This window comes from Pseudonaja textilis, chromosome 4, assembly GCF_049901715.1.
Source record: "Pseudonaja textilis isolate UNSWEBS1 chromosome 4, rPseTex1.2, whole genome shotgun sequence".
Classification (NCBI taxonomy): domain Eukaryota; kingdom Metazoa; phylum Chordata; class Lepidosauria; order Squamata; family Elapidae; genus Pseudonaja; species Pseudonaja textilis.
In genome coordinates, this window is record NC_141993.1 from 44,161,703 (window position 1) to 44,233,791 (window position 72,089).

General features: G+C 35.2%; 1 long non-coding RNA gene across 1 annotated transcript; it reads left to right on the forward strand.

Moving 5' to 3' along the window:
- Positions 1-11,111: 11,111 nt before the first annotated feature.
- LOC148125810 (uncharacterized) lies at positions 11,112-35,298 on the forward strand. The gene is made up of 4 exons (XR_015743697.1): positions 11,112-11,178; positions 11,614-11,683; positions 31,372-31,479; positions 33,761-35,298. It is a non-coding gene; the product is annotated as an uncharacterized LOC148125810 (long non-coding RNA).
- Positions 35,299-72,089: the final 36,791 nt, after the last annotated feature.

Genomic DNA, 72,089 nt, shown 5'->3' on the forward strand with positions numbered 1-72,089 from the left:
CAAGGTTCCTCCTAACTTTGCTATTCTATGATTATGTAAGGATCTCCTGCTGGAGCAGGGGTTTTGGACTAGAACAAGGTTCTTCAAACTTGACAGCTTTAAGACTTGTGGACTTCAGCTTCCAGGATTCCTCCTCCAGTCATATTAGCTGAGGAATTTTGGGAGTTGAAGTCCACAAGTCTTAAACTTGCCAAATTTGAAGACCCTTTGACTAAAATATTTCCCTCTCTCTCTTTCCCTCTTTCTCCCTCTCTTTCTCCCTCTCTTTCTGTTTCCTCTGTCTCTTTCTCTCTCTTTCTATCCCTTCCCTTCCCTCTCTCCTTCTAAAGCTAGGAGAGGAGACCCACCTGAAACAAACAAACACACACACGCATGCACATGCACACACTTCCAAGTGCCCACCTAAAACAAGCGCACACACACCCCATTCTCTCTCAAGATACTGGTCTGGAATGAATTGATCCAGCAAGCTCCAGATCAGCAAGAGAACGAAGAAAGCTTGCGGAGGTGCTCTGTTGGGTGGCAGGTGGAAGGCGGCAGAGGGCAGGGCTACCCTGGGAGTTCCTGCCCTCCCTTTCAGGGTGCTGTGGCCGTTCACTCTGCAACCCACACTCACATCCAAAACATTGCCCTTAGCAACAAACACCGCACCTCCTCATGCCCCCATTGCAGCTCCCCAGGCAGCTCCCAATGCTCACCCTGCAGCTGTGCCTCCCTGCTCGCCCCTTGCCTTGCCCCAATGGGGCAGCTGCACCAGCCATGACCAGCAACAGACCACCTCCTCCTCCACCTCCCTTGAAGTCCTTGCCCCGTGCTGCCCCACACCTTTGCCACTCATTGGGGAGGAACTGGAGTGCAAACTGTTTGAACAACAAAATAATCTGCATTTTGTCCAGAGCCTGGTAGCTCGCTGGCTGGCTGGCTGCTGAGACTATACGAGTTTTAAAAAAGTAGATGTGAAAAAAAGCATGGGCAAAGCCTTTGTCCACATTGCCCCTTCGACCTCCTGCTCTGAGCCAATCAACTGCCTGCCCTGAATTTCTCAATTCCCCACAATTAATGTACAGAAAAACCCATGTTCTTTTTGTAATGCCATCCAACCATGAAGGCCCCCACCGGAGCCCAGTCTCCAAATCCTGGGGGGAGGTTGTGGGGGCTGCTGAAACCCTCGGAGAAGCCTCTTTCAAGGATGGGTCTGCTCTGGAAAAGGGGTGGCAGCTTCATCTCAGTGGAATGAATGGAGGCTTGAGCATGCTGCGCCCGTTCCTTTCTTCCTTTCCCTCGGGGAGAAGGAGGAAGACGGCAACGGAGGCTTGAGCATGCTGCGCCCATGCCTTTCTTCCTTTCCCCCACAGGGAGAGGGAGGAAGAGGGCAATGGAGGCTTGAAGGGAGGGGACGGCAAACTCTGGGGACACTGGGGGGGGGACTAGTGTGACTCACAGGCTTACCTTTCAGCAGGAAGATCAGAGCTGCTCAGTTGGAGCATAGGGCCAAGCACCATGTGGGAAGGCAGGTTAAGCCACGAGGACCCAGTGTGGAGTGAGGAGTGACTGGGCGGGGCAAGTGTAGGGTGGGGCAAGTGAGCAAGCTGCGACTGGGAACCGGTTCAGGGGTGTGGCCAGCCAGAAGTTGCTACCTGTTCGGCGACCCATGCCAAATTATCACTACCGGTTCTTCCGAGTAGGTGCGAACTGGTGAATACCACCTTAGCTTAATAGTGCCTTTCTCCTATGTTTCAGGTTCATCCTTTGTTGATCAACAGAAGTGCTCTAACTGTCTTCTCTACCATTTTATTTTCTCAGCTGTTCTGTAAGCCAGGGAGAACAATGGGATTTAGAATAAAGAAGAGGTTGTAGGGGCACAGTCTAGGTCATCTGTCATTGGACGTGGACTGATCTAAGAGATCTTTCTTCCTTGCAGTTTGAGATGGTGTCAACTTAACTAAACATAACTGAAGAAATCTTCACCTTCAGGTCCTTGCAAAACACAGTTTTAGATTGCAGTCTTCAGTATGTCATGAATATCCAGGTGTGGCTCTGAAACCAGTGGCACTAGTCATTTTCTGCTCTAAGAGTAGCTTTGTTAAAATGAAATGCCTAGATCTTCTTTGTGCATGCCACAAAATCTGGAAATGCTGCATTTGTTCAAGAAAACATTGAACAAATTTGTTAGATATCTCTAGACTTTGATTTTACATATGACATGAAGCATCTAATTTCCCTGCTTTGATTCTGTAATAACCATTTAGGTAATTAGGGAAAGATTTCTAATTACATTGATTAATCATATTTAATTTTTTTCAGAAGTTTTATAACTAGTAATTATGATTCATTCATATTTTCAGATGCTTTAGTAAAAGTAAACATGACAAAAGGGATTTTTAAGCATAGCAAAAGTCACTCTGATCTCATTATACAGTTGAATATCAAAGATTTAAACTGTCTAATCAGATCAGGGTGACTTTGCAATGTATTTTCCAGTTAATTGTCACTGGAGTATGCTGCAGCAAGTTCATGTCAGCATTGCTAGTTCTTTCCCCTTATTAATCAGTAGTTTAAGACAAAAAGACTTTGATTGGAAAAGGTCCTATTGTATTAGTAAAATTACAAAAGAAATACAGAGAAACAAACAAAAAATTAGTATTCCAATGACTCACTTAGTTTAAAGAGGAAAAAGTTGATGGTAATAGGAAATGTTATTGTGTTTGCTTTGCATTGTTGAGTTGGCTTCCATCAAACTGTGCATAGCTCCAATTTAATACATAGATCATAAAACAATTACCTTTGAGATGATCCCTCTTTCCAAATTTTCTAATGCAGGTATCTTCACAAATATGAGTTTGAAGATTCCTGTCTAATGCACATATGAGCAATACCATTTCAAGCTGCAGGTGGCTAAAACACTACCTTCTTTCCTGCACTTTCACTGCTGATTACTCCTGCCGATGGGAGATTACAAGGCAGAAGCAATTTCTGAAGTCATGTAGTGTATTTAGTTTGACAGTAAGCAGACCTATTCACCCTTCTAGCAGACGTTTCAATCTGAAAGGAGCATTCATGCGTGGTAGGTGTGTTGCCTGTCTGTATATGAATATGAGATTCAAAAGAGAAACATAATACTAGAGAATTGGCTGGATTCATATGTTTTGGAGTGACTTCCTGTTATAAAAGAGGAAAAAAAAACCTGAAACTGAATGTTGGAAGTAATTCATAAGGTGTAATAAGAGTAGATGTGATATAATAGAGTTTTCTCTTTTTCCTGTATTGTTTGTAAGGTATTTCATTTCAGGTATTTCTTATTCAAAGGAAACTATTACATAGTAGAAAGCTCAGCTTCTAAACTTTTAATCTTCTTATTAATCTCCTATTTGGATTACTTAATAGAGCCTGAAAACACCCCCGTCCCTTCTAGAATACCACAGAAGTTTGTATTTACAATTGCTGGACAAAGAACTTGAAGCAAAAATTCCAGGCTGAGTAAATTGACATTACATATTCTTCCTTCTTCCTCTCTACAGAGAAGTGTGCTCTGGACAAAATTCAAAGATAAAGCCAGCCTATTTTATCAGCTAAATCTTGGACTTAAATCAAAATTATGTTGTTCAGGTCCCAAAATTTTAAACAAAGACTTCAAACAGTTCTGGCATTAAAAAAATTAGATTAGAGCTGCTAAAACCTCAAATGATCCCCCAAAGACATAAAAGAAATATTGAAAATTAACACGATTTAGTGCTTATCCAGAGCTTTTCAGCCCAGCAACAATAATCCTAATTTAGATGCAGCTCTAAAGCATTGTAATGAAGTGACTGAATGCTTCCTACATCTAGATATAAGGTAAACAGTTTTATTAATATTAGTTGACCATTAGGCATTCTAGTTTTAATGGTAACAGTGTGTGCCCTAAGCATTTCAGGCTCTCTTGAGTTCAGGCTTCAACAATTAAGTGCCTGTGAGGATAATTACTGTCACTAAAGATAAAAGGAGGTCATGTATTAATGAACAGTTTGGAGAGTTCAAAACTGCATTTTTACAGCAGTTTGGGTCCTTTCATTTTCCTGAGCCAGTTAAGTACATCTGAGATGCTTTCTCTAAATTGCAGAAACAGCAATAAAAGCTTTGACAATGTGTTCCCCCTCCCCACACTGCACAATGCCTTAGTTCAAATCTTGTATCTATTTCACAGTATTGATCCTATGAAGTCATTTCTTTAGACAGTTCTATAGTATGCCATGATATAAGAACTGCTGTCTTATCAGGAATCAATGCTTTTAGATGGTTTGTTTCATCTGTTGAAAAGAGGCTATTTGACCTGTGTTGGAAAGACAGTGGGCTACAAGTCCATCAGATTTAATCAGTCAAGCAGGAGTGAACTGTATGGTAAAGAGGGAAGTTTCAGATCTAGAAAAAAAAAGGAACTAGTAAACTGGGACTGTACCTTGGCCATTAGCTGTCAGAAGGGCACAGTTTGAGGACAATGTATTATTAACAATGTTTCTATCCCTCTTTTAATTAAAAAAATTCTAAAAGTGAAGTTGATTTGCTGCAACTAATAAAAATTGTGTATCCTTACAAGCACTGATTATTGAGTGTTTTTTCTCTTTTTTCTCACAGTATCCTAGGATGCTGTTTTAACCAAGGACACTTTCACAGGAGGATTCTACTCCAGATTTCTCTGTCCTTAGAGCATTATGTGCTTTGGTAGATGAAATTAACTTTCACTGACACAAGAGGCATCACAAACCTTATTGTCTTCTTTGATAAAGTGATTAAATTAATGGATCAGGGAAATACTGTGAATAGAGTATACATTGACTTCAATAAGGCATTTGACGAAGTAGACCATCTCAATTAAACAAGATGTGGATGTGATTTTATTGTATTATATTATATAATTTTATAACACCATTTCAAACTGTCCTGTTTTCAGCCATTGTTGAAATTGTTATTTATTATTTTGTTATTTATTTGAAGCCCTATGCTTGATGGAATGCTTGTCTTACACATTAGATTTACGAAAAAGACAGTCCTATCTGAAAATCCATTGTCTCATGGTCAGCATTCTTTATCAACTCTAATAAATAATTTGACTGCATTCTTTATAACCCACCAAAGATCTAGTAGAGCATCAAAATAAAAATAAAATACCATATACTAAAGTTATATAAACAATAACAACTTAATACACCCACTAATCAATGCCAGATTAATGTATAGAGAGCAAAGTATGAGCTCTGGAAACTATAAATGTGACTGATAGTGTTATTTGGGGGTCATTGTTTGCCAAGGGGAGCTTCACATAAAAGGCATTTAGGGATTATGAAGGGTGTTAGCAGTTTGCTCCAAGTATCTCTAGACTCAAGGAATTACAATAGAGCAAAATGTTTGTCAGTAATTCAATGTTCTGTACAGACAGGATAAATTTTCTGCATAAAGGGTTGTTTGGAGCCTATGTTTCCATGTGGCTAATGCAAAATATCAACTGCAGTAATGTGAAATCCCTAAGGAATTTATCAACTGTAAGGTGTTCAAGACACAGGACTGATTTAAAACAGATCTAAATATTCCCCAGTTACATTTTTGAATGGTAGTTTGCAATATAATAAATTTAAAATATGACTTTGATTTTTTATTTTTCATACTGATGCAGTAGGAGGGTTATCTCACAATGCTTTGTGGTAGTTTTAATTTTCTGATTACATAAAGAACATTCACTTTTAAATAAATCTGTTTCTACAATCAAGATTCATGCTAAATACTCCCCCCCTTTCATTGTTTTCTTTCCTCTGGAAATATCAGAACTTCTTCTAGTTAATATACCCCTTCAAGTTTAATGGATTTCAAATCCAACCTGTTTTATGGAGACCAGAAAATATTTCAGTTGAGAAAATGTTAAATTAATCAACTTATAAGTAACAAACTGAAGACATCCTCAGGCACTAAAGTTGGAAAAAATGTTAGATGCTGACTCTAGTTGAACCTGCAGCTGATAAAACTTTTGAGAATGCAATCATTTCTAAACCACACTTCCATAACCTAGAGCCTTCCAGGTAGGTTGGATTATGATTTTCAGGTTTTTCAGTCAACATGTATGAGCTGGAGACTGGAAACTGGTTTAACAGATGTAAAGGCAATAGGTGAGAAATGTGTTCTTGAATTACCAACTATTTACAGACAAACCTTGATAATTAGGGAGCATTTCCACCCTTGGATAGATGATAAATTTTAATATCAAGACCTTAAAGTGTACCTGGTAATCTGAATGTATTCAAAGTCCTCCAGGTTCCTTCAAAATTAGAATATAATTCATATGTTTTCATCTCCCCTATAGAAGAAGAACAATCAAATGAAATCTGAAAATGAAAACCGTAATTTCTCAGACAGCTATGTTTCTTGCTGAACTTGGAAAATAAGCCACATTTATAAGAACAGCTTTTATGCATGCAGAACAATATGCTTTTAATGTGAATACACCACATTAAGTATGATTTTTCAGAAAATACATTTTTCATTTAAATACTGGTCTGAATATCTCTGCGCTATTGTTTTAAGCTGTTGGATTATAGCGAAAAATATGAATAGAAATTAAATATGAACATTCAGAATTTATCAGCTGTTCGTATATATCTGGTTACCTACTCCTAGCCTTTAAAGAAGCCTGTTTATGAATTTGATTGTAAATAAACTATTGAACTTGTTATGTAAATATGGAATTGTTTGTGAAAATTAACTCTAACGTATTAGCTTTAGTCAATAATGAAATTAAGATTTTATTTCCATTTTCCTTCATTCCCTCTTTTCCACTGCACTGTCAGAATATATTGCCTAAAGCGTTTTAATAATTAGATCACTTAGTGAAATGCAGCACATAGTTTTATAAATACATCAGTAACTACATATTCATTAGCAGCATCCCTATATTGGTGGGAACTTTGTGGCCCGGGATTGGTGATTGTAGAAAAAGCAAGCTTTAAAAGCATGTGGTCTCTTATCTTTGAAAGAATTAGTAAGCAGCTTATTTAGACAAGAATTAGGGTTTACTTAACTTGACAAATGAAACAGTGGGGGGATTCTAATTTTTTTACTACCTGTTCTATGGGCGTGGCTTGGTGGGTGTGGCTTGGTACATGTGGCAGGGGAAATCCTTGGTAGATGTGCAAAATCCCCACTCCCTCCTCACTCCCGGGGGAAGGTTATTGTAAACTCCCATTCCTTCCCCACCCCACTAACCTGCTTTCCAGCTCTGTTCTCCTGTGCAGGGCAACCAAAGAAGACCCAGCTGATCAGCTGGGACTCAATGGGAGGCAGAGAAGAGATGGGGGCAGGGCCAGTCAGAGGTGGGATTTGCCGGTTGTCCGAACTACTCAAAATTTCTGCTGGCAGTTTTCCAGAACTGGTCCGAACTGGCTGAATACCACCTCTAAAATGAAAGATATGAGAGCCACTGTAAGTATAAAAATACTTATGGCAATAAAGTCTAAGAATTCAGAGTTCTCTGGCTGTTTTTAGAAGCGATTGGCAATTCACCTTGGAGAAACCAATGTTTGGCAATTATAGGAGAATGTTCCATAGCTTGGAGCCACAGAAGAAAGATCTCCTTATGCTAGACAGTTGCGGCTCTGGAATTGGTGACTTTTGAGCCTTTGCTTTCATTAATATGACCTTCCTGTGAATGACTGAGAAGCCTGTAATCTAACACTACCCTCCCCCATATATAAAGGTTTGATTGGGTTCTTATTTATTTATGCAGGACTAAGCTCACTTTCTGTGGTTCCTCTGAAATGCTTTGATGTTGTATTATAAAATATGGCATTGCTATTGTGTGAACATTAATTAATGACAAAAGGAATTGCATGATAAACAGGGTGCATAAATTGTTGTGAATTATTTTTCATTTGAGGATGTGGCTGAAATTTACATATAGATTGAACTCCTAAATATACCAAATGCCACTTTTTTTTGCTTGTTAACAGCCCCCTCCTCCCCAATTATGAAGCATGTTCAAAAGTGGCTAGGTTCATTGTATTTGCCTTTGAGGATCAAACTAAAAGTTATTGCATAATGTATTCAAAAGAGTACAGATTAAAACAAAAACATGCAAAGTAGAGGGTGGTAGGCCATCTATTTTAATTTCTTGAACTGAATGCAGACTGAACTGAGTAGTACTGGCTGAGCAACAAAAGGAAGGTGGAACTGTAGTATCTATAAAAGGGAAGAATTATGGACCAAGAACAGAGTAGGTCATTGCTAGAGAGAAAGATAAGATATTAGATTAGAAAGCATGAAACTCTGAGTTCTTGTCCTTTCTTAGGCATGAAAACTTGCTGAATGACTTTTCTCACAATCCAACCCACCTCACAAGATTGTTGTGGGTAAAATATGGGGTAGGATATTACATATATAATCTTGATTATACAAAAAAGGTGAAATGCTTATTTAATAATAATGTTAATACATTCATCCTATTTTTTTGAAAAGGCATAGAGACAAGCAAGCTTTGGTATGCCAGTAGCTCTCTTTTACATGATTAGCGGAAGATAAGAAGTTTAATAGTTCAGAAGATCATGAATCCATAATTAACAATAGCAATAATAAAATGCATTAGATTTAGGATGTAAGCTATTAAAATCACTGCTGTGGAGTAAATTTGTACATGTGGGCTGTCCTAGTAGAAGGCTTTAGGGATATGACAGAAAATTCATGGAACCATCAACCTCCTGCCATGGCATATATTTAAGGGTTTGAAGAAGTTGATTGAAAGACACAGTGTGAAACATCATTATGGTATTTTTTCTAATGTTTATTCAACCTAGTTATAAAACATAGCAAAAGCATGTTTGTTTACTCAGTATAAAGCTTTGCATGCACAATTTGTGGCTTCTAATTGCTTTGCATACCTGTGAAGACAATCTCCTTCTCTTTCTTTAGATATTTGAACAATGCATTTTCCCTTGAACTCAACTCTAGTGAATTCTAAGCATGTATATATGTACAGAATTGATACAAACATAACATACATGCACATTATTTCAAATTCCAAACCAATCTTTCTAATTAGGTAGAAAGTCTTTAACAGTGTAAATACCACGTAGTCCATTTTAGGCTCACTAGTCATCCTTTCTCTGGAATGAAGCCAATAGGCCATTTTCAACTGCCAATCAAGCTGTCAATTTTCATTATTTTAGCTGCCAGACATCACATCGTTTTCAAGCTTTGACCTTTTTTAAGCTTCTTGTTTCCATAGTCCTCCTGGACTGTATAAAAATCCATCTCCAGGTCTAGAATGGCATCTGATATTGATATCTGCCTATTTTTCTATCAAAAAATGTATGACAATAGAAAGTAAAATTTACTCTTAGTCCCTTATCAAAACTGTTTATTTTGAATTTCTGCATGGATACATGAACAGCCATCAAGAGAGCAGGCTCATCATAACTCCAATTTGATTTTGGTCTTATCCTTCAATATAGCACAGCATTTGGCACTTGAATTCAATTAGCTGAATGTTGAAGTAGATACTTGAAACTTTAAATTTCCTGGTTAGGTTTAACATTTAGCCAAATACATTTTTCCATATAGCCTCTGATTTTTAATGTAGCTTTAGCCATAATCTGGCACACAATAAAAGTTAAAGTATGTAGATGAATGGTTCATATTAAGGAACGTTAATGAGATGTACTCAATTCCCTTAATTCATTTATTCTTCCAGTTGTGAAGCATGCTCAGAGATGCAACACAATTAAATGAAGAACTAAGAAAATAGATTAGAGGGTTAGAGTTTGTATCAGGACTACACCAGAATTATTTTGTGACAGATGCAATAATTAACTTTCAAAATAAGTAAGGAAAGTTTTCTACAATTGGACCCAACTAGAATGATATGAAATTTCAAGTAAATTTGAAAAACCTTCAAGTACTCCCATTCTTTTAAAAAATTCATTTGATTCACTTGAAACTATGCTCCCATCTTTATATTATACAATATTAAGAAATTGATTATGCAGTACTATACATTTTTTTTTGGTTACACATTAGACTAAGGCAAAATGTAGCTTATTTACTTTTGAGTTGTCCAGTCATAGGATTGTATAAATCATAATTTATAGCTTAATACAATGTGAAAATTTTGCCATTGATGCTTACTCTATGACCCATTAATTAAAATGATGATTTAGCAGGAAATATAAACCCAATCTCTGAGCTAGACATAGATTTTATTTTTAATGGAGGGTATTTGAACAGGCCTTCTAAACTGAGGAGGGGGCAACGTTCAACATAGTCAGGTACCAAGTTTTATAGAATTTACAGGTTAAGACCAGCATTTTCAGTTGCGCTTAGAAACTTATTGGCAATCAGTGCAGTTACTGCTAAACAAATGTCATATGGCAATAATCAGTCTGCTTTGGCAGTACATAGGTTGCTGGAGTTTGGACCAACTGCAGTTCCTAGTTAGTCATTAGAGATAAGAGCTTTAATATGAACTCATACTGTGCTTAATCAGAACCACATTTTGTCTACTTCCACCAGTTCTCCAGGGGTCACTTCTGCTGCTTCTCCTGACAGTCCTCAGTAAACCAGACAATGCCCTTAACTTTGGCTAATAGTAGGAAAACATGTGAGAGTTATTATGTCAGCCAACCTGCTGCCTCCCAATTCCAGCCAGATGTTCAATAAGCTGCTTGTCAGGATCATTGGGAAATTTTCCAAGCAGCCTTCATAAACCATTTAATGCCTTTTTAATAGTTTCCTGCACTCTGGACTGTCCTAATAGATTGTTCTAAATTGGGGAAGGAACAGCAGCAACAAATTTAGTCAGGATCAGGAAGTAATCTGATACAACAAAGAACTCCGTCTAATGTCTTCTATATACAGAAGATACATTAGCTACTCCAAAGTAAAGGCTAGGCCTAAATAAGTCTTCTAAATATCAGATAAGATATTTAATTGGCATAATCCTGTGATTGTCATAGGGGTAATGAACTCCTGAGCTTTCCTGGAATTCAGAGCATGGACGTTAAAATTTTGCAGTACAACTACATGCAGCCCAATGATTTCATATAAAACAATGATTTTTCTTTTGCTTTACTCTGCTTGTTTCAATCCTGCCTACTAGGTGGGCTCCATCATATTACTCCTGAGGAAAAGTGGCCTTCAACAGAAGAGATCTTACCTACTCTTGTTGTAAGTAGTTCTTCAGGTTATATGCTAACTTAGCTCCATAGCTACTTTTCTTCCAAGATAGAAATAAATAGGTTAAACAAGTTTGTCTATATTGTTTTTGGGCATTGATTTTTATCTTACATATGATATTAAACATATATACTAGAATGTAACTACCTTCCAGCTCCCCACCACTTGATAATAGTGTAGCTATGTGGCAAAGCTGATAAGAATCTCGTTCTCTTCCACTGTACTAAGTAATAGCAAAATCTTCTGAAAGGTCCACTCTGTATTCAGTCTTAGATAAGCCTGTCAGGCCCCATTTGTTTCTTGCACATCCTATCTTATTTTACAACTTTCAGTTGCTTCACTTGAGGAAAGTCCTGTGTTATTTTTCTATTTTTACACTCAACAATTTAATTTCTTTTTCTTCTTCCTTTCTCTATCTTGTGTAAGCCCCTTTAGGAAAGGAGCAACTGAATGGAGAGACAAGATAACAATTCTAAAAGAAGGTTGCAATTTTAAGGTTTGTTTGTTACTACATTTCATTCTATATAAAGGGGATTAAAATGCTAGAGTAAAAACTACAGAATGTCATTGTTTTAAGGCTGTAACCATCAAGGAGTTAATGGTAATAAGTAATTAATTTTTGAGCAGACATGCAGGACTTTATTCTCAGTTTTGAAAATAGATCCCCATGAACACCCAGTCATTTAATAAAGGAAAAATAAATAGACACATGGAATCTAAGATTGCTGTAACCAATAGAAAGAGAAGCAGGTCGTAAATAAGAGTGGAGACAGGTGCTCCAGATACATAGAGCTGGTGGCAAGAAAGGAGAAATTCATACTGAATTGTTATTAGCAAAAAATGCTAACAGTACCTCCACCAACAGACTTAAAAGGGGAAAAAATAATCCATGTATCAGTTACAATAGTGCTTAAAAGTTTGTGAATAAAGGAACATGTATAATGTATTCGACACATGTTAACTGAATTCTCTTTAGTCTTTAGGACTTATGTGGAGAACAGATAACATTTTAAGCAGGGATAGGTTTCTACCAGTTCTGTCCACCTCAGTAGAACCAGTAGCTCTGACAAGCAGCAGACATAGAACTGGTTCTATGTCTGCTGATGTTTTTACCCACCCACCCACCTGGGCTCTTACCTGATCTTTATTTCCTGATTTTTCAACTTCAGCTGCCAAACAAGGCACAGCTGCAGTTTAAAAAGCAGGAAAAGAGGGCTGTTTCAAAGGCTGCATCTCTGCATACAGCATACTGACAACGATTTACAGGCGCGTGGCTCACAGTGTGCAGGGAAGCTCGTAAATCCTGAACTGGTAGTTAACCCTGTCGTATCCCACCCCTGATTTTAAGTAATATCTGTACAGCAATATTGAAAATTCAGAAGCAAAAAGCTTATGGGTAATAAAGAAAAGACAGCTCCTTAATATTTTGAGATATTTTGCTTCAATCTTTTCTAATTAAAACAGCAATAATAACTATGTGCATCAGGAAACTGATTAGGATTGTTTAACTAATTTAAAAGCAAGTTAAATTTGAAGAGATTCCAAGTTCCAATATCAATCTGTCAATCTGTCTAATACCTGGGAATATTACAGAATGAATAATAAAGAGATTTGTATGTAAAACCCTAGAAAACAATTTATTTACTAGACTTTCATATTGCCCATCTTGTCTAGAGGAGACTCTATGCAGCTTACAAACAATGCAAAACAATGGAGCAATGATCTATTTTAGCATAGAGTTGTAAGAATAAATCTTGTCACATGAATCTTATTTCATGTTATCATCAGACTATTTTTTTCATAAACTGTGAGAATGCTGAAGACCTCATGTACCCTGATTTCATCATGGCATCTGGCTAAATAGCTCATGAGCTGCTGTTTAGTAAATTATTTAGCTGAGGGCTTGATTAAGTGGGTACATAGTTGGCTAAAAAAATCATACTCAAAGAGTGATAATCAATGGCTACTCATTACCCTAAAGAGCTGTATCAAGTGGGTTACTGCAAGGACTAGTCCTCATTTCCCTGCTTTGGATATTTTCATTAATGATTTAGAAGAAGAGAGGCTAAGAGAACATTTAACAATTCTGCAGACAATACAAAACAGAGTGGACAACCTAAACTATGAAAGGCAAAAATAAAATTAAAAACAATTTCAGTGGAATGGAGACATGGAATAAAAGTCAGAGAATTAAATTTAACAGTGACAAGGGCAAAGTTACTAATTTAATAACAAATATTAAATATAACTTTAATGTTAAAAAGGTAAGAGAAACCTGACTTGGTAATTTCCTTGTGAAAAAGATATTGAATCACCATTTGATTCAAAACTAAATATAGCCTGACATCTGATGTCTGGGGGAAAAAAAACCAAATGCAGTATTAGGCTGCATCAATATAACATGTTGTTCCACTCTGTTTTTTCTAATCAAATCCCAGTTTGAGTTCTGTGTTCACTTTTCAGTTCTATATTTTAAGAAGAATTCAGAGAAATTACAATAGGTTCAAATAATTGCAACAAAAACAATCAGGAGACTAAAAACTAAGTCCTATGATGAGCAATTGAAAGAGCTAGATGTGTTTAATTAAAAAAAAGTTGGGGGTGGGTATTAGAGCATTCTTCAAATACCTAAAAATACATTATATGTAGAAAAAAGTAGAAACCTATTTTTTTTCTTGCTTCAGGTTGCAGGAAACAGAAAAATGAATTTAAATGATAGCAAGGCAGATGTTAAAAAAATGGCTCAACAGCTAGCCAATTACCCAGAGTGATCATGGGTTCCCCTTTATTTGATATCTTCCAACAGAGCTGAAGAGTCATTTGTCTGGGATCCTTAATTGAGATTTTTACACTGTGCAGAAGATTGAATTCTATGAACTCCTTGAGTCTAATTCACATTTCATTTAGTGAAAATTAAAACTAATGAATTATAGCTAATACAATTATTCTCTATGTATAATATATAATAACGTACTCCCTCTTTCACAATAAAAATTACATCATAAATTTTGGGATGGGCTCTGAAGAGACCAGATACAGCATTGAGGTCATATGTTTTGTATCCCTGGTGCACAGATTAAATAAATAGTAAAATAATATTTTAAAATGGATTTAATATACTGTATTTCAGAGTCCTTGGTGCTTTCTGAATTGGTTGTTTTCCTGCAGATGTTTCATTGCCAAACTACCTATGAAAAAGACAACACGATCATATATCAAAAACATCTCAGAAACCACCAACAACCACATCCCCATCACACACAAAACATCTAGAACCTTTAAAATATGCTAAATGAACCAAAAGACCAGCGGCCTCCTCTATCTATCAAAAAAAGTCATGCACAACATACAGTGTAAAGACAACCATTATGTAGGATAAATAGAAAAAAAACTAGCAGAATGCATCCATGAACACCAATCAACAGTCTGAAGACATACAAAATACAGCACAACAGAATTGGAAGGGATCTTAGTGGTCTTCTAATCCAACCCTCTGTTCAAGCAGGAGATCCTATAACATTTTGGACAAATGCCTGTCCAATCTCTTGCCTTAATGACAACAGATTCAGCATTTTTCCTAAGTATTTTATCTGAGAAACATTTAGCACAACTGTCCAATCAAGGAACGATCAAGTTCATGTTCATCAACACTGACAGGGCAAGCCACTAGTATATAAAATGAGATCAAACCCTATTTGTTATTGTTATTGATAATGTGATCTAGTTTAGTAATTTCTGCAAGAAAACAATGAAGCTCAAAGAACAACAAAGATTCCATATTTCAACTCTGAGTTATAAATGTTATCTTTTATCAATGCTGCACTTCATATATTTTATCATATTAAAGTATAGGTATCTGTTGAGGGTTAAAATCAGCATTTAAAGTTTCTTAAAACTCTTTCCCCTGAGAATTAATTGTTCTTTACAGATGCCTAAATCTGAAATGCATGTTTACTTTTATACTTTTCCATTGTGGAAGATGGCCTGATGCTCTAGGGCTTCTTCATTTAACCAAGGAGAAGCTACAAAACAAGCCACTGGACCATTAGCCGAAATCAATTAGTCAGACAACACCAAGGATTTAGTGAGAGAAATACTCTTGCAAGCTAAATGTTTCTCAGAGAAAATACTTGGACAGAATGTTGAATCTGTCCTCATTAAGGCTACACAAAAACAAAAAGCAAAGCAAAACAACAACAGCAGCAATGATAAGAAAGAACAAAACAACAAAAAAGGGGGTTTAACCAAACTGTATTTAAGCTGCTTTAAGTAACATAAAGATTAAGCAAGAATGGCTACTTCTTCAGCAATTTTTATTGTTTTGAGTAGAAGTGAGATTATTAATAATAAAACAAATATGCAGTAATATTAAATTTCATTAAACACTTTGTTTAACTGGCATGCTGATCAGGCCATTTGTTGAAGAGATAGAACAAATTCAAAAATTGTTTTTCTGCACTTCAAGGATAAAAATTTGCTCCCAAAGGAAAAAAAAAATCTAAATAACTAAATAGCTCAACCAAATAACAGATCAAAGATTAGTGAGAAGGTCATTCTGATATGCTACAGCTGTAATAACACATATGATTATTTAGACCTGTCAAAAAAGCATTGCCAAGACAAGAAATGTGAATAATTTTGATAAGCTTTCTTTCAGCATCTCAACAGCTAAGTAGTTATCCAGCCTAAGAAACTTGTGGAATCATGTTCGTCACTTATCTAAAAAAATTGAACGGAGGGGGACAGAAAAAGTTCACAGACAAAATAAAACATACAGTATATAAGACCTTTAGACTGTATTTGTAAGGATAAACATGGTTTCTATTTTCTTATGGACACCAAGAAGTGCCAGAATCTTATGAAGGGGAAAAATACCAGTGTTTACAGATAGTCCTCAACGTATAACTACAATTAAGCCCAACATTTCTGTTGCTAAGTGAGATAGCTGTTAGGTGAATTTTGTCCCATTTTATGGCCTTTCTTGCCACAGTTTAGTAAATCACTACAGTTGTAAAATTGGTAACAGAGTTACTAATCTGGCTTCCCCATTGACTTTGCTTGTCAGAAGGTTGCAAAAGGTGATCACATAAGCTCTGGACACTGCAACCATCATAAATATGAGTCAGTTGCCAAGCATCTGAATTTTGATCACATGACTGTGGGGATGAAGCAACAGTTGCAAGTGTCATAAATCCTTTCTTTCAATTCTTTTGTAATTGTAATTTCAAACAATCACTAAACAAACTGTTGTTAAGTCAAGGACTACATGTCTGTGATGCTATTTCCAAAGGAATCCCTTTATAATTATTCATTCCATATTCAGATCATGAAATTATTTACTCACTTGTCTAGGTCCAGGTGGCCTTTGTACAACTTTGTGCTGTGCACCAGTTGCACCTATTCTAAAGGCTCTATTCTTACGCATGCCATTATCACTTCTCATAAGGACTACTCTAATGCAGCATACCTGAAGCTGCACTTAAGGAGCATTCAGAAGCTTCAACTGGTGCAAAATATGGCAGTACAGGCAATTTTGTACATATGGACTTAGGGCTGCATACTTTATAGCTCTTTTGTATGAATTGCTTTGGTTATCAGTCAGTTTCTGACTTCAATTCGGAGTACAGTTACAATCTTTAAAGCCATACAAACCTAAGTTATTTGATGGTCTATCTTTCCTTGGTTACATCATCCCATCCCATCAGGGTTGATAGTGAAGGCATTTTATGGGTTCCATCTGCTTTGGAGTTCTATTTGATGTAAACCAGGAACAAAGCTTTCTCTGTGACACATGCCCTTTGAATCATCATTTCCTCTGAGTTGAAATTGAAATTGACATTCCAGAAGTTCCTTCAAACTTGATTCTTTCAGTGAAATTGGGAATCCCATGGAAATAGAGGGTCTGCAAAATGGGTGTATTGTATGTAGGATTCCAAGTGTACTCGTGTTTTTGCTTTATATTTATAGCTTTAATTGTTCTGATTGATTTTAATGGTTTTAATGGTTCTGATTATTCCTACTTTTTAAAATATGTCTATGCTACTCAGAATCACAGATGTGACATCAATGGCTATATGAATTCAATGAACAAATAGGATCTTATAGTACATGCTGTGAAACTTTTTTTTATTTTTAAATCAGGGCTATATTTGTTTTGTGTTTGATATTTCTGATAAATCATAAATGAAGCTCTTGCATAATAAAATAAAATAATTTACATTGTCTTGAAGGAAGATTTTAGTTTTAGTTCCTTAACTGAACAAAATTCACTCTACAAGAATGCATGGAAATATTGTACATCACAATCGGATACTACATTTACAGGGATGTGGTTAGATAGGGAATATATACTTTTAAGCCTATGTGGAAGGGTCTGGCTTTGCCTTGAAGTGCTTCAAGCTGTGAAAGTCTTATGAGGTGCTGTGTTCCTTCTCCATGAAATACTTTATGAAGTTTTGATGCCCCTGTGTAAGTTCCACTAGCATCTGTTGCTCATATATAGAAGTTTCTTCTGGCTGTTACAAATGTCAGATGAGTCATTAAAATAAAGAAACAATATTGCTTTATTGTTAGAACTGCTTGAGTACTGTTTTATGAAGCAGCCTCAAAACTTCTCACAAAGTTTCACTGGAATAAAACACTCCTTTGAAGCTTTGCACAGTCCTAATTTATAATTCATAAAAATCTAAACCATCACAAGAAAATATAATATCTAGCCATTCATCCTGTATTATATGGTTTATTTCAAGAAGAAATAGAAGAAATAGATAAAAGTACAAATGGATGTGATTCTAAAGCGTTCTTTGCTCATAAAGTTCTTTGCTTCATAATCTCTTAATTCATAACCATTAGCCCCTTTCACTTCCAGATGTCCTTCTGAAATGCCAACTGGTTGATTTGCTCTGCAGCTTTGCATACAGTTACCAGCAAGTGCATCCCATTTGGATTCAGAGAAACTTATATGTTAGTTTACCCTACCCTACCCTACCCTACCCTATCCTAACCTACCTTACCCACCCCATCCCATTGCATCGCATCCCATCGCATCGCATTGCAACCCATTCTACACAGACACAGACACAGACACACACACACACACACACACACACCCCTTTGTCTAGGATGACATTATTTATTTTCTTAATTATTTAATCAAATTTCTATATACCAAAATGTCTATGGGCAGTACACAACAATCAGATGAAAACCACAGTTATAAAACCTTTATATATAAAAATATCTCCATTAATAAATAAATATAATAAAAACAAATATACTAGGTGAAAATAGAATAAAAATGGCCATCTCAACATTGAAGCCATCTAAGTATATTTCTGGTTTTCTGGGAACTTCAAGCTTGATCATATAACCAGGACTTGAGGAATTTCTAGGTTGTGAACTAATTAGCTTCCATAAACTAATTAATTTCAGGGGAAAAATGTTCCATAAGATGGGTGCCATGATACTGAGTGCAGATCTTCTGGGCCTATCAAATGTAAGTTTTCTGACAAATCTAATGGAACAAGCAGAAATAACTAGGGAAAGACAGTCTCTCAGATACCCTGTTCTCATGCCATGGAGGGATTTTAATTTTAAAATCAGCACCTTGAATAGGGCCAGAAGCAAACCGTTAACCAATACGCTGATGGAGCAGAGATGTAGCATGCTCTGTTCTATAAGTGCTCATAAATGCCAACATCACTCATTTTGCCCCAGCTGAAGCTTCTGGATCCTCTTCAAGGGTAGCCCCATTTAGAACCCATTACAGTAGTTAAACCTGGAGGTGACTAGACCATGAGTGTGTCAAGTTTCCAAGTGATGAAATCCATTTAAAAAGAAAAGAACCAAGTCTATCTTCAAAAAAAGATTTCTTTTATTTAGGAAAGCATCAAATTGGCAAAGTCCATGGTAATTCTGGATCTGACACAACCCGGAATTTCCCCACAATATTACAAGTTAGAAACAACCCCCAAAAGTCACATTCTCCAATAGAAGTATTTCAACATTGCTTGATGTCATAAATCTCCACCTCAAGGGGCCCAAGCACGGGCAGCTCATTTCCCATGGGAAGAAAGATCACCTAGTCAAAACACTCTCTTTATCTCCACTCCCCTCCCCTTAGGAATGTGACAAGCCTGAAACCATTCTCCCCATGACTGCCACAGAGAAAGTAAGAAAAAGAATATATACTAAGACCAATAAAATGGCTACATTTATGTCAGTTTTGGGCTTGACAGGTTGCCCTCCCTCATTTGAAAAGAAACCAGTGCAATGACATAAAATACACAAAGACTGAAATTAGGTTAAACACAATCATACAATGCACATTTTAATCTCCTCTGCCACCTACAGAATTCAGTTTTGGCTTGTGTGGATGTTTTTCAAGCAATTTCCCCACCAATCTATCAGCATTTACTTTCCAACTATTAACCCAAGTCGCTTGTGAAATTGGATAGCCTTTCCAATAAATTAAATATTGTAACTTCTCCCTGAAAATCCTAGAATCCAAAATTTTCTTAACTGCATAATGTTCATGCCCTGCAATGAACAAAGGCTTCGGAGGTGCATGTTCTGCTGGCCTCAAGGAAGAATCAACAACTGGCTTTAATAAACCACTACGAAACATTGGATGTACCTTCCTCAATAATCTAGGGAGATTAAGTTTCACAGTTACAGGGTTTATTACTTTAATTATCTGAAAAGGCCCTATAAATTTTGGACTTAATTTTTTAGAAGGTAAATGTAACTTTAAATATTTAGTTGACAAATAAACTTTATCCCCCACTTTAAATTGTGGCAGCTGGGAACGGTGTTTGTCAGCTTGTATTTTTTTGGATTTGTGCTGCCTTTTTTGTGTTTTCCCAAGAGTCTTTAATTGTGTCCATCCACTCAGTTACTGACATGGATTGGGGGAGGGGGTGTCCCTTGGCAATTCAGCCATGGGAACGAACTCCATCCCAGTATTGATTTGGAAAGGTAGTACTATGTACAGCATTTATTATGATATGCAACCTCTGCAAACAGCAGCAAATCAGCCCAGTTGGTTTGTTGATAATTTACATAACATCTCAAATATTGTCCAATAATTTAGTTAGTTTTCTCAGCCAGTCCATTAGTCTGTGCATGGAAACCTGAAGTCAGACCTTGAGAGGATCCAATTGCTTGTATGAATTCACTCCAGAATTTTGCAGTAAACTGAACCCCTCTCTCTGAAATGATTCTACGAGGCACTCCATGCAATATATATATATGATTCACAAACATTTTGGATAATTTTCTGACTGATGATAGACCTTTGCATAGAATAAAATAACCTTGTTTGGAAAATAAACCCACTACAGTCCAAATTACTGTGTGTCCCCCACTGTCAGGTAAATCTACTATAAAATCCATCCCTATCTCCTCCCAGGGCCAGGATGGCTCAGCTACAGCTTGTAATAATTCTGGAGGTTTTCCTGGTCTGGTTTTCCTTGTGGCACAAGTGGCACAACTCTTTACATAATCCTCAGTGTCTTGCTTCATTTTTGGCCACCAAAACTGACCATGTGTAGGGTTTTTCAATATCCAAAATGCTAGTTTTGAGTCATGACTTTTTTGAAGTGCAGTTTTTTTTTGACATAAAGTTTTAGGGACATATAGTTTAGAACTCTTCCATGCTACTTCCTCCCACATAGTTAATAAATCCTTATGTTCTTGATACCAAATATCTCTCACTAATTCATTTTGCAACCTTTTGGCCATTTCTGATTTGTCTTTGATTTTTTGGGTTTGGGCTTGTGCCCGTGTGATTACTTGAACTGTCTCTTGAGAGGATGGTGGAATGATTGGTGAAATAGTTCTTCTCGCTTACTGTTAAATAGGGGCTTCCTAGACAATGTGTCTGCTAGTAGATTCCCCCCCCCCCACAGGAGGTACTTCAATTGGAAATTTGAATAATTGAACCCATCTAACTTGTTTAGGAGAAAGTTTCCTGGGTGTTTTTAGACCTTTTAAGTTTTTATGGTCTGTCCACACTTCGGACAGAATGTCACTGCCCTCTAAAAATTGTCTCCAAGTTTGTAAAGCCCAACGAACTGCATAAACTTCTTTTTCTCATACAGCCCACCTTCTTCCAGTGTTTGTGAGTTTTTTGGATGTATATGCGCAGGGTAGCAGATTTCCATTATCATTTTTCTGGAGTAGAATTGCTGCCACTGCTACATCGCTAGCATCTGCTTGCACTATAAAAGGCAAAGTTGAGTCAGGGTATTTGACAGAGCGATTGAAGCTGGGCTTGACAGAGTGACTGAATTGAAAGCAGGGCCTAGATGATCCAGGAACAGATACAATGGTAAACAAGACATAACCGTGCAAAGGTCATCCTAGCCACATCTGCCACTTGATCATTAACAGGAGACATGAGTATAGGAGGAACCCTGATTGTGTGTTGGGACTGTATGGGGTAACACAATTCCAATCAACACCAAAGATGTCTTGGTCCTGACAACAGTATCCTCCAAAATCCAGAGCATTCAGTCTTGCCAGGATTAGAGTAAGGAAGAAATGCTGGATCATCAGGGTGGGTGTTCAGCTTTGTTCAGGTATTTTCCCACGTTATTATAGTTGTGCTTTTATAGTCGTGCTTTAAAAGCACTATATGTGTGTGTGTGTGTGTGTGTGTGTGTGTGTGTGTGTGTGAGGTATATGAAATATCCATGTTAGTCTTTGAAGCAAAAAAATCACAATACATACTAAAGCATTTTAAAAATTAAATTTTTTTTTTCATACAGCTCTCATAAATCAAGTGACCATACATAAAATAGCAAAAGTGACATTGTAAGAGCCATGATGGTGGGGCAGTGGTTAGAATGTAGTACTTCAGGCTAACTCTGCTGACTGCCAGCAGTTTGATTCTCAACGGCTCAAGGTTGACTTAGCCTTCCATCCTTCTGAGGACAATAAAATGAGGACCCAGATTATTGGGGGCAATATGCTGATTCTGTAAATTGCTTATAGAGAGCTGTAAAACATTATGAAGTGGTTTATTTATTTAGTGTACAGCACATGTTTGCCAGGGATCATTGAGATGGCTGGCTGCCTTTGTGAAAGGATTTTTTGGGGGTGGTGTTATTTTTACCCATGGGATGGCTGAATGCCAGTAGGCAATCGGGGGAGAGTGCTTTCTTGTCACTATTCTCTCATGGGAATCGAGCTGTTGAACTGCTGGCTCAGCGGTGCACAGGCCCAGCATCTTACCATATATGTATTATTGCTATTGCTATTAATTTTTTTTTAGCACTGATTACCTAGCTAATATAAGCTGTATCCAAATAAATTTTAGTAGATGTTTAATTAATCAGAAATGGTGTAACTATATTTAATATATTCTTGTATGATTATACATTGTGAAAAAACTACCTTTGTTATTTCTGTTCTCAGGTATTGCCACTTTTGAACAATAGGGTGTTTTTGATAGCTTTCTCAATATTATTTCTGAAAAGGTTAGGGTTACTCCTAAATCATCATATTAAAAACAAAATCTATACAAAATATAGGCTTGCCATCATTTGATCGGGGAGGACATGCTCAGATTCAACTCTGATATGATTGAGTGACTCTAGATTTGGTGCCCTCTGTATTCAGAGAGTTTTTATCTTTGATGTTAAAAGTTAACCTCAGACAAGCCTGATGCACAATTTGGCGGGTCCTCTTGAAATCATGGTTCTTTACTAAACAGCAGATGATAGCTCTGGTTCAGAAGTCCTTTTCATAAATCACATCTTATGAGTCAATTTTGCACATTTCTGGGATGGCCCAATTTCATGCATCTGGATTACTGCAATACACTGTATAGAGGATTGCCTTGAAGATCACTCAGAGGTTTTGGCCAGTTCGCAACTAGTTTTCAACACAGCTTAGTATTCCCCCCAGTATATGTAAATTACTGCTTTATGAGCTGTACTGGTTACCAGCAAGTTCTACACATAATTTATGCAGCTAGTTATTACCTCTAATGCTTTTCATGCCTCAGAGCTCAGTTATTTGAAGAGCCCTCTGCCTCATATTATTTTTCTCCATCCAGTAAGATTGGACAGATGGTCATCTTTCATAATTTAAATATTGTCATTTGGTGGGCCTCAGGAAATGCACCTTTTCTATTATTATGCCTGAACTATGAAACAGAATTCCTCCCAAGAGCCAATTCTTGTGTCAGAAATTTGAATGTCATCTTTGAATGGTCCTTGATTATTTTTGTTTGTATGGACTTACGTCTATTTTATTATGCTTTAAAGTTTAACATTTGAAAATATTATGTTGATTTAATTCTGCATACTGTCCAGAATCACACATAGGCAACAACATAAATTGATTGAATGAATGAAGAAATAAATAAATTTAGATTAAATGATGTTGTTGGAGGAAGAGCAACTTCTTCTTAAAAACGTTTTACTTCTTTAAACAAATATAAAAAGGAAACAGATTGTCCTAAATAAAATATTTTAAGAGGTTTCTGAGAATAGGAAGAACTCTACTGTGCCTTTGATGGCAATATCTGGCATACCCAAATCTGAATACATAAAATTATAAAAGAAACAAAATCAAAGAATATAATTTCTTTCTTATTCCTTCTTCCTTTTGAGAATCAAGTTGCCACTTACTTAACAGTTCTTGCATTCCTCCTTAAAGGCCATCTCCACAGACATCTAAACTCTACTTTTTAATAATATAGAGAATAATATGTTAAACCAATGCCTCGTGCAGTCCGCTTATAGTAAAGAGAATGCCAATCATTTTGGGGCACTATGGCAGTTTTACTCTGAGCATGCTCACATTAAGCTAAGTTCTTAAATTTAATGATTAGCTTACTTATTATTGTCTTTAGTCTTCCAACCTGCAAGAATACAAAATGTACTGATACACACTCAGGATTTTTTTTTATAGAAATGTTAAAAGCTGATAAGTTATGTGCTGCTGCTCTCTCTCTCTCTCTCTCTTTTTTTTCTTCTATTAATATTACAAACAAACAAAAAGGTTTAAAAAAAGGTACAATATTACGAACAAACAAAAAAGGTAAAGTCAGGAAATGAGCAACACTACAGACATATGTGTACTTTAATGCTAATATTAAAGACAATGTGCATAAAATGATTCCTTTGAGTTTATGTCCATGGTTATTTTCTGAAAAGAATGCCTATACATTTTGCAATACCACTTTCAGAACTATTTTTCCTTGATAGGGGTTCTCACAAATCACACTTTACAGTGAAGAAAGAAATTTTTGCAGTCAGTTACTTTCTCGACTATATCTGCACAAGTGCAATTCCATGAATCAGTTTCTCATTAAATGTTTAAATGACCCATATCATCTGTACCCAGCAAAGTAGATAGATGCAATCATCAAAATGTCTATCAAAATGTACTTGATTATTGTATTGTCCATGACCTGAATCATTTTCTTTTCTTTTCATATTGAACCTAATATGATGTCACTAAAAATAAGCTGACAGAAAATTAATAGACAACAGACTTGTTATATTAGTTTGGAGCACTGCAGATTCGGGTTTTCCAGTTGCTTCAACCTTCAGTTATTCCTAGTAGTGTTTTGGCTGAAATTAGAAAATGCACACATGAATGTTTTCCTGTATCGAGAACAGTGTCTTTTGGGCATGAAGAACACTTCCCTTATGTGGTACCTCTTTTGGAGGCTTTAGTAGCATGATTCACTATAAGTGTTAGTCATTTGATCTGAAACATAAATGTTACTTCAACTTTATTAGCAGTTCTAATTACTTACCAGAAGTTTGGCTGGAAAAATAGTGCAAGTTTCTAAGTTTCAGTGGAATAAATATTCCAAAGGTGTAGTGTAAAGCAAAAGAAGTCTGTGAAGCGAATTAGTTAAGCAGTCCATATAACAAGTAGACTATGTCCATAGTGCACATAAAGACCCTGAGTTACCTACCCGTGTCCTAAATATCGCAATTCAGATAAGTGGTTTATCAGCTCGGTGGCAGATTATAGAAGACCCTTTTTGTGGACATGTTTTTCCCCAGTAAGAGAAGCTAACAATTCTATTCTTACAATGAATTACCAGGGTATCATACAACATTTATCTCCTTGATAGTTTCCCCACCAAGAATGTAAAGATAATAATTTGCATTATCTACAGAAGAAAGATTTTGTGTGGATGTGTCTGTATAAGTGTGTATTTGCTGGGGTATGTGAGTCTGTTTTGTGGGAAACCTAAACATTGTCTCATTGTCTCAGCCAGCAAGGCATAACATTTGGCAAGCTTCTGACATAGACAGCATGAAAAGGCAAAGCCAGTCAAGACACAGAGTGTGCACAGTAGGGACTACAGTTATTCATAAAAATATATTATAGGAGCATCTTTCTTCTCACAAGAGAGATATATCAAACAGAACAACAAAGGCTTTATATTTCCTAGTTCAGAGCCAACCCCAATTCCTTATGTTCCACAGTACATTGGTACACTGTCCTTCCGGAAATCAGGGATCTATGATGTTGGCTCCAAGGGTCACCTGTAGATTCAGCAGGGCTCATTGTAATAATTTTCATTTCTAGCCAACTATTTTGGTAAAACAGAAAGCTTAATCTCTCTTTAAAAAAAAAAAGACATATATTTTTATTTGCACATTATGAATGGCACAGCTAAAAGTTCTCCTAGCAACAAATGTACTCAATTTCACTTCACTTTTATGATAACTCCTACTTATCCTTTTTACTCAAACTGGTTGAAAAGAATATCCCCTTAAAGGCTAAAGACTGATGGTAATGGAAGTAAAAAAATTCCAACTCTTTTCACTGATCTACTTATTATTGTTGGACAAATAAGAACCTGCTTATCCAAATCTTAAGCATGCAATCACAGCTGGCTCATGCTAGGATATACAAAAAAAGCAGAGCATTGTTCTTTGTTTCTGTGCAATAGTCTTAGGCAGTTTGACTCTGGTTGTTGCTGACTGCAATGTCACAGAGAAGCTAAAGTCTAGGGCTGTCAAATGCCTGGCCCGAGGGCTGGATGTGTCATGTGCTGGCCACACCATGTCCAGTTTAGCAATGGGGAAAAAGTCTCAAAACATCATATGATGCGCCATGACAACATGAGTTTGACACCCTTGCTATAGACAAAACTGTTAAAGGTCTGTTGTCAGAAAAGCCTTAGCTCTGAAGACAGTGTTCCAGATTAAAGCTTTAATTTAGTTTAAGTTACCAAAGGGCAAATTAAATCTGGATGGGTTGAAAGTGATCTTATGGGTGGCAAAATGATGGTGACACTGTCTGTGACTCCAGAGAAGGAGAAAGCACTGTGGTCTTGCAGCCAACAGGCTTGTGATAAAGTTGCCCTTGGCTTCCCAGTGGAGCTCTGTCTACAAAGTCATTTTATTCTATATCCCTTCTCTGTGAAAATGAAAGTGGAGTAAAGACTCCAGCTGTGGAAAAAAGCACGTATTTGCATGTCAAGATAACTGGTATGAAAATTATCCCCTTCTTCTCTGCTTCACAAGAAATTGGAAGAATGGCAGTTTTGTGCTAGCTTTCCAATCTTGCTTCCACCATTCTCTTTCTCTATATCTCTTTTGCCTCAGGTGGCAAGAAATCTACCTGCAAAGGGATAATAACTAATGGATAGGAGAAATGGCAGAGAGTGTCCTACTGGTGCCAGTCCTACTGATTATTTTGTGACAATAGAGAACAGTCAGCAGAAGACCCAAAACAAATGTTCTCCATCTTCTTCTCTCTTTCTGCTTCATCTTATGTGCAAATAATCCCTATTATACTCTATTGCCAAGGAAAAATAGCAGTTGTGTGACCAGTATTTTGTTAACCAGGTAGTTTTCCTTCCAGTTTCTGCATTGTGTGAAACCATCTTAGTGTAGTGGTGAGGAAGCCAATTCTTTCTGAAACTGGTTAGTGGAAACTGAAAATGTTGAAACAACCCCATATGTTGAATGTCTATGGAGATTCTCAGTCATCCACAGCATGGTTGTCAAGAGGCACCTGGACTTTCTATTTTTTCTTTGAAGACATTTCACTTCTCATCCAAGAAGCTTCTTCAGCTCTCAGCTGAAAAAGCAAGAAAAACCAGAAAATCTTCAGAGAAAACCAAAAAGTCCAGTTGCCTCTTGAAAAAGCACCTTTAGGAGAACCTTATATATTGTTGCATTCCTGAAACAGAAAGATGAATGCCCACCCATTAATTTTTTTTCCAGCTAATTACTCCTATTAACACTTTATTAGCATTGTGATTTGTTATTAGAATATCAACAATAATTTTTTATTATGAAGTTGTGATTTTGTGTCCATGGATAAATAAAGTCAGACTCCAATGAACTTGTTTTAGAAATGCATTGGCCTTTAATTCTTTCTCCTTCACAAACATGGATCTTGCCAAAAATCTTAATAAAACTAAACATTAAAGCTGGCTAGTGTTTATACTTCTTTAGAAATTCTCATCTCATCTTACCCTTTCCTGTTTCCTTTATCTGTAAAATCATCCTTATGGCTTCATACCAGTGCAGTTATCTGAAATGAGTAATTCATCTCTGCAGAACTTTCTGGAAAGACAAAAGGAGATGTCTATATAGTACAAATATATGGAGAATTTTTACCATGGAATGAAAAAAAAAACACCCTACAATATTCTTGGCTACATAATACATTTCCAAAAGTAAGAATATCCTTCAGTTTGTACATAGAGTAGTGAATTATGTTTGGATATTCAAAAAATTGTAGGCATAAATCTGACAGAGTGCAAATCTCCTCTATATATTAGAAAGTAGAACTTTTATTTACACTAATCTGTATATTCCTAGACTACATAGCAAACAGGCTTGAAATGCAGCATAGTTTTGAAAGCAGTCAATGTTAGATTAGGGCACATTGTTCCAAAAAAGAAGAGAAAGTTCAAATACACATAGCTTCCTTGTTCTCCGGATAGCAAACTGAAAGTTACCTTACCACATCTTTATTTGCCTCCTTTTCTATATCAATGTTCTCTGGTTGCTGAGACTGGCCAAAGATGACTTAATTTTCTGGGCTGTGGAAGTGCAGTTTTCTGTAATTTCTAGCAACAAGATACTGTATGCAAGTATCCAGAAGTGATATATCAGCAGGTCCTGACCAGTTCAGGAGAACCAGTAGCAGAAATTTTGAGTAGTTCAGAGAACCAGCAAATACCACCTCTGATTGGAGAATTTTTATCCTTCCCCTATCATGCTCATCAAGAACCAGTAATAACAAAATTTGAATGCCACCACTGCAAGTAACGTAGGGAACACTAAAATTGTTTCAGGGAGATAGCTCGAAATGACATACTCCATGATATTAATTTTGTACAGTAGTTCTAACTCAGGGGTATCAAACTCAAGGCCTGCAGGCTGGATCCAGCCCACAGGGTGCTTAGACCCGACCCATGGGGCAGCCTGGAAAAAGCAAAGGACCGGCTTGCAGTGCCAAAATGGGGAAAATAGGAGTGTCGCAGGAGGCCGTTCAGGCCAAAAATGTTTTGACCATTAGGGTGCTGCAGGAGCCCTTCATCCCATCTGTCCTGCCTCTCTCCTCTGGCTGGTCCACAGAGGACAATTACAATGCTGATCTGGCCCTTAAAGAAATCCAGTTTGACATCCCTCTTCTAACTAGTTCTGTCATTTTTTATGAGGCCAACCCGTTTAGTCTGGTTCCAATCTCTTTGGCAATTTTTAAGTTTGTTTATAATTATAAAAATATAGAACAGCCAGTATTTTCATATGTATTAAAACAGTACAAGCCTTGAAATTGACCATCCCATGCCTCACTTAACAAATTGCTGAAAATATAATTGAAGGACTTGGCACTTGTATTTTTTTAGTCAGTAGGGCAAGGAACTTCTGCTTCCAAGGAAAGGACTTTTTATTCCTTGTGACCATACAACTATATCTTTTTGCTTATTCCTTCTCTCCAAACAGGAGTTATCATAGCTGCATGATTACAAATAGCATTCAGGAGATAAAAAGTCTCTTTGGATCACCTATTATTTAATTGCTTGATCAATTATTTCAAGAAATTTAAAAAAAATCAATTAGTTGATGATACAATGGAAAAGAAAAAAGAAAACAATGCAATGTATAGAATTACCAATGTTGCACATGACAACTAGAAAAGGCTTTTCATGTGCTAAATGATGTATGTTGCAGTTTGAATTAGAGGAACCAACCAATCACTCTCCTTAGAATGCTGCAATTAAACTGTATGGACAGATCAGTTCTGAATGTTTGGTAACTGTGGGAGTAGTAATATTTAAAATGGCATGATTTCATCTTTTGGTGCCAAGATGAGAGAATGCATAGTAAAGCAGACGTGTGAATATGAGCAAAGTCACAAATTCCACAAGCTCTTCTCTTGATCCTGTGCTTTGGAACCCAGCCACTATAACTAAATACTTTTCCAGATCCCCAAAAATATACAGTAATGAACATATTAAGTATCTTCACACTTAGTACTTATGAACATACTAAGCATAAATAATGAACATATTAAGAATGAGTTATTTAGTGAAGGTAAGTAAGCTCTCTTAACTAGGAATACATTTTCTTTATCATATATGCATTCAAAAAGGAGTTCCCGTAAAGAAGATGGATATGCTCCATTCTATCCATAATACCTGGTACACAGTGATATGACAAAAGATGGCAATTTGTTCCTGCTGTTTTCTACACCAGTGCTCATTCTGTTTCAGCAATTAAAACAATGTGCAAGGAAAGAGCTGCTGTAAATAGATAACAGAGCTGGTTTCCTCCATAAAGAGCAAAAGTCAGTTCAGAAAGCTGTTGAGAGATTGGGCTTCCATTTATCATGGAATGACATATTGACTGCACAGGCAGGGTATCACTGCTAATTTATGCTCTCCTTTTGGGAACAGAATAACATGTCTCCTCCTGCTCATATTCTCTTTCACCTTGAGAAATCATCAGTTCATGTACAACTGGGGAAAACCAGATTAAAGTGTTTAGTCAGTAGCTTAAAAGTAAGCCTCCATCAGGTTAAAAGCTGTGAACTTTACATGAGAAACATTCATTTGGAAGCATGATTGTGATAATATCTTTCTTGCTTTATTTATCATTTATGGTTGTAAAAAAATTAACAATAAACATTAGCTGGGATGTGTTTTTCCTTTGTTTAATTGGCAGCATTCAAAACTTCATAGTCAATTTAAAAAAAACAAACTTAAATTCTAGGTTTTATTTGAGATTCAGATCAAACTTTTCTTTCATTGTCAAAAGAAAACTGTCTTTTAGTGCACACAAAAAGTTTCTAAGAAACATGTAGATCTGAGATAGTCTATTGTTTATGTGTTCAGCACATCTGGTTTTCTTTTATATTAGGTTTATTAATTTTGTTATACACACACACACACACACACACACACACACACACACACAGACAGACAGACATACACATACATTATCCAATCAGTGAATATCTGTAGTTATAGAGTCTCCAGAGAATGAATAACACTGAAAAGTTAGGGACTATATATTGTTATTCTTCTTTTTTGTCATTTTGAACATTGATGGAAAATGATTTTATTTCTTTTTATGTGGTTGAATTGGTCAATGTCTTCCTGCTGTTCAGCTGATCAATTTGTAGCTGAATAGTGGAAAAAATTGTATTACTCTCTGAAAGATATATCAGTGTATGTAGAACATGTACATCATACAGAATTAGCTAGTTCTTGACTTTACTGGCATATCTATGTTTGCTGCAATTAATGTGGAAATTGGCTCTCAGACTGAGGGAATAAATATTAGAAGGATGAACTTATTTTGGAACAATGATCTCTTGATAATAAATGAAGGTGAACTTTTGCATGTTTACCAACTATACAAATTGCTCAGCACTTCAATTTGTACATCTGTTTCCATTATATATATATTTTTTATATTCATAGCTCAATGAGACCAAATATGATGATTTCTAAATTAATTTTAGAGCTGTTGATCACAATCACAATGTTAATCACTTAGCCACTGAGATAGAAAAATAAAATATTCCATCCATGTTGAAGTCAAATAACTGAATACATAAAAAAGTATGTAAAGCAAACCAAAAATGTTCTGGGGATTGATTTATGTTAACAGTGCAAGATTTTCGAAGCAGTTTCTGTAGTTCATTTCTTTGTTTCCTACAATTTTTCACTCTAAAAAGGCATAACACAGAAGAAAAAGAACAGGAAGATTGAAAAGGAAAAGAAAATGACTTAGAAACCAGCGCTTAATGACTGCAAAACAGTTCATCGTTTATTGAAGCCTTAAAGTTTGTTTTATTTCCAAAGTGGATTATCTTCTTGTTCTTCTTTACAGGCCAATTGACCTCAATATGTAGAAAAAGCATTATAACAGAATAACAGAGGTAGAAGGGACCTCAGAGATCTTCTAGTAGTGCAACTCCCTGCTCAAGCAGGAGATTTTATAGCAGGGGACTGGAGGTTCTGGAGCCACATGCGGTTCTTTTGGCCCTCTGCTATGGCTCATCAGCTGTCAGCTGATCCCACTACTGACTGGCTCCTCCCCATCCCCCCTCGCCTGACCTGAGAAGGTAAGGGTAATGGCAGGGGATGGAGACTCACTCCATATTCCAGAGCAGGAGATGACTGAGTAGGGGTGAGTGAATTCGAGTTGGCCATGCTCACCCAGTCACACCGGTTGTTAAATTATTGGCTCTCGGTGTTTTGTTTTCTTTTCTTTTCCAAATGGCTCTTTGAGTGTTTAAGGTTACAGACTCCTGCTCTATACTATTCCAGAAAGTGGCAAGTCATTCCATTGGTAAATTGTTCTCACTGTTAGCAAGTTTCTCCTTAGTTCTAGGCTGCTTCTCTCCTTAGTTAGGATGCAATAGCAACCTGCATCCCAAGTGATCACAGAAGTCATGGAGAAATGGAAGTCCCAGAGAAGGTGTCAGCAGATCCCTGTCTGCTGCTTCTTTTAATCACCATGATCCAGAAAGATGTAAAAATAGTGAGGTCTATGTGATGGGAAATTCAGTAGGCTTTGTGCTGCCATGGTGTTTAGTCTCATAAAATGGAATTATACTATAATAGCATATCCTGGAAATAGAAAAGAAGCTCCAGGGATATGGCTGGCTGGCTTCTTCTCAACTGGAAAAAATTATTAGAATAGATACAAAATAGTTTACATTTGGACAGAATGTAATACATTATAGAAAGCTTTGTGGGAATTTCATAGGTCAAAACAGTGAAACAGAAAAACTGGTGGAAGACGATGTGATCCTTATCTGTGTGAAATGACATTGACTGAGTGACATTAATATGACTGAGAAACTGTAGTTCAGAAGGGAACTCAAGCCCACAATACAACTGTCAAAAGGTGATTTTTGTCAGTAATGGAAAACCTCAAACTTATAGTTGTTTCTAACTTAATAAAGCAAATAGTCCATCAAAAGAAAATTGGAGGGTTAGACTCCAAGATAAAGGTAACTATCAGGTTCTATCTATATTTAAGCTCAGTTCAGGTCTGAAGTTTGCTTTCGTGAAAATTGTTTGAAGGTTTTGTACCGAGTCCTGTATTTGATTGCATCTCTTTACATTTGGCATCATTTCTTCCATTCCAGAATAGATTTATCACTGCCCATTAACTTCTGTCAGCTCTACTGTATCTCTGTAGCTGTTTCAGACCAAGTGAGGGCAATGGACAGCCAAAGGCTACGCTACTTCAAATAATTCATCAGCAGGGATTCATACAGAAGAAGATACAATGTTTTTGTGTGGTTTATCTGATGTTTTCAATACAAATCTTATTAATTATATCATAATTTTTATTATTACTCTGTGTCTGACATCTGATATATGAAAGATGAAGAAACTGATGAAAGTTTTTTAAAATAATGATCAAAACTATTAACATTGTCCTAATTTCATTTGCCTTATAATTGATTTTAATTCTTTTATAGACGCTTTATTTCAGGTTGTAAACCAATAACTGTTTGACAGACAAAAAACGAGTTTCTCCATTGGTTAGTCATATCATAAGAACAAGGATACTAATGTGAAATATGGATGCATGCCTTGCATATACCCATTAAGAAGCTCTTACATTATATTTTAGATTTTGGAATCTAGCAGGCAATATTAGAAATTTTGGTCAGAATTATATTAATGAAATACTTATGCCTGAAGAAATCTGAGGAAGTAAAGCAAAATTGCAAGTGATGGCATTTTAGGCCACTGTCAAGAAGCTGAAAAAAGAGTCAAGATGATACACTCCATCTGATTAAAATTAACATCTGAATTTGTTTATTTACTCACAATAATATAAACTGCAGGACAAAGGTCAACAACTTAGAATATTTCTCTAGAAAGCAGTGCCTGTCAGTCCTATTTTAACTTAGTCTAGAAAAATATTCTGGCTGGTGATACTTGCGGTTGCTAAAATAGCCAAGAAAATTAACAAACTTACATTACATTTATTTGTGAGTTGATTATCAGTCCCAACAATTTCTCTCCAAAACCAAGGTTAAAAATGTTGGAATGAATTCAATTTGTTGATAATGTTAGATAAAAATGGAACTGAACGTCTAGCATCAAGATGCACTTCTTGGACCCTATTCTTCTTGACAACTTTTATCCATGACTAATTTAGCCATTTAAGGAAGTTAAATGAATGGTGATCATTGGACAACTGTGGAGCACCAAAGAGGTTGCAGATCATCTGGACCCTTTTTCAGGCATGATTTAGATCTTGGCACAGAATGGTTATTCTTGTTGAAGAACTTCATCAAGAATTTGATTGGAGTTAGTGCACTCCTTCTGGTCCATTTAGATTTTTGGGTGGCCTTTCATATTATCTATAATGGTAGACTTCTGGATTGCATGTGAACACTGGGAAAGGGTGTTTTACAATCATTCTTTTTTTCTTTTTTTTTAAAAAATATGTGGATTTGCTATATAACAGGGGTAGTCAACCTTTTTATACCTACCGCATACTTTTGTATCTCTGTTAGTAGTAAAATTTTCTAACTGCACACCAGTTCCACAGTAATGGTGATTTATAAAGTAGGGGACAAAACCCCTACCGCCCACCATGAAAGCTGGAATGCCCACTAGTGGGCGGTAGGGACCAGGTTGACTACCACTGCTATATAATATGGCACTGAGCTAATGGCAGGGCTGTTTTTTCCAGGCAAAATAAACATACTTTATCTGTGTGCCTGGGAGAAACTGCTTGTAATCCATTGCTTTCACAAATTATGGGAGCTAAGGCTCATTGGAGCTATAGAATAATGTCCCCTTATAAATTAAACATGTCACACCTTGTTTACCCTCTAAATATGTACTAAAATGAAATTATTTTACAGGACTTAAGCATATGGTGCCCCTGATTAATTATTAGCAACATCATTGTTTTATGTTTTTATATGTTTGGTAATTTTATTTTTGCTGTTTATCATATCTGCTGTTGTTGATGCTCTTATTTGCTGACAACTGCTGAGACTCCCATAGATTATAACTGTAAATGTAAGATATAAAATATTTTTTAATTACATTAATTGCAAGAAAATGTGAAAAAAGAATTCATTTGATGTTTACGTGCTGTAGAAACCATATACTTCACCAAAGAAGCATTTATTACTTATTATCAGATGTTAAAGCCAGTATTGGCAGCTGTTAGTATCCATGAAGGACAGCTCCAAAGAAGAAGTGGTGAGTCTCGTTATTAAATTCCAAAATACTAACATCCAAGTTGGAATGAATATGACTGATTGTGTTTGTAAAATGTAATGTAAATTTATCAAAATGAGACTTCAAGTCTCCATTAGCTCTCTTGATGTTTCATACAGCACAATTCACCACTCAAAAGAGCTCTTCTGGCAAACTGTAAGCTTGTGTACTCACACAAATACACTTATGGTTATTTTTTTTCTCAGCTGCCGTCACCTTTCATTTTCTTAGAGGACCAAAATCCAGATGCAGTTCTATTGCTTTATTGAAAATATTTGTGAGTGATTATGTCAAGACTAGGGCTTTGGCACAACTTTTGGCTGTAACAACAACAAAAAGAACAGCAACAAACTGTCCAGAGTCTTCAGGACGCTACCTGAATCCATCTGTTTGTAGATGAAGAGCATTAAAATTGATCACCCAATCTTGTTAAAGTATAGTTCATATTAGTTTAAGGATCTGAGATAAGCACATCGTGCTATACTGATATCATGCCCCATAAACAAAGGCACACAAAATAACACATCAGCTACTGGTTAAAGCCAATGTGCACTTAAAAGGGATTTTTTTTAACAAAGAAAAAAATATGCACACAGGAAATGCAAAAGATTCCACTAAGTCTTTACCATCTGCAATTCTACTACAATAACTTCATGATCTTTAAAGGTATTGACCTGTTGTGGTCTATCTGAACCTTATGGTTTTGTGATTTCAACACAATTGAAAGAATATCACACAGAAATATAAAACATACAATAATGGACGTAAATTAAAGGAAGACAATCATTTCTAAAAGTAAGGGCATTTTGAGAGTGTAGCTAATTATTCAAGGTAACCTACAAGGCACAATGCCATAAACTAGAGGCTTAGGAATTTCTGCTGTGTACCCAATTTATTTCTTGCTCTGTCTGTTTTTACTTTATAAGAGTCAGGCTTTTCATTTCAGTCATTATATTGAAATAATCATTCCTTAGAATACAGAAAATATTTCTCCTACTGTGGTGTTTTCAGCTATAAAAATGAACCTGTGCATACAGAATCTATAATAATTCTGATCTTTGTTATCCAGTGCAAGGCCAGATGGAAGCCTTTTTTGGGACACCCCCCCACAAAGTATCCATAAATATTGCTTTTGTTTTGACTTAGCCATATGAGATATTCTTTAATGATAGCACTGATTGCTTACCTCACTGTGAAATCGTCTTGGGAATAATCACATTTATCAAGTAAAGCAATTGCTAAAAGACTTGCAAAATAAAACCAACTTAATACCTTGCAAATATGTAATTAAATAAAATCATAGCTCTGCGTTACAATGAAAACACAACTCTGTTATATTTATTAATATCTAATTCATTCAATTACAAATGAAGTTAACCTTTTAAAAAGCTAGGCTTAAAACAGGTACAATTTTAGCTCTGCAAATAAATATAGCAAAAAGTTTTTGAAGTCTGTAAGAATAAATGTCCCATGATAACTGTACCTGTTTAGCAGATATTGCACTGTTGATTGCACTTTCCAAATTAGATGATTGGCAGAGACATGTGGGTGGCATGTTTGCTTCTATTAACCTTTAAGTAATATCTCTATAAGAAAAAATAAAATACAGAAGGATTGTAAAATAATATGATATGATTTTATAATAACAAGTTATGATGAATTATTCTTTTTATGCATGGAATTTTGTTAGCTCCACTAAATAGTTCAGCTGCAGCTGCATCAATTCAACAGGAAGGCTATGTTTTCTTTTATTGAGAATAGCTATAATGACAGAAACTTGTGCGATGTCTCTTTACCTTCTTATACCGATCTGTAGTAGGAAGATATCAGTCAAAGACATTCATACATATTTTCTACCTCTTTTGAATCATGTAATTTTCTCCTTATCACTTTGTAACAGATCTGGCATAACTCTGTGAAAGTCGTTTTCCTTATTGTCCACAAGCCTATGACAAGGAAATAACTAGAACTCCATTATTGTAGAGATAAAAATAACCTTAAATGGTCTGATATTCAGATTGCTGAAGCCTTGATTTTTCTTAAATCATGCTATCATCTGTAAAATATAGCTCTGGAACTACATCTTCCAAAATGATTCTGCTCTTCCAAGTCCTTGGAAGTAAAGGTCATGGACGAGAAGGTAGTTCTTTGTTTGTGATAGTTCCAGTGCTTTGTAATACTTTACTTGGCCCCTCGTTACTGGCATTCAGTACAACTATGAAATTATTATTTACAGAGAACTTCAAAGAATGATGGTAATTGTATAGTACTGTTTCTTTTATATATGCTTAGTTTTGGGGACTTTGGGGGAAAGTTATTTTATTTTGACTTGGAGAGAATATGATGTTTTTTTCCCCTATGATTTGACTTCATATTTCTGTGTACCACCCTAAGTCTGACAAATGGGTAATATAAAAATACTATGTGTTTACTATTCCTTTTTAAACTTTTCATGCCAAGTTAAGGTGAATCAAGCCATTGGTGAAATAATTGCACAATTGATTCCAAATGCTAGAAGAATCCATCCATTTAATTTCTTGGGGATCTTGGAATCACTACCATATCCAAAATATTTAATAATTCATTGAAATATAACTGCACTGCAAGTAAAAACAATTGCTTTTTCATATAGCCAAAACTTCCATAAGAAAGAAATCTATCTGTGAAATGAGACTATTCTACATAGATATGCTTATATAAATACTTCACACAAAGTATGCCCATAACAACATGTCAAAATTCATTTATTAAAAACTGTATGAATGTGTATCTTTTCCTATTAGCTTCATTTTTATACATTATTTATTAATTAAGGTAGCTATCCATAACTTTCTTTTATCTTTTCTTTGAATTAGCCACTGAAAAAAGGAGAAAGGGAAAATAGAAATGGAAAAATTGTACAGTTGAAGAATTACAGGTTATTTTTAGACATATTAATGCTGAACCACATAGAAATAGTAGTTCATGGATTATTTAACACTCTTCAAAAGAAATGACATTGGATATCTATAATTTATTGTAATTGTTTAGTTAGAACTGCTGTGGCTTATCATTGTTATTAATAGTCTTTTGCTTTATACTAGTGAAAAAGAGAAGATTAGTCTGTATAATCAATGAGCATACTCAAAAGTCCATATGTAAGAAAGCCAGCAATTATAACAATGGGCTCAATGGTAAGTTACTCTTCTGAGTTTCACGTTTATCTGGAAATTATGTCAAAAATCGGTATGAAGTTATTTTGTCCCTTTCCTAAGAAAACTATTAGAAGTGACTATGAATTCTTGCATTTTTCAACATTCCATTCTGAATACTTTTCCCAGCTGAAATATACTCAGTGTCAGTCTCTATTGATCTTAACAGAGCAGCTGCAGCTGCAAGTTCTGTCAACAGGTTTCTATTCCTTAAACATGCAGTAAAATGGGGTTTTTCCTCCCAGATACTACAGTTACCTATTTTGCTGTGTGGATAGTTGACAGATACATACAGGCAGAACATGGATAATCCATGGCTTGTGATCATTAAGTATACTTGACGAGTACTCTCAAAGTTTTGAAAATGAATATTGGATATAGACAGAAAACCACTTATGTATACATTTATTGACAAAACTTGTAATGACAAATTACAGGTTTATATAGTAATTGATTGCTGGCAATATAATAAAGCGTAATTTTAAAAAGTATATTGACAAACCTATTTTTTTAGAGGAACTCGTGACAAAAGAGATTGCTAAAAAGTAAAAGATCCACATTTAAGACAATTCCTTTCTTGGAAACGCAATAATTTGGATAGATTCTACAGGTTTGGACTGGTTCAGGCAAACCGGTAGTTCCAGTAATCATTTGGCCCTGCCCCCGCCCCCCCATCCCTGTTCTTTCCTGTGCTTTCCTTGTTTTGACATACCTCAGCTGTTTAACTTACCGGGGCTGCAATAAAAAGTAAGTATTGTAGCTGAAAATGGGCTTTTCTAAATGGTGTGCATGCATGCAAAGCGTGTGATCAGTGAACTGGTTGTTACATCAGTTGAATCACACCACTGGATAGAGATTTTATAGATCTATATACCACTAAAAGTTTCATTTAGCATTTTGCCCTATGATGCACAAAACAGAGCATCATAGGGCAAACATTTTTGAACCAAGGTACCTCAATTGGACTAATTTACAGAAGGTGTCCCAGATCCAAGAACCATGATTCCCGAGGGAATGAAATTTGAGAAAGTTGGCTGCTATTTATTGCTGGGATCATGTTCAATTCATTTTCAATCTTCTGTGACATTTTCCCTGCCAATCTCGCAATCCTTTGCTCCCTTATCCTCTTAGTGGTAGCCACTTTCTTGCCTGCTGGAAATGGAAGGAAAGGGAAGAAAGAGGAGGAAAGGGAGAAAGGAAGAAACAGGAAGAAGTTAGATTTCAGATGCTCCCTGTAAGATTTCCACAATGAAACTAAATGGGAAAGCTGGAAGCCAGTTTGTAGTCTAAATGGGAAAGCTGGAAGATAGTCTGAACTTTTGCTCCTATTACTATATTGCCCACCCTGAGTCATTCTGTTTCTCTCTTTAGATGGGGAAATAACTCTGAAATGATTACAGGGCATGAGTTAACTAATAAATAATAATTTTCTTAGGACCAAAGCAAATATAACACACATAAGCTTTAAAGTTGCATCTTCATCTGGAGTAAAGAGGTGCAATGCAAGTATTGTAAGTTGCCAAGTTGAGCCTCAGAGGAACATGAGGACATCTCTAAAAGAAATAAAGAAGCCCAAATTAATAAAACATAGACAATGCCATAACTTGATTAACTGTGCACACACACAAAATAGACTGTAATCCTTCAGGCGGGGTGAACTTTTTAAAAGCATGAACTCTATATGTCTACTTTCTGGTTTCACAAGCCCTTGAACATTAAGACTGGGAGTTCATGAAACCAGAAAAGAAACAACTGGTTTTCTTTTCCCACTCTAAAAATCCCAAATCCTGAACAGCAAAATTTCTAGATCCATAGAAATAATTCTCCTTGCTCACTTACCAAAAAGGTAAGTTGGTGTAATATCTTCATTCATTCATTAAAAAAAAGCATTCCTATTTTAGGAAGCTGGCATTTCAGTCATGAAATTGCTTATATGATCTTCTTCCACTTTCTTTTTTATATATTTGTTTAAAATAATTAGACTGCCACAAGGCAGGATAAAAACCATTAATGACTTGTAAAGGATCACATTACATTTATGATTGAGTAATGTTAGGGAGGATCAAATATGAGTTCTCTTGCTGAAATTTTTCTGGAAAAAAAAAAAGAATTATCTGGTTATGAACCAATAACAAACTTGAAAATAAAATGAGGAATTTGTTGGTCTAAATGTTAAGCACTGAAAGAAAAAAATAGAACAAGAATATTTTATGATTACAAAGTGTAAAGAAGAAAACATTTTATTTGTAGTTGACAGGAAATTAAAACAATCACATTGTATGAAAAATTAATTCTTCACAAGCCAGTCTTGCATAAAAAAGCTGTGAGAATAAATCATATTTCTACTTTTTATCCGGAGTGTTTCTGTCTATACAGCAATAGAACACCGAATTCTGCTTGTTGAGTCATCAAATTTAAAGAAGGCAGGTTTTGGAAATCTATAGAATCTATAAAAATCTATGACTGATCACTATAGTTCATAGGATTTATAAAGGGGTGAGATTCTACAGGTTTGGATGAACTGGTAGCTCTGAGGATCAGGTGGGTTCACTCCAACGACCAACTATTGGGCCCACTTTCCCGCTCCGGCTTTAGTCTGTGATTTATATCCTAATTTCCAAGCTCAGCTGATTCACGGGGCACAGTGGATTGCTGCACATCAGCTGTTAACACACAGGGATTGCAGGAAAAGGTCAGTAGCAAATGCTCCAAACTGTTACACTGGTTGAATCACACTCCTGGATTTATACCAAAATTTCTTGGTAGAAGAGCTGGATATATTGTGTTATATCATACATTATCTACATTTTTTAAAAAAAGGCAGCAGTCTCTACAAAGCCAGATATTTTATGAGGATTGCACCTGCATTTCCTGATGGATATGTGAATTTTTATGGCTAACATTAAGTAAAGCTGGGAAAAGAAACATTAATAAGATTGAGCCAGAGTTAATACTTTTTCATTTCATTGATTTTCCTTGGAAAAATATAAGACATACTGTAGTTAACTAGCTTCTCTAAAATCAATGCCACATGAAAATGTTTAACTTACTTCAATCATACCCATTGTTTTCTGATGCCATTACTGCAACTCCCTCTACCTTATTGAAGAAGCTGAATAGTTTATCTGATTTGTTCAACCAATATTCTTCCAGTTTGATATTTTTTTCTGTACATTTGGACAGACTGATTCACACCTTTCTATCTTACATCTGATCTTTTTTCAAAATTGATTACTTAGCATTTTCCAAGCATAGAAAGGGTGACAATTTGCTGATTATTTTCAACAAATAGAAGACAATTTTAACAGTGTTTGACAGAGGAGTCTGTGTTACAGGTGCAATATTGACAACCAATTAAAAAAATTATTAAGAGTTTGACACTTTTGAATGGCAGAAAGATAAAGATATAATTTGAAAACTTTCTTACCAACTTTGTTTAAAAACTAGTTTAATTTTTTTTAATGGAAGCATCTACATTACTTATTTCTCAGTTATATAATAAGCCTAATAACAAGAGGAACTGTATAAATACTGTGGTATGGGAAGAAGAACACATTGTAGATGAGAGTATTATGATTAAAATATAACTAGGATTGAGGAGTCCCAAGTTTAAGTCACCTTTTGGCATGGAAATTCACCAGATGACTTTTGATGAATCATTCTTTCAACTCAAATCTATCTCACAGGTGGGCTATTGTGAGTGGGTGGAAAATGCTATGTATACCACCTGGAAAAAAAGACTGGCTTTAAATATAACAAACAAATAATATATACAATACTTATTAGACATCTTAAAGTTTTATAATTATCAAAATGCAATTTATATTGCATATGGGACAAATGTACAATGGAAACCAAATGGAAACCAACTTGCAGACATCTCTCATTAAAGCCCTTTGGTTTATCTTAGTTTTATTTTATTTTATAATTTTTTTTTAAATTAAGAAAGAGGATAGGAAAAAGGATATTTACTTCAGAAAAAGGTGCCATCCAAGTAAAGTATTGTTTATTTCCAAGAATGCTTCCAAATCTTCCTAATTTAAATCCCAAGGATTTTTTGGTGGTGGTGGTGATAGATCAAGGAAGATTTCTTCCAATTTTATAAGTAAAGTTCAGGCAGTATATGTTCTAGAACAATACGTAGAGGGGTAGTTAGAGCTCAGTATTTTGTTTGGAAGTCTCTTTATTTGTCCTGAAAACAAAGGATAAAGCTTGAGCTGTTAGCTAGAGGGTTGAATGTTTTGTGAATATGCATAGCAGCTATTTTGTAGATAGGCAAACTTTCATCCTTTTTGCAAAGTCACTTTGTGACAAGTTTTTGACGTTTTGATTATGCCCAGAAAACTCCTATAACTGCCAATTTCTCTACCCAGCAATACTACTATTAAAACCTCAGAATACTTGAAATGTAAGATGATATCCTCACTTTAGAAATAGTACTATGAGTTACTATGGACAGCTGTGGAATAACACGTCCTAAGAATTGCTGGTGCATGCTGAACTTGACAGAAGGTCTCTCTCTGTGTGGTATTTTGCTGGGATTTTCAGCACAGCAGTTTCCTATATTGTAAACTGAAAGTAATGGTGATAGTGGCAATGGGAATGTGTTATGTCAGCTTTCGATTGGAGTTGCTGCCAGACTTGAACTGTATCTATTTCTCTCCCAGGATTCCTGTTTGTCAGTCTTATGTTAACCACTTTTACAAGAACATTGCTGATGGCTGATTTTAACCCACTGAGAGAATGGAGTGGGGATCTCCACTGCCATAAAGTCTTCAATGGTGGAACTCTTTTCCATAGAAATATATAGAAATATCTGTGTGGTATCCATATCTTTAAAGTTTCATTTTTGGTGGCTTTAGTGAAGGGCAGAGATGATGATGATGATGATGATGATGATGAAACCCTCTAATCAAGTCATTCACCAAACAATATCAGATGATTAGGAGCCCATGAAAAAACACAAGTGTATGTAAATTTGCAGGTGTTAAGCCCAGTTCTCAATGAAATAAGAGATTGATATGATATATTCACTGGTTTATTGTAAACAAAATATGAATAGCTGGTAAATATAGGGCAATCTGATTTGGGTCACAAAAGCTATAAAACAACAGTAAGAAATATTTTTCAGTTTATTTGCAGTGATCTAATTGACCATCTAAATTTCTGGAGCTCAGAAATGGAAATGCTGCGTAAGTGCAGCATAAGAGAAGGCATAGAGAGACGTTATTGAGTAGTTAATTTAGAATAAGTTTTTATGTGATTGTATATTAGAGCAGACAGACTTGAAGCTTATTTTGCTTACTTATTTGTGTACTAGAATCTGGCATAGAATCTCACTCTCTCCGTGTAATAAAGAAATTTTTATTTTGTTGTTCTGCAAATCATTGAGAAAATAATTGGGGCACAGTTTACTCAACATAGTGATTGCAAGGTTGAATTTCGAAATTGTTGTTCATATACTAGTGCTTTTGATTTTTCTTTGAAACTAAGAGGTCTTTTAGAGAAGGATTCTTTTTCTTTGCAATTATTCTGCCTTACAGCATTTTATCAAATGTACAGATGATAATAGGTTCCATTTTCAATTCTCCTGAGAATCATTCTATATTCTTCAATATATTTATTGTTCTAAGCAGAGCAAATTGTATGACCTTCCATTTGTAGTTTTGCAATGAGTTTTATGAGAGGGTTGGATGTAAATTCTTTTGTGTGAATTTAAACTTTGGTTTCCTAATTTTCCAGTATAAGAGTCTAATTGTTACACCATTGGTATCTCGTGCTTTCCAATATCTCTTTTGTTTGGAAGCATCCCAAGAGCAATCTAGCAGATAAACAACAAAATGTTCTCATTTACTTATTCACTGAAAGAAGAAGCTGAAAGAATAAGCGAAGGTGAACTTTGGGTGGGCATGCCTGTATGTCAGAAGTAAAGGAGGAACATTATTGATAATTTTTTTATTTCCCCTGAGGCTTTCTTATTTTTTTGACTGTAAAGCAAAATGAATGCTGCCTTCCTAAGAATAATTACAAGAGTAAAGATAAGACTGCTCAAAATCTGATTTTGTTCTTAAGGTATACGGTACATTACTCTAGAATATGCAAACTTGAGTTTGCAATACTAAGGTATTGGTGCACTGTGTCTATGGATCTTTTCAAGCAGAGACTGGTTATGTCTCTAAATGTAAGAAATCCTGTATCCCTGCATTTAATGATACTTTTCAAGATGACAGACTAAGAGGCTTACAAGGTCTCTTCTGTTTGCATATTTTAGCTCAGTTTACTTTTCTTTCTCCTACCAAAGAAAATATTGAAGAAAACCCCCAAACTTGGAGATTATGTTTGATTTCATCAGGGCAATACACAAATAGATTGGGATAAATTTAAAATAAATTTAATAGGATTATTCTTTGAAGAGATAATGATGATGATGCATTCTGATTTTGAATAGGTAATTCTGCTATTTTTTTTTTCACACAAGGCCTTTGAAATTCATTATAGGTTATTGTGCACAAAATATAAATAAAATATAAACATCCTTTTCTGTTTGTATATAACCTTCACACTTCCAGAAGCAAGACTGCTATAGATTTTCAAAACAACATACCATTATTTTTGTAAATGTTTTTGCTAACATTGACACGATACTGGGCAACTCTTAAATCTGAAATCCTAAATGAACTGAAGGTTGCTGAAATATGAAGATAGCAAACAATTGATATTCATTTCATCTTGATGTATAATTTTATTTAGAACCACTAGATGAACAGTGAGTAGAGTTAGATAATTAAGTTGTCTAGATACAATAATCCCGTATTAAATGTTGGCAGATTCTTGAAAAATGCCTCTCCTATTTGACTAATTTTATCAAATCACATGAGGTCGTTTTAAGATTTTAAAAGTGAGAATCAGATAAAATGCAGCAGTTCTTTGCAAGAAATTAAATTAGTCTAAATTTAAAAAAAGAAATAAGATGGAATACCACAAATCCGGATCTTGGTAAGTAAATCTGTTTTGATTTTATGTATGCGATGAACTTTTATCGATTCTGTTTTCTTGTGATCAGAATTTCTACTGGGTTTGCTGGGGTCAGATTTACTCTGTTTGCTGTGGAAGAGGATCTCCTAGAGTACAGGCTTATTAGCTAACTTATTTTGGTAATAGTCTAAAAATACAGCAGAGTCTCAATTTAAAAGTAATTGGGTTGTATGAAAAAACCTGCTTGGGAAAGAACCTGCAGAACACTGTAATTTCTTGTTTCACTTACCAGAGATGGTATTCAGCAGGTTCTGACCAGTTCTGGAGAACCGGTAACAGAAATTTTGAGTAGTTCACAGAACCATAGCAGAAATTTTGAGTAGTTTGGAATACCACCTCTGACTGCCCCTGCCCCTATCTATTGTCTGCGTCCCGAGTCTCAGCTGATCGGCTGGGTCTTCTTTTGTTGCCCTGCATAGGAGAATGAAACTGGAAAGCAGGTTAGGGGGTGGGGAGGGAAAGAAGATTTTGCAGTATCCTTCCCCTGCCATGCCCACCAAACCACGCCCACCAAGCCAAGCCATGCCCACAGAACTGGTAGTAAAATTTTTGAATCCCACCACTGTCACTGATTTTAATTTATTATGATATTATCAGGCATAAAAGTATGACTGACATTGTAGGGAAAAATTATTAGAACCCTAAAAATTATTAGAACCCTAAAAAGAAAAGTCTATAATGGGAAAAGAACTGACATTGTAAGGAAAAATTATTAGAACCCTAAAAATTATTAGAACCCTAAAAAGAAAAGTCTATAATGGGAAAAGAACCAGAAGTCACCAAGTAGTGTGGTATCTTTTCTGACTAATGCTAGCAGTCATTATCAGACACAATGTAATAAAAATAAACTCACATAGTCATGGCAGTTCTTACCTTTGGCTAATCTTTTACAAAGAATTTCAGTACATGCCAGCCTCTGGGTCTAAGGTAGTATATAATGCCAAGACTTGGTACAAAAGCAATGCTGTGACAATACTGGCGGCAAATTCTTTTTTTCCTCTAATTTTGTTTTCTCCCAAGAAACTGTGCAGAAGAATATGACAAAATCAATTCAACTTAATCACTATCTAAAAAAATACACAAACAAGTAGGGAAATATAAGTGAGCATGTTCCGTAAAAAAACACAACACAAGACAACATTCACACTTTACTGTAAATTCTGTGCCACAGGAAAATTAGCAAATGGTTACTTTTAGGACCACATAGTGACTATGGGATTTAATCTGGGTGCAATTTACAAAATAGCTCAATATAAATGGGATTGAGGTGAGCATTAAAAAAAATATTTTAATATGGTAGTCATCCAGGTTCAAAGAAGACACTCTTGTGCAGTTCATCTGTGGACATGGAGATGCTTTGCAATTCCAATCTGGAAGCACAGCAGGGGCACTAGTGGTCCACTGTTAGCTGGTGGAGGCTTCATGTACTGGGAACACCAGCGGGTTCTGGTCAGTAGCTGCAAGTTCTATTTTCATTTAGCTGGATGTCATACTGGCATAAGACACTTTTACAGTGTCTTTGTAGTCAACTTCTTCAATCTTGAGGTGTCTTCCCAGATTCCACTATACTATACAGCAACTAATGAAGCATAGAGCGGTCATCAATTCTGATGACATGTCTCATCAATTTCATTTGGGCTCTGATAATCAGAGACTCATTATTTATGGACTCAACATGGCCAAGACCTCCAGGTTGGAGATGCACTCTTGTCAAAGAATGCCAAGGATGGAATGGAAAGTTTGCATGTGAAATGTTTCCCATTGTTTGATGTGGCTTTGATACAAAACCCTGGATTCACATCCATATAGGAAGCAATTCCTCACCATTCCTGGGCTCAGCTGGCTTCCCCACTGGCATGGCCCCATACTGCCGATGGCACTGGCTGGGGCCTACCTACCTGCCTCTACCATCCACAGGTTCAGCTGGCTGGCTTCCCCACTGGTTCAGCCCCATCCTGCTGGTGGAGCTGGCTGGGGCCTACTTACCTGCCCCACTACCATCCCTGGGCTTGGCTAGCTGGCTCCTCCACTGGCTTCCCCACAGTGCTGGCTGGTGCCTACCTAGCTGCTCCCTCCTACTGTCCCAGGATTTGGCTGGCTAGCTAAGCAACCATGCAGTGCTCTCCCAGCTCTCCCTACTACTTTCTTTCTTGCTCTTTCTTCCTTTCTTTCCCTCCCTCCCTCTTTCTTTCTTTCTTTTTCTTCCTTCCTTTCCCTCTTTCTTTCTTTCTTTCCCTTCCCCTTTCTTTCTTTCTTTCTTTCTTTCTTTCTTTCTTTCTTTCTTTCTTTCTTTCTTTCTTTCTTTCTTTCTTTCTTTCTTTCTTTCTTTCTTTCTTTCTTTCTTTCTTTCTCCCCCCCTCTCTCTCTCTCTCACACACACACACACACCCTGGTCTGGGAATTGTAGACCTTCCTCTGGTCTCTATTTTAGAGGTTTTACAAACACAAAAGCAATATAAATTGTTTTTTCTCTGGTAACAGTTTCTACCATTCTGCTATCTTCCAGAGCCCAAACCTCCACAAAAGCCTAGTGATTATACAATACAGGTTTTCTAATTTGAAAAGGTCTTTGTTATCACTTTGTGCTACAGCAATCCAATTTGATCTGTATTTTGCTCAATAAATGTAAGTGAACATTGGAAGGTGATACAGTTTTCACACCCAAACAAAATGGGCAGAAATATAATTTTTAAGGATATCAAGGAGGCATAATTGTTATATTTGTATTTATAAATGTGCATAGCATACATTAATGAAGATTTCCATGCAGAGTGCACGTTGTGAGAAGGACATCCTCCCAGCAGCAGAAAATTTTACTCTGGATAATTTCATTAAAGAATGTCATCCACTGTGTGATTTGTGAAAAATATGGATATAGTTAATCCTGCATCAGTTTCTCTTACAAGTTGACTTTTAATGTTTTTGTTTCTAAATCATCTGAGATATTTTTCTACCATGTTTTCAAAGTGATAACACTTTTTTATTTTGATTTATTTTATTGTTGGAAGTTGTAGGAGGTGCTATTGCTTGTGTTGTTTTCTGCTACACATTTTTTAATTGCACTTGGATTTCCCTTTGGGCTCCTGATCTGAAAAAGTTCCATAAGAGAAGATTTTTTTTGGATATTTTCTCTTTGGATTAAATTGAAATCAAGAAAGAAGGGAGACCACAGCACATGCTCTTGGAGAGATGACTGAAGAATGATATTCATATAAACTCATAACTACATACTGAGCTTTGACTATTTGTAACTTAATAAATATAAGAATTCAGGTGCTCCTCAATTTATGACCACAATTGAGCCCAAAATTTATGTTGCTAAGTGAGACATTTGTTAAGTGAGTTTTGCCCCATTTTAAGTTCTTTCTTGCCACAGTTGTTAAGTGAATCACTGTACTTGTTAATTTAGTCACACAATTGTTACATGAATTTGGTTCCCTATTGATTTTGCTTGTCAAAAGGTTGCAAAAGGTTACAAAAGGTGATCACATGACTATGGACACAGCAACAGTCATTAGTATGGACCAGTTGCCAAGCTTCTGAATTTTGATCACATGATCATGGACATCCTACAAAGGTTGTGAGTGTAACTAATGGTCATAAGTCACTTTTTAAAAAATAATTTTTACTAAGCATTTTTATAAGTCACTTTTTCAGTGCCATTATAACTTTGAACAGACACTAACTGTTGTAAGCTACCTGTATCAATCTTTATTCATAGCAAATTCACTAAGTACTATCTTTTTGGTTGAAATTTTTTTTTTGAATGAACTGTTGTAAATTGAGGAATATATCTCATTTATGTCCCATAAGCGCTGAACCCTATTCGTCTTGGGAACACAATCTCATGATATAGTGCATTTTGATATTGTATCTGTATAAATATCAGCTGATATTTAATCAAGATTTGAAAATCATGGAAAATAACAAACATTTTGTGAGAAAAATAAAATATGAAATATATGAATGGCATTAGAAGATGAATAACATTAATGATGTAAATGTTAAGGATTCAACTGTTCAGTGGTAAGTTTTTATTAAGCAATCTGCTTTTTTGCTTTTTTAATTGATTGTTACACAATACAAATAACAAAATCATGTTGAAGTACCTTCAGAAATTTCTATATTACAAAAGAGGATAAGGATGAAAAATGATAATACTGCAGGAAAGAAACAGAACAATGAATGAAATACAGTATATCTCTTGAAAATCCAGAACAGATTTTTTCTTAAACTGTTTGCTGCTCTGCTTAACTAGAGTCAATTCCCTTTGATTGGCCTGATGTGGTTAAGAAGCTGAATGGCAAATTAGTGGTTCCTCAATTAAAATCTCAAACTTTTCTTCAACCTCTGATCTCCCATCTCATGGTCACTCTGATAATTTACTACTAATGAAAAAGCAATTGGTGAACTATTCATGGACTGCGCTGTCATGCAAATTCACACCCTACGGCAGCAGAGATATTGGGTTGTTCCTGCACATAAATACTACTGAATAAGATGATGAAATTGAGTCTACTGAAAGCTATTCTGAAGGAGAAAGATGTGCACATCATTAAGCTTCTCTGGCTCTTGAATCATTGCTAAGCTGCTATTGTTATTATTTAATCAGTAAAAGTATCCTTTAAACAGCTTGATATCATCATATCTGAAGGCAAAAATCAAACAGCAATTAAGGAACTCCACTTAAAGCTTAATTAAAATATGAACCTCTGCTTTCATGTAATTAACCTGACATTTCCCCCTCCCCTATAATTTGCATGGCCTTATATCCTTATAAATGAAATAAAATTTTAATTTGAGAGGTAGAGCATTGCTAAGAACTTTGATTGCTTTATAAGAACCCAAAGGAAATAGGAGGCTTCCAAAATAAATAGTCAAATCCAGCCTTTAGTCCAGATGACAATGGGATTGTATGAAGTATTCCAAGATATGAATGGTTAATAAATTTTTTTTTCTATGGTTCACTAATTATAGGATAAAGATAAGTAGCTTAAATTATAACTATTTCACTATCAGAAGTCATGCCCCAGAACTTATGAACTTTTTAAAAAAATTGTACTTTATCTTTTTTTTGGTTACTTAAATGTTTTCAAAATTCGTCAGCACATGAGATTTCAGCCATTTAAAAAATAAAAATACTAGGATTCAAAAATATAATCTGGACATGTTACAGGTTCTTTGGTTTTCAGCATGATGGTATTGGCCTCATGATGAGTCCATTATCTCATCTCAGTTGTGCACTGGGGCCAAAATGATGAATGGTTTGGCTAGAACAGCATTGTTCCTAGACAGTAGAAATAAAGCAATTTTTCAACTAAGGGCTGCTTTCTTCGAGGGTAATATATTAGAAGAATAGATAGTGGAAGGAGTTAGAACCACAGAACGGTAGGATTGGGTAAGAGTTTCTTCCTTGTTCTTTTTCTTCTCTATACGTCACAAAGACATCCACCAAGGGAAGGATGAATATGAGGTCAACACACATTCTTAAAAATGATTTGGAAAAGTGTGTTGGACATCAGCTAGGGCTGCATCTTTCCAGTTTTTGTTTTGCCTGGCATTTGACAGGTTTTCTCCTGTGCCTGGTTAAAGAATACTGATACATTATGAAATACACACACTACTGTTAATGTAATTCTTAAAATAGTGATATTTCTTTAAGGCTTATGAGGAAGTCATGTTATTTTAGTGAAAGGCAGAGGGGTGTTGCATTTACCCTTTCCCAAATTTTCAAGCCTTAGTAAATATTTCATTTCAAAGGCCTGGAACTTCATGTGGCATGTTGTTCATATTTCATCTATAGTGATTTACTTCAACAATCATCTGATTTTTGTGTGCTTTGAGTTTGATAACCTTGAATAAATACACCTTCTGTTTATATTTTAGCTCTTGAACAATTCATATTTAGTATAATAGGCTTAAATCTCTTATACCTGCATTGAAGATTTAATTCTTCATTGCTTAATGAAGTGAATGTCCTTAAACTATTTCAGATTCAAATGCATTTTATTATTAAATAACATTGTTTTTATTTGTAGATTTATTTCAACATGATTTATTTAAAATTTTCAATATTGCATATCTATACTTCCTGATTTTTTTCCATGTTAAAAGCACTGAGTTTTTTTTTTTTTTGAACTTGGACTTTTTGTGCTTTTACTTTTTTATACAGTAAGCTATCCAATCCACAAGAAATGTGCTGAGTACAACAACCTTGCACAGGCATGTGCATACATACAGAATACATCATATATTTATTAAATAATCCAGTAAATAGTCAATAATCTCATAGGTATAGTGGGAGAAGAGAATGACCTCCAGGCAAAGGAAAAAGAGCTGCTACCAAAGCAATGGTAAGATAAAAGAAATCTGAATTCTGAACAAAACTGTAATATTTCCCCCAAAAACCTGCCAAGAAAACTGCTGAAACTAGTTTACACAGTTGCCAGGAATCAAAACTGACTTGAACACAGCAAAAGCAAACAACAAAAAACCCAAGCAAAAGCAAAAAACTCATATCCAACCCAGCAAACATAAACCCTAGTAAAACACCTCCTACATCTTGCAAGTCTGGATTCAGTTCTCATCCCTTTATCTTCAGGACAATTAAAGAGGGTCATGTCTGACATGTTTTCTCAAATTTCTGTCAGTTTCTTTTAAACCACATCAGCTTGTCTTGGCTGTGGCAGCTCCTGAAGGTTTTTCCTTCTACCCATTGTAATTAGTCCAACAGCGTGTGATTAAAACATGCCTAACCACATTTCAGGTGGAGTTACAACTGATAACTTTGCTGAAAGTGGGCAAAGGCTTACCTAACAGAGTCTTACCTGCTGCTAAAGAAGGAGTCAACATAGTTTCATGGGAGGAAAGGAAAATTAAAATAGATACTATGGAAAAGGCCCAGGAATTTTATGAATGGTTGGTAGGCCTGGAAGAACAGAGCAGTAAGGACGAATTGGTATCGAACTCCCAAGAAGATCAAGACCAACATAAGAATAGATATGGAGCCTTAGGAAATCAAGGAAACAGTCAATCATCCCAGGAGAGAGAAGAAGATAGGATACACACTCTCAGGCACAAAGAGAAACCGGACTAGTTACAAGACGAAGAGCGAAACAAAACTAAATAATGGAAGAAGAAAGGAAAATATTGTCAATTAACATAAATGGTTTAAACTCTATAATAAAAAGGAAAAGGTCAATAGCTAAACTAATTAAGCAAAACGCTGACATAGTATGCCTACAAGAAACTCATATAAAGAAATCTGATGAAAAATATTTAGAATGCCTGAAATTAGAGAAACTATTTACTGCACTGGCAGATGCTGGGAAAAAGAAAGGGATTGCAGTGTATGTGAAAGAGGATATGAAAGTAGAGCTAATATGATCGGACCCTGATGGAAGAACTCTGATTTTGCATATCTGTATTAATGCTATCCCAGGCATTTTAGTGGTAATCTATGCCCCGAATGGAGAGCAAAAAGAGTTTTTTAAGTTTTTGCATGAAAAAATAGTAGGAATGGGAAAAAGAAATATTTGTATCATAGGGGATTTTAATGCTATTGCTGATTATCAAAAAGACCACAGTATTGGGTGGAGGAACAGAAAAAAAAAAGAGCTTCCAAAAACATGTATGGAAATGATGAGGGAGTTAAATTTGATTGATATATGGAGAAGATTAAACCCTGAGAAAAAACAGTTTACATTTTATTCAAATCCCCACCAAATACGGACACGAATTGACATGGCATGGATGAATGGGAAAATATCAAATGAAATAAAAGAGATTGAAATTTTATTTAATGAATGGGCAGACCACAATCCAATTCAGATAATTTGGAAAGGTAGAAAAAAAAACCCAGGAAAAGGTGGACACTAAATACGCAGTTAATTGGAGAAAAAGAATATATGAACAAACTTAAGGAGGAATTAAATTATTTCTTAAAAGAAAATAACAATGGAGTAACTACGAAACAAAATATTTGGGACACAATAAAGGCAGTAATAAGAGGTATAACAGTCTCTGATAGTGCCAAGAGGAATAAAGAAAAATACACCCAGAAAAATAAACTACAACAAAAAATTAAAGAATTAGAAATTCAATTACAAAATACTCCAAAAGATTCAAGATTGCAAAATCAGATGACAATAACTAAACACAAATTGAATTTAGTTGAACAAGAAAGAATGATTATAAATTTGAATTCAAGTAGACAAACTTATTTTGAGCACACTAATAAGCCAGGGAGATGGTTGTCCTATAGACTTAAAAAAGGAAAGAAAAAAGATTGATTTACCAATTAATAGATGGAAATTGAGATACACAACAGGGGATAGAACAGAAAAAAGAAATTGCCCACAAGTACTTTGAAGACTTATATAAAAAGGAAGAGGTCAATGAGGATAGGATAAGAAGCTATTTCGATAAAATGAAAGATAAAGTAATTGGGGAAGAGATGAAAGAATTATTAAACAAAGATATTACTTGGTCTGAATTGAAAACAGCAATAGAGAACCAGAAAAATAGTAAATCTCTGGGACCAGATGGGATTCCAGGGGAATTATATAAGGCAATAGGTGAACTAATAGGACTCCTTTTGGTGGAAGTTTTTAACGATGTCTTATTGGCAGCCAGAATGCCGGACTCATGGAGGGGTGCATTGATTTTGTTGATCCCGAAGGAAGATTTGGACCCTGATATAAAGCTATAGGCCAATTTCCTTGTTAAATACGGATTATAAAATATTCACTTCTATTGTTGCAAACAGATTATAAATAATTTTAATGATTTTATTCATCAAGACCAAAAGGGATTTCTCCTGAACAGACATATAATTTAAGAATAGTACTAGATGTCCTGAATTTTATGAAGCCCACCCACCAAAACAAATAGCCCTTATGTTTTTAGATGCACAGAAGGCCTTCCGTAACCTGAATTGGCAATTTTAATCCAAAGAATTTATAATATGAATTTAGGCACCAAATTCAAAAATATTATAACTACTATTTATGATACACAACAGGCAAACATCACAATAAATGGAGAATATACCCGCCCAATTAAAATAGAGAAAGGAGTCCGACAGGGTTGCCTACTCTCACCCCTGCTCTTCATATTATCATCGGAAACATTACTAACATATATTAGACAAAATTCAGACATAAAAGGATTAAAGGTTAAGAAAGAAGAATATAAGCTGCAAGCGTTTGCAGATGACATGATTTTTTTATTGAAGAGCCAATTGAAAAAGGACAAAAACTGATGAAAGAATTAGAAAAATTTGGAGTAGTTGCAGGATTAAAAATTAATAGAAAAAAATGAAATTAATGACTAAAAATTTAACAGGAAAACAGAAGTTAGAATTAGAAAAGGTCATGGGATTTCAAGTGATAAAGAAAGTTAAATACTTGGGAATATGGCTGACAGCACATTGCAAAACACTAAAGGAAAATAATTATGACAAACTATTGCAAAAGGTAAAGAAGGATTTAGAAACTGCAACTCTCATTATTAAGTAGGATTGCTACGATTAAAATGTCTATTCTCCCAAAATTTCTGTATATATTTCAGACGATACCAATTAAAGTACACAAAAAGTATTTTGAAGAACTTAACAAAATAACCACAAAATTCATTTGGCAAAAGAAAAAACCGAGAATAAATTTAAAGGCAATGCAGGATATGAAGAGTGGGGTGCGGGGATGGCCCTTCCAAACTGGGAGTTGTACTATAGTGTGGCCTCCTTAGTATGGTTGAAGGAATGGGTGAATTTAACAAACAAGAGAACATTAGCTTTAGAAGGCCACTTACTTATAGAGGGAGTGGCATGCTTTTTTATGGGATATTAGGAAAACCACTCAGAAATACTTTCACAGACATTTAATTAGAGATGCATTACTGACCAACTGGAAAAAAATAAGGAGAAAACATTATTTAAAGATACCAATCTGGATTTCAACAATGGAAGCGATGATCCACCCAAATAATTTGGATATTACTAAGATGATTAAATATAAAGACTTATCGGATGCATAAGGAAATTTGAAACTGTGGAGAGATCTTCAAGATAAGGGAGTACAAATTGATAGATGGTTATATCTTCAAATTCAGAGTAGATATAAACAGGATAAGAAAGAAGTGGGAATCAATGATAAACTCCACAACTAGATAAAATTCTATTAGGCCCAGATAAAAAAATATATAATAAAATTTTATAATTATTTACTAGAGGCAGAATTAGAGGAATAAATTGTCAAAGGAAATATGATATCCTGGAGTAGGAATATAGGATGCAGTATTACCTTAATAGAATGGGAAAAGGTCTGGAGTAGAAACAACAAAATTACAAAATCGGCAGCTTACAAGGAAAATGCCTACAAGATGTTATACAGATAGCACCTTCCCCCCTCAAGATTAGTGAAAATGTGCCCCAACATGAGTCCGAATTGCTGGAAATGTAAAAAAAAGGAGGGAACTTTCTTCCATATGTGGTGGTCTTGCATAGAGGCTCAAACATATTGGCAGAAAATTAGAAAATGGTTGGACGAAATGATAATAGAACAGATTGAATTTAAACCAGAATTCTTTTTATTAGGGATTTTTAATAAACAACTCTCAAAAAAAGTGAAGTACACAACAATACATATTTCGACAGTGGCCAGACTGGCCTTTTTGTAGCGATGTTTGGGCAGAATCTCATCTGCCATCATCAGCCTTCTGTATTGTGTTCGTCTGTGAGTCAGGCTTTCACAGCCGTTTCTGTTTTAAATTTGGTGCTAGCTTACTGCTGTGTTAAAATGGTTTTTTTCTTCATCTTGATTGGTTGGGAGTCTTGGTCTGTGTTTATTGGTTTTGGAGTTTGCTGTGTTCTGCTTGATTGGTGTTTCTAATATCTTCTGTCTGTTTTTTTTTTGTCTTGATTGGCTGGCAACATTGTGTTTCCTGTATTGGAGGCTTTTAGTGTGGCTTGGCTTCGAGTAAACAAATGGCTAAAATTTATTAGGAAGCTAGGTTTTATCTGGGTGCCTGGTTGGGGTGTGTTTGAGCTGGAGGTATCAGGTGGGTTTTAAAAGCACAACTTAAAAGCACAACCATAATGATGTGGGAAAATACCCAAACAAAGCTGAATACCATACATACATATATACATACATATATATTCATACAAGGAGTAATTGTTTAGAGGGTACAAAATAAGGTTGAAAATAAGATCCCACAAACTGTCAAGGATGGAATGGTTTTTAATTGTCTCCTGAATTTTCACCTTTTCTTAGAAAAGAGGAGACAACAAATTGTGAACCACTTCAGAAGAATCTGACTCTATCAAGAATTGGATTGCCTTGATGTTTACTGAGGCAATTGAGTGGTTCTGAATTAGAAGGATTCATTTGAACTTGTTTTGTTTCATTCAGATTTTTACATCCTCTAGACTCTAGTTCAGAACTTCAGTAGTATCTCTGTCTCAAGCCCTGAATAACTCCCCTAGAAGTTTCACATAGATACTAATTTATATGGGAAAAAGCACTGAACCCAGAAGAACTCCACATAGGAATTATGAAGTGCACAAGTACTGACCCCCATGACCATCAACTGGAATTGTTCACAGGGTTAGGACTGGAATGCTCATAAAATGGTGCCCCTATCTCTCAACCTCTGCAGACAGAAGAATTCTATGACCAATGGTAATGAATGCTGTCCAGGGATCTAATAAAATTAGGAGAGGGACATCCTTCTATTAAGATCTTGATGGATGTCATTGACCAGAGTGGCCAATGCTATTTCTGTTCTATAAACAAGTGGGATCCTGACAGAAAAATAGGAACATTTACTGTGGTGGTGCCTTGGTTAGAATGCAGTATTGCAACTAATTTTGCTGACTACTAGCTGCCAGCAATTTGGGGCTCACTGGCTCAAGGTTGACTCAGACTTCCATCCTTCCAAGGTCAGTAAAATGAGGACCCAGATTATTGGGGAAAATATGCCAACACTGTAAACAGCCTGGAGAGGGCTGCAAAGCACTGTGAAGTGGCATATAAGTCTAGGTGCTATGCTATTAAAATAACTCAGCTCCATAAGATAGGTCTGAATAGGAGGATTCAATGATATGTGGGAAAGACTTTGGGACCCAGGACAAAAGGATGCTTTCTAGGGAATAGTTAGATAAAAAAGGGGAAAGTCTGCGGTTGGATAGTGGGCAGAGCAGTGGACCCTCTTGTTCCTCTTCCATTTTTCTCTACAACAATAATCCTGAAGTGTACAGTAGGTATTATAATGCTCTAATTGGTGATAATTATGTCACTTGGTATTCATATGTCCTGCTAAAGAAGCATTTAGTCAAAGATATCCATGCCAATGTCCATATACAATAACCTTCAGAATGTAATGATCTTTATGTCCTAAAAAAAATAATTTCAATTTAATAAGCAAAAACACCCGACATATTTCCATTTATACCAAGCTTAATTTGAAAAGAGATACAGAGAGATGAGACAGATTGCTCACTGCTGTGCTACAAGCAATGCCAAAATATGATTAGGATCAACACTTTTATACCAATGATTCCCATTCTAACAGTACCACTGTTTTCAGTAACATTACCATGATTACACTATTGCACTTATGTTGATGGACAAAACATGCATGCTGTGCCTCCTCATCATTGGTGTTGAGTAGTACTTTGGCTGTCCTTTTTCCATTCTGCCACCTAATGATGGCATATTAAAATTATTATCCTAACTCTTATACCAGACATTTGTAACAGGAACTGTTTTCATACTTGATATAGTATAGAGTAGATATGGATATGTTTAAGTAATGATGGAAGGATTATATAGTAATCTTGGAAAAGTTTGGGGAATGGCTTGTTTTAAACTTTGAAAGGCTACTTGTCACACACAGCATTTTATGTTTCAAAGGATCCTTAAAAAAACCTAGCCTTCCTCTGTCCTCGTTTTCTTATCTCCTGGATGCAAATGCATAACCATCTGCCATCCTAATATTTTTTTCCCCTCTCAAATAGCCTCCAGACTAAAATAAACTGAATAACCTCCAAACTGAATTATGAATTAGCTTGCATTAGCCAAGTTTATTCTTACTGCACTTCCAATGGTTCCACTGGAGTTACTTTGCTATGCGTATTTCATTTTGACCTTCATTCAGTCTGCTGCTAATCAGTGTTCCCAATGGGCTTTTAGACTGCTCTTTCAAAGTTCATCCATTCTGAACTGTTCCTGAAGGGGTAATCTTCAACCATTGTATCAAAATTCACAGTACAACAAATATTTGGACCATCTGGGATTCTATACACATTTCTTCCCTGTAGGTCAATAAATTAAGCTGACCAAAAGTCTTTGCATAAGGACCACTTAAATAGAATGCAATCTTGCTAATAAGTCACTTGATAGAGAGAATAGCCTTTTGGATAGCCTGCTCAGTCACTTGTCACTGCAAGAAAGGCCCTTGCTAGACTCTGCTATGCAGAAGTAAGATAGTGGGACTGAAATGAGACTACTTAAAGCAGACTTTGTTCCTTAATTGATGGAATAGCTGAGCTGGTCCGAGCCTGTTATGTGAAGTACTGCCACCTGGGAGCATTTTCTACTGAAGATATGCCTGAGTGGTAATGTGACATAGTAATGGTTGGTCCATTTGGTTAAGATTGAGTGGGAAGCCAAATTCGGACAGTAGCAGAAGGTACTGTTGATACAAGACTAGTATGGTTCTTACTTTTTTAGTGTCAATGTAACAGAAAGAAGATGCTGTCAATAAGATCATCCATCTAAGATAGGAAGCAAAATAACTAGTTATGCATAGCAGCATTCAAGATGCTGCTGTCATCGCCACAGTTTTAGAAGGAGTGTCCAGAATTTCCATTATAATTCTGTAACCATAATAAGGCTTTGATTTGATCAATTTATATTATAAATAATATTTTGTTGAATTTGGTCTTCTAGTTCCTTAAAAACATTTCATTCTTCTATTCCATAATCATAAGTTTATCTGTGGCTGTATCTGTGGCTGTGACCAAATATCTAACTTGTGTAGCCTGTTTCATTTTGGGGGCATGTGTGAACACGTAATATCAATTTTGTGGGATATCAAATATGAGTCTTTCATACTGATTTTGAAAATAAAATACATCTAAAAAGTATTCCAGATCACCACTCTCTATCACTTGGACAGACTTTTTGGGACTGTTTATGTGAGGTGATATGCTGATCTTTCCTTACTTTGCTACTGATTACATCACTGGTCTTATGAAATTATGTTATAACTGCTATGATCTAAGTGCCAGGTAAGAACCAGTGGATAATGCACCATACTAGAAACCAGAAAATGCTGAGCTCTAGTCCCACTCTAGACACAAGATCAGTTGCATGATGGTTGGCAAGTCACACTCTCAGCTCTTGGAAGAAGGAAATGGCAAACCATTCCTGAATATTGGCAACAAAACTGAAGGGTAATCCAGGTAATTGCTGAAAGACAGCACTGACTAAATGACACACATTTCACTTCATCAATAATATAGATTATCGTAGGTTACCAACCTGTTTTTTATTTCAATTTTCAATAACATTTAGATGACAGCAACTTTGAAAACATTTAATAGGATTACTACAGATTTCTATTATAATACTGGACTTCATTAGTCTAATTTATGCTGGCAGAAATGTTGATCTCATATAGGATGATAAGTAAAATGTTATGTAAAAAAACAAGAAAAAAAGAATTATTGGTGACTATAAATACTACACTGATCTGTGTTCTATGCAGTAACTGGTATGGCTTTTACCAAGGTTTGTGATATTGGGAAGGGCTAGATTTTCAACAGCAGAAAATTGCTGGGCCTAACTCTTGTATGGTGAAACTAAGTATGGTGGCACATCATGGATATGTTCTTATGAGCCTTAAGAAAACATGGTGGAGCAGCATGATTTTTTTTATCACCTGTCCATAATCTTATTTACATTCTGGGTCATATTAGCTAGGATACTGCATCAAATCATTAAGACAGGATTCTAATTTTTTTAATACAATCACAAAAAAATGATGAGTAAACTATGATCCACAAAAGGCTATACAGTTGAGTTAACTGCCAACAAAGGTGTTATTTATATTTATGTTATGTTAGAACTGAACACCTCTCAGCCACTGAATAATTCTGAAGCAATGTTGGGTTCTAACAGAAGTGAACACAGTAAGAGTTCTGTTGGCAATAAATATCACTATTTAGCTAAAAGCATTTTAGTGGAAAAAAAATCTAAAATAAAATGAAGTTCAACAAGGTATTCCAAATGAATTACTGGTGCTTAGAGAGGCAGTCGTACAAGGTGCTTTACAAATGCATGACTGTAGTCTTGAAAATATTATAATATGTCATTGCTTCATTATCGGTTATTACCCACAGTTTCCACATAATATTGAGGAAATTGTCAATGAGCAGAAAACGTTCAAAGCAGCTGTAACGCCATCTAGAACTTGTTCCATCTCACCAGTCTTATGTCCTAAATCCAATCAAGACACACTTCATGTGTGTCTTGATTGGTCTCTAAAAATTATTTCCTGAGAATTCCTAATGCACAAAATTGTTATTATTGCAAATATGTCAGGAAGTGTAATTCCACCCGTTTATTCGTTCCTCTACTGTTGGGAATCTGATGAGCCATTACAATTGATCTTCTCTAGCACTTGTTTTCCACAAACCAGTTTAAACTGCTTGGTTGGAATTCTAGTGATATAAAAAACAGTATTGGCAATTATTTCTCGTTAATGTAATATAAAGTCACCTTATTTTGCTCCATTTCAATTTCTCATTTTTAGAACCAATAACTTCTCACTGAAAATGGAGACAGAGCTCACGTAGTAATTTATTATATTTTCATATTTGGACACTCTTAATTAGATCCCTAAGCTGTTTCAACGAAAGAAAAGAATAAAACCAGTGCTATAAAATACTTGTTAATTCAGTACTAGAATTTATTTATTAATTAATTTATTTAATCCACCCAATTTATGCCATGTGACTCTGGGAAATGTGGTGTACAAAGGAAGAAGACAATCAAGAAAACTATCATTTCAATGTTATTAAAATCTACTAAAATAATAAAATTACAATTAGAAATTCTCTATAGTTTTATCTACTGGTGACTTTGGTCATTCTGTCCTTGAAACCCAAAGGGAAAAAAAAAGCTAATACCCCATCTTCCTAAATGTCTGGCAGGGTTAAGATCAAACATGTGTCAAAAGGTTTAGCTGAGTTTAAGTTGAGTTTACCTTGATTTTCAGAGCATGTCGGGAGCAAAGAATGATAGAAAACCTTTTGCACTATAAATTAATGAAATTGGTGGTCTATAAAGAGAACCAATATAAAATGTGCTATCAGTGGTATCTGGCACCTTCAAGATTTGCCAATATGTATCCAAATTTAAGCCCACTCTGTTGGAAATGTAAATAAACAAGGGGTACCTTTTTCCATGCTTGGTGGCTTTGCTGAAGAGTAAAAAGTATTGGTAAAAAATACAAATATGAATAAGAGAAATCACAAAGATTCAATTAGAACTCAAGGCTGAAATTTTTTTATTGGGAATAATAAAAGGTGATATTGAAAAAGAAGTAAAATATTTAATTCTACATGTAATCACTGCAGCAAGGATAGCATTAGCTCAGTGTTGAAAGGGTGATTAGATGCCAACAGAAAGTTTAATAATCCGGAATATCTCCGGCTGCGCGGAAATGGATAAACTCACCAAAAAGTTAAAAGATAAGGAAGACTCAAAATATTCTACAGTTTGGGGAAACTGGCATAATTGGATAAAGGAGAGAAGCTATCTAGTAAACAGATAGGGAAGGGAAAATTTAAAGAGGTTATGATAGAAGTATTTACCAGATATAGGAAATAAGTATTGGAAAATTGTTTGATAAGAATACACCGTCTAAGTAATTAGAAATGTTTATGCTTTTATGTTTATTGGTTATGTATAGCTTTTTGGTTTTGTATTTTACAAAATGTTTTGTATTATATATATATATAATGCTTAATAAAGTTTATTTTTAAAGTTATAAAAAGAAAACTTTTTGCACCATCCAGCAAAATATTTGGATTTTTTGCAAAGATATTATAAACCTAATTTAGCTGATGCTTAAGTATAAAGTTTGGTTTAATTTCTTAGAGTTTAGAACTCTTTTCCCCAATGGTCTAGGCCTATACTAGAACCAGACTGAAACTCTATCTCCTGCCCAAACAACTTAATAAGTTCAGCTATTTCAGTCTTCTTAGTTAAGTAGCAGATGGCTTTATTTGATCTACCAATTTTATTTTTTGAATTATTGTTCTAATTGATTTTTGTCCTTTTAGCATGAAATGTTTTGTCTCTCCTATCATACAAATCTCATCTTATCCAATGTAGCTGAAAAATTAATGTAATTATGTTAAAAGGTGTCTTGATATACTCAGATCAAAATGAATAGAAGACTACCATCTATTGAATGCGAATTGAAATTTTTTTACTATTGTTAACACTGCATGGATAATTGAATTTATAATTGCATTTTTGATTTTTAAAATCATTTTAAAATACTGCAAAATATGTGCATGCAAATAAAATAAAACATATTTCTTTCAAAAATAAAACAACCTTCCCAAACTTATTCAAATTGTATCATATAGAAATTCTATGCCATACTAATTACATATGCAGGAAAATTGATATCACTCAGATGGTAAAAAAAAGGTAAATTTTGACAACACAAATCATATTCCCAAATTTTACTTCTATAGACAAAAGCTAAAACTGTATGTGTTTCATCAAACTAATCATCATTTTATTTATTTATTTATTTGATTTGTCAATCGCTTACAAGGTAATAGGTATAAGGATAAACATAGTTATGAATACATGAAATGAATATATATAAGAAAAATAAAAAGAAACAATAGGACAGGGATGGTAGGCACATTGGTGCACTTATGTATGCCCCCTACAGACATCTTAGGAAAGGGGTGAGATCAGTAGTAGACAGTCTAAGATTAAAGTTTTTGGGGTTTGGGGAAGAAACCACAGAGTCAGGTAGAGTATTCCAGACATTGACCACTCTGTTGCTGAAGTCGTATTTCCTACAATCAATTTTGGTGCAATTAACCTTGAATTTGTCTCTATTGTTTGCTCTTGTATTGTTAGGGTGGAAGCTGAAGTATTCATTGACAGGTAGGACATTGCAATGTATGATTTTTATATACTATACTTAGATCAGACCGAAGGTGGCATAGTTCTAGATTTTCTAGGTCTAGAATTTCAAGTCTGTTGGCATAAGGTATTCTGCAACGAGTAGAGGAGTGGAGAACTCTTCTTGTGAAATATTTCTGGACTTTCTCAACTGTTTCAATATAAGATACGTAATGTGGGTTCCAGACTGTTGAGCTATATTCGAGTATTGGTCTAACAAATGTTTTGTGTGATATTACCATCTTTATATTACATCTTTGTAAATATGTACCTGAATTTCAATCAGGTCAGGTGATCACAGAGATGCTGTGATGGTTGTAAATGTGAAAATGAGTTATAAGTCATTTTTTTCAGTGCCAACATAACTGCTAAATGAATGGTTGTAAGTCAAGGATATCTTTTTGAATTCTCACTGAAACTTAATTGTTGCTATTGCCTCTAGAAATCTGATTTCCAAGACATCCAAGGTCCAAACTAAGAATCCAACAAATGTTTTAGCTGAATATATTGTCATTCAACTATTTTGGCAAGCTTCTTTACCAGCTTTTGAAAGTAATTAGCTGATATCAGTCATTTGAAGCATACCAGATCAGGAAACACACTCCATAGAAAGAACAGAGCTAAACTTGATTAAAAGAATCTACAGGTATTCCTTGTTTAGTGACCACAATCAGCAACTTGATCTTTAAGTGAAACAGTTGCTAATTAAGCTGCAGACGTGCTTATGATCTTCAGCCTTCCTTTACTTTATGTTTCTGTCAAGGTTATAAATGAAATGATTGGTTGCATAGTTGCTTGTTCAGCATGGTAATAACTGCAAATGATTGCTGAACAAGGGAGCTGCTAAATGAGGACTACCTATGCAATAATAGAATCTTGCAATTGTGATTTTGCTTCTCTTCCCCTCCCAATAAATCAGGAAGAAGTCAACTTGAGCAGGGTTCTTCAATTTTGGCAACTTGAGCAACAGAATGGTCAATGTCTGGAACTTATTACCCGATTCTGTTGTCACATGCTCAAACCCCACTCTTTTACACTCAAATTAACCTCTATCAACCTCACCCATTCCTAAGAGGTCTGTAAAGGGCAGGCATAAGTGCACAATCATGCCTACCATCCCTGTCCTATTGTCCCCAATTATGAGTTCCTATTTGATGTATTTAAACTTATGTTTATTCTTATTTCTATTATATTGTAAGCGTTTGACAAAATAAATAAATAAGTAAATAAACTTTAAGCCTCGGCAGATTTCTACTCCCAGAATTGCTTGGAAGCAAAGCTGACTGGGGAATTCTGTGAGCTGAAGTCTGCCAAGGCTTAAAGTTGCCAAGATTGGATATCCCTGATCTTGAGTATCTTCTGATCTTCCTTTTCAGGACTTAAGGAATGTTTCTGTTCACTTTGTTTCCATAATTGTTTCTTAATACCTGCTTCATGGCTATTTCCTAAACTATCTTTTGCTGACTAAGGGGCACATCCCATTTTAAGTCATTTTTTAAAAATGCCATTTTTTGAAATAAATGTTTTTTCTCAAATTTTCTCATGAGAACAAAAATCAGATTTTAATTTATTTTCTAGTATTGTTTAAATATATCTGTCTTCAATTTTGGAAAAACAATCAAGTTTTTATGTATTTAGAAGCCAGCACTTGCTATGATTCCAAAATGGTTAAATAGTACCTCTGTGATTCAGTCTGTAACTGTAGATATAATTTTTGTTCAATATGACATAGCAGTTAATGAGTCTGTTTAAACCTAAAATTCTTTGAAAAAGCATGATCAAAAAACTTTTCTAGTTTAAAGATAACAGCTTTTCTCTACTCTTTTCAACTCTTTCTACCCATAGCTTTACTTAACAATCAATACTGAACCAAATGAAAAGCAACTTGATGAGCCTTTAGAAATTTAATGTTGTCTATCTCCAGAATTGGAACACCCCCCCTCCCCCCCAAAGTGATAGACAAAAGTTAATAGGAAGTTTTACAAAGAAGGCTGATTATTTTTTGGTCTGTTGATGTATTTCCTATTTGTCATAACTTTTAATTCAACTCTATTTTGTTGGGAGGAGAAAAGAGAAATAATTAAAGGAACACTGAGTTATAAATTATATTAACTCTCAGTATTAACAAGGTTAACATTAATAGATTATTGATCAGCGTAATGAGTTGGGGCCAAGTCATTTTTTCCCCATCAGTGCTCTTACTAGAGAATTGTCTTTTGAAGTCCAATCAAGTAAAAGCATATTGCTTTGCATTACACCTGAGCATTGAGTAGAATATCCATCTGTTGATTTCAAGACCTGACAGTTAAATCCTAGCTTCACTGCAAGTTATCTGCATTTTGTCTACTGCTAAATACTGCCTTTTGGAACTGTTGTATTTTTCCTTTTCTGTGAAATCGAAAAGTCATTTGTAGTGGGCCATATTAGGTTTATCAAACACTGCAAGCTGGAACTGCATATTCTTGTACCTTTACCCACTGATGTCTCCTTATTTCAAATAATTGAACTATATGACACTCTTCAATTCTATAAGCAGAAATGATATACATTTTGGGATCTTTTTATGCTGCACAAAGTTCACACAGAGAGATGTTAGTGAAATTTGAAGATTATACACACATTATTTACTAACTAAAGATAATAAAATTTTATTCAAAAGCATATATTTTAAAAAAAGATGGAAGACTTATAGAGGCAGGCATTTCACAACTGAGTTGTAAAATTATACTGTCAATAGTGAGATGGATTCCCTGAGTAGCAAATATAGATACACATTTGTTCAGCATCATTCAGTAAGATATACCGAGAAGTTATACACCATAAATTTAACTGAAGCTTTCCCAGTTCTGTCACTGAAATATAGATTTCACCTAGAATTATAAAGTTGCTATCTGTCTACTCTAGAACAGCTATAATAATCACAAGAGATTTTGTAAAACTGAAATGATACAATAAAATAATAATTTTAAAAACTTGTGGCTTCACATCATTTGTAATTATTAATATTATTGAGTTATTATGGAATAGTATTAATGATTATTTAAATGACCAGTATTAACCTGAGTGAGACAGTGAATATATGATGATGTAGGCAGTTTATTAGCCATACTAATAGTTTCTTCATGACTAATATGAAATTGGTCTCAGAAACAGATATCAAGTCTTTACTGTACATACTGTGGATATACCGTAAGTCCAATACCCAATAGCTGGTGCTAACTTCAGTTGAGAGTGGATAATTTTGATAATTTTTCTTCTTATTTAGGAGGAAATATCTCTTATATTATGCCATAATCTCTGGGTCTATTTTGTGTTCATTCAATTGCTCATTATCCTATGTTATCAAGAATAATCTATAATTACTATAGCTTTAGCAATTTGCCCTTTCTTAGGTAACGGGTATATTATAAAACATATACTTTAAAGCTAATATTAGACTTTAGTCATGCATTTTTGTTTGTTCATTTGTTTTTTTTCTTTTTGAGGTATTGCAGTATAAATATTAAGTGACTGAAAAATTAAAATGACTATATTTTTCTTTAAATATCTTTTGGTGTTTACATCTAGGCCAGGAACTCTGGTGCTTAAAGTTCCTCTACATCAGAAGATTTAATATATTCTATTTCAGGATGAATTTGGTGGTTTACCTAATTGCTAGCTTTTGGTTTGCAAAATGTAATATTGGTTGTACAATATTGTCATATTCAATACGGTTGGTTTCTCAAAGAGAAGTTATTTCATGCATTAATTGTTTGGAACACTGATTAGCTTGAATTTCTTTATGTTCTTTTGAACTATATATGCTATCTATTAAAAAGAAAAAATAGAAATGGACAGTGCATACTTTCGTAGACAGAAAGAGATATTACAAGCAAAATAGATGCTCATTCATTTACAAGAATTTGAGATTTTACCTTCTTATATTTGAATGAATATTCTACTATCAACAGTCTGAACTAGAAAACTTTTTAGAAATTTGGATTGAATTATCTAGTTACCTTTAATATCTTTGATGATTAAAGTAACTTATTTAATTATATAATATACATTAATATTAATGGAGTTGTTGAGTTGAAAAGTTTGTATTCATTGGAGTGCTGAATGTATTAAATTTATGGATTTAAAATTCTTTCACTTATTTAACTAATGATTATAATCTGTTTTGTATTTCCTCTTATTTTTTCAATCATTTGAATAAAATGCATTAATAAGTTAAATGATTTATATGATAACCCTTTGTAAGTAGGTGTGTCTGTCTGCTGCAGTCATTCACCATTCAGCTTGTGGACTGCATTAGGAACAATCAGAGAGCAGATTTCCACTGCTATTATCTCACTATTGATAGAGATTTAGCAATGACTATGATATAATCTTGTAGCTAAAAATGTGATATGCTAATAATATTTATGTACTGTTAGTTTTGTTGTTTCAAGAATACTTCTGAAACACAGCTGTTACAGCTGGATCAGATTACACACAATGAGAAACAGCTCTTCTTTCACTCCCAAGCAATGGAGGAATAGTTTATCCTGACAAATGTTAAATTTCAGCTGAATTAAGTTGTGATGACCCTACAGACTTAGGGTCATGGCACAAAGGGACATGGCACAAAGGCAACACAGTCAAATAAGCAAGAAGAGTCCCTTTATTATCTCCAACTTTGACCCCATTGTCCAGGTTACCTTTGGCTGGAGAAAATTCAGTCCAAAACAAAATACATACAGACTGTAACTAAAAATCCAAACAAACCAAGCTGCAGTAAATAACTTGACAGGGCAGGAGAAGGAATTTCAAACTTGAAAGCATGGCAAAACTCACACAATTGGGAAGATGCCAGGAACACAGATAAGCCATGATGAGACCAGATAAATTCATGATTTGCTCCCAATGGTTTGCTGTGTGCAGATTCCCTTTTTAAGCACTGTGTTCCCAGTTGCAGATAATGAAGGGAATCAGGGCCCTTTCCTTCCCCATAAGTCATACAACTCACATTGCTGCCTTCTCCGTTCCACCGTTCATGCCCTAGGATGAAGAGGGGGTGGGCCTGGAACTTCCTCTGAATTCCATCTCCCTTGCTCTCCCTCTCCCCTGCTCTGCCCAGCCAGACTTTGCCCTTCTCCAATTTCTTCCACAGCCAATGGAGCCACATTCCACTCCCTGTCAACTGTTCGACCTTTCTCTCTGAATCAGACTCCAACAGGGGCATGACACAAGTGTATTTTATGCACATGTAATGAAACAAAAGAACATGGAAAATCAGCATTCAGTTTTACCCTGGAGAAACCCTAACCCGTAGCCTAATTTAACTGAATGTACACAGCGGAGGCTAAATTGTTATTATGATTTCCTGAAAGCCTTACTTTGATTAAAACAGTTAAAAGACACAATTATTTTATTCTTACTAGCAATAATTTGTAGCAGTGACCATTAAAATCCATTCATCTCAATGTTAAAAAACTTAACAAAGAATGTGCTTTAGGTCTGACCCCAAGAATTTGAAAAAAGAAGCCACAGCTAAGTGATGTCATGAGGAGAGGAACAGCAATTTGTTTAGAAGGTGGTTTATCAGTACTTAAAACATTTATATAGCCAGGAAGGGAAAAAAGCAGGTCAACAAAGAAATGAAATACTTGGTTTTGGAAACAGAAGTTAATGCCAGTATAAAGCAAATATTCTGTTGGTTCACAAAAGTCAAATCATTATGGTGAGAGTTTAGATAAGATAATGAGTTAGTTCCTGGCTGGGAAAAATAACTGCAACAAGAAATGACAAGAATAAGAATGTTGAAGAAGTCTACAGACTCAGGGTCAATTCATTGCTTTAGTACAAAGACTAAAAAAATCTTTTAATGGTTTTGGGCTACACCTAGGATTATCTTGACTAATGAAAAGAAATTCAGAACTGGCTTGCCTGATTAATCAAGAACTGTTAAGTATTCTTTCAATTGTGATACTATCACAGACTTCTTTATTAGCAATTGGATTCCTCCCTCCCATTTAACTAGATTTAATTAGATCTGATCTCTTTCTATCTCCTCAGCTTCCTTTAATTTCATTTATTCATGACTTCATACTATTTTTCTGTACTTAGTATAACACTGAATATGCTGGAAAGGAATAGCATTTCTGAGTACTGTTTGTAACATGTAGCAATTTATTTTATTTTTATTTTTACTCTTGGTCCAGAAAAAGTAATAAATAAAAGAACAATGCTTACCTGACAAATTTGTTATTTAGAAATTCATGTGATTCATGTTCTAACCAGCTCTTAATCATGCAGGCTGGAAATTAGGGGGGGATGGAGCAAATTTATGACTCAATGAATATCAAATGTATGCTAGCTCTTTGTAGAATTAGGGAATGCATTTTAAAGCTTTTTAAAATGTTCCTCTATAACTTTTTATACCACAACTCCCTACCTACAGTCAATTTTATCTTTTTAAAAATTATACCAGCAACTAAATTAGATGTGAATAGAGGTAAGAAAATAAAAAAGTTTTTTTCCAGAGAAACATTAAAAATTTAGTTTTTTACTATGATAGGGAATAAGAAGCAATAGGCCTGTCACTGCCAAAGTCAGCTTCTTTTAATTTTTTGTTGAAGTTAATAACTGTTTCTACTATATTGAAACAGGTCCCTTTTTAAAAAGGCAACATGTGGCTGGCTAACTAGCCTTGCCCTTTTCATGTTTGGAGAAGTATGAAAGAAACAAAAATAACCCTGTTGAATTAAACCAAGGCCCTTCTTAGTTTGGTAGTTTGGCTTTAACCTCTCTAGAAATTAAAGAAATGAAACCTTGGAGTACTAATCTAATGATCTAATGATCTTAGTGCTAGAGCCCACTGTAACTACATAGCCAAAAAGGCATTAAAAGTTGTTAACCTAATCCTACGTAGCTTTTTCTCTGGTAATATCACACTACTAACTAGAGCATACAAAACATTTGCTAGACCAATACTTGAATACAGCCCATCAGTCTGGAACCTGTATTACTTGTCTGATATTAACACAGTTGAGAAAATCCAGAAATATTTCACGAGAAGAGTTCTCCACTCCTACTCTACTTGTTGCAGAATACCTTATGCCAACAGACTTGAAATTCTAGACCTAGAAAACCTAGAACTATGCCGCTTTCAGTCTGATCTAAGTATAGTATATAAAATTATACATTGCAATGTCCTATCTGTCAATGAATACTTCAGCTTCAACCATAACAATACAAAGAACACACAATAGAGACAAACTCAAAGTAAACCGCACCAAACTTGGTTGCAGGAAATATGACTTTAGCAACAGTGGTCAATGTCTGAAATACTCTACTTGACTCTGTGGTTTCTTCCCCAAACCCCAAAAACTTTAACTTGAACTGTCTACTATTGACCTCACCCCTTTCCTGAGAGGTCTGTAGGGGGCGTGCATAAGCACACCAACATGCCTACCATCCCTGTCCTATTGTTTCTTTTTATTTTTCTTATATATATACATTTCATTTATTCAAAGCTATGTTTATACTTATACCTGTTATCTTATAATCACTCGACAAAATAAATAAATAAATAAAATAAATAAATAAATAAAGCTTTTGGAAGGGACTCTCTTCAGGTTTCTGGAGACTAAAAAGAGAGGACGGGAGAACTATGCAAGGTTCTGTTAATGTAATCTTACAATAAAGATACTGCTAATCTTTCTGATAGTGCTTTTTGTCTTGACATCCTTGACTGAAAATATTTGTCAAAATATCTGTTCTTTTTAATCTCTGGAAAGCTAGGAAGGGCTCTTTTGCCTCTACATCTCCTCTCCTTTTGTGGACTTCAATGGCTTTTACATGCTAGCTATCCAGAATGTGGTTCTTCTTTCTTTCTTCCAACTTCATTCCCACATAACTATAGTACATGGTTTCTAGCCTCATCGCTTAACCATTATTCCAAACTAGTTCTCATATAAAGAATACTACAGGTTACTTCTAAAGAAACTACAGAAATGGCATTCTTTAACAGATGAAAACTGGATCATGACCTTCTTGTCAGACCTGATGGAGTAGGTAGAGAACTACCAGAAAAGGAGTTCCTCAAATATCGTATAGTAAAGATCTAGATTGCAAAAATCCAAATTTCATGATAGCAAATGGATACAGAAATATATAATTCTCTGCTGTTACCTAGCAATCTTTAAGATTTTGAAGCTATTTGGGCCTGGCAGTTCTATATGTTTCCATATGTAGATTCATTTGGACTTTATTTCTAAATATAATTATCTGGAAGTAAGTCTCATTTAATTATGAATTAGAATTAATATATAGAAAACATACACAGAAGTGCATTGCTAATTTTTTTATAGTAGTGTAGAGTAGTGTAGAGTTAAATGTACTACTACTTTTTATACTTTTACTTTTCTAAATGAAGCCCCTGGTATAATAAATTTTAAGTGCGTTCATACAAAAATCATGTTCCGCTTTAAAGTATTCATAATATAGTATGAATGTGGAAATCATTTATTTGATATTTCAGCCTAATCTGTTCAAAGTTCCAGAAAATATTGATTCAATAATACAACATAAAAAACAGCAATTTGACAAACCAATAGCAAAATAAAAATATTAAGAATTTCATTGCCAATTTAATTTTGTAAATTTATTCACAACACTGAGTTTATCAAAGCTTAATTCTAACGGCCATGATTGCATCATGACAACATGGCTCTAAACTCATCAGTACATAGACATACATAGCATCTGTGGCATAAA